Source organism: Octodon degus, unplaced genomic scaffold (genome assembly GCF_000260255.1).
Source record: "Octodon degus isolate 3935 unplaced genomic scaffold, OctDeg1.0 scaffold00005, whole genome shotgun sequence".
NCBI classification, from domain to species: domain Eukaryota; kingdom Metazoa; phylum Chordata; class Mammalia; order Rodentia; family Octodontidae; genus Octodon; species Octodon degus.
The window spans coordinates 28,289,834-28,350,718 of NW_004524581.1; the positions used below are offsets into that span (position 1 = coordinate 28,289,834).

Here is a 60,885-nt window from a genome sequence, read left to right on the forward strand (position 1 = left end):
TTCCACTGAGCCATCTCCCTGGCCCCTAAAGTTTTTAAAAATGAAAAGGAAGGCTGGGGAGACAGCTTGGTGGTCTAGACGCTGGCCTGGCAAGCTCAAGGACCCTGTTCAATCCCCAGGACCGCATGCTGTGCCAGCCCCACGCTATGCCAGCCACTGAAACCAGGTGTGGTAGTGCACGCCTGCAATCCTAGCACTGGGGAGGCTAAAACAGGAGAATCACTATGAGTCTGAGCTGTGTAGTGAAACTAAATAAACAAATAAATAATTTTTTTAGGGGCTGGTGAGATGGCTCAGCAGACTAAAGTGCCTGCTTAGGCAAGTTCAGGGACTGTGGTCTGATGCCTGGCACCACATGTTGAGCCAGCCCCCACCCCAGAGCAGGCTGAGCTGCCCACAGAGTCCAGACCTGAGGCCCACGCCGATTACGCACTGGGGAGGCTGAAAACATGAGAATCACTATGAGTCTGAGCTGCACAGTGAGACTCTGTAACAACCAAATATATATTTTTATAAAATTTAAAAAGCAAAAGGAAAACTTAACTAAAATTGCTATGTCCGGTGCAGCTCTTGAAGTTCCCAGGGCGAGGACAGTGAGAAATGGAGAAAAAAGAATGAGAGTCAGAATGCAGAAAACTTAGGCCACATGGAGCCCTCTCTCCTGATAGGAAGAAAGAGAGGGAGGGAAGGAGGGAGAGAGAGAGAAAGAGGAGAGAGGAGAGAGGAGAGAAGAGAGAAGAGAAGAGAGGGGAGACAAAGAAAGAGAGACCCAGAGAGAGAGAGGGAGAGAGACAGAGAGGATGGGAGAGGGGAGGGAGAGAGGGAAGAGACAGAGACAGAGACACAGAGAGACACAGAGAGATACAGAGAGACAGAGAGAGAAGAGGGAGAGGAGAGGGAGAGAGGGAAGACAGAGACAGAGAGACACACAGAGAGACAGAGACAGAGAGAGACAGAGAAAGAGAGACAGACAGAAAGAGAGAGAGAGACTGAGACAGAGACAGACAGAGAGACAGCGAGATCCCAGCACTAGGGAGGTTCAGGCAGGAATATTGTTGTGAGTTTGAGGCCAGCCTGGCCTACAAAGTGAACTCAAGGCCAGTCTGAACTGCATAGTGAGACCCTGTCTCAAAAAAACAAAACAAAACAAAAAACCTTTAAGATACCCAGCCAAACTATCAACGAAGCTTGTGGGTAGAAGAAAGATATTTTTAGATGTATGAGGTTTCAAAAATAGTTTCCTTTGCACCAGTTCTAAGAAAGAAAGAGAGACGAGCTCTCTCAGACAAGGAGGGATTATGAAAACAGAGGCTCTGATGTAGGGAAAGGCAAAGGGGGTCCCCAGGTAATAATGAACAGACGCTCCGGCAAATGAGAGATGGTCTGAGAGCGTGAGCAGGAGCAGAAAGGCAACTGGGACCGATAAGGAGCACTTCTGAGAGTTTCACAACTATAAAGTTGGGAGTTTAGGAGTAAATCAGTGTTAGGAACTTATACAACCAAGCAAGCAAACCAAAAAATGAAAAACAAAATACATAGCAAGAAAAAAAAATCCACATTTAATGTGTAATGCTTATGCATTCGTGTTAACATAAACACCAGACTGAGGTCTAGCCATAAATTGAGATCTCACTATACTGAGGGGAACGAACCGAGTATGGGTGTTGGGTGCAGCGGGGTAACTCCTCACGGGTTTACTTTAGTTTTATGGTGGGTTTTTTTTTTTTTTTTTTTTATTGTTTGTTTGGCTGGTTGGTTTTATGCTTTTGCTTTGCTTCTGTGGCTCTAGGGTTGGAACCAGGGCCTCATTCATTCTAGGCAAGTGCTCTACTGCAGAGCTACATCCCCAGACCTACCCCTCATCTGTTGTAGGAAAAGAATCTATACTAACTGAAATAGGACAACAAAAATAATCATGGGAAAATAAAAGGAAAGCTAGATGTTATTTTTAAATGTAAAGGGAAGTCAGGAAGAAATAACTTGGAATTCAAAAGAAATTACCACTAGGGCCTGGCGCGGGAGAAGGGTAGGCCACACAACTGCTGTTTCCATTGCAATCTGTGTATCATTATTTGACTTCTGGGAAGTATTTGTGTGTGTGTGTGTATATATATATATATATATATATATATATATATAATCAACTTGCTAAAAATAAAAGTTGAATTAAAAGATAGAAAAGAAAACCCAGGTCAAGGCAAGAACCAAGGGTCACTCCAGGTGTCACTGTTTGTTAGCTGCCTATGTCGGGCCCTCAGGACCTGGCTAGAGGAGGCCTTTTTGGACAGTATCCTGCCTTACCCCGTGACTCACGGCTCCCATTGTTCCCACACCCCTGCCCGTCTCCCACCCCCAGCTGAGGTGGGAGGGGGCAGAAAGAATTCTCTTGTGCTCTTTGTTTGCTGTACAGCCCTGCTCCTTCCCAAGGGGTACAGGTTTCCTTGCCAGAGACCAAGCGTCAGGCATGGGGCACTGAGTGCCAAAAAAGAGAAAACAACAATCTTAAAATACCCTCCTCTCCGCCCACGGTGGAAACTCAACATCATGTGGTTGAGCTGGACCTTTGAGACCAACTTGCCAGAATCTCCGGTAGGTAAACGCCCACCTTTTGCCTTAGCACTTTCTGGGTCAGGGGACTCCATCCCTCAGCGGGATGCGTGGAGGGTACATCAAGGTCTTTGGCATTAACAGGCTTTTGTATGTTCCCTGTGGCTAGGATGGAGAAGGCCCTCAGAATATCAGGAACCTCTTAGGTAAGGGTCAGTGGGAGGGTGCCCACCCCAGGGGACCCAGGCCCCCGTCTCTACCTCTCACCACGTGCTATGGTTTGATGGTGTCACTGACAAGACTCCTGTTGCAACTTCATCATCCCTAGTTCAACAGTAATAGGAGGTGTGGCCTTGGGAGGGGATGGAATTGTGATGGCTCTTGTGACAGGATTAGCGTCCTTACAAAAGGACTCAGGATTGGAGAGAGTGACTTCTTGCCTTCCCACCTTTCACCACATGAGGATGCAGTATCTACCCTTCCACCCACTTTCCTCAGGGCACAGCCACAAGGCGCCATTTTGGAAGCAGAGAACAGCTCTCACCAGGCACCAATCTGCTCTTATACTTTAATGTTGGACTTCTCAGCCTCCAGAACCACAAGAAATAAAATTCCATTCCTTAGGAAGCATCCTAGACTGATGCCAGGAGTCTGTTCTACTTTCCTGCTCCTCTCTCTTCCTCTCTGCACTCACCAGCTCACAGGAGACCTCAAATATCCACAGTTCCTAAGCCTCCATGACCTCCTGATCAGTTCCCCACAGCTCATTGGCTAAGACCATCAGTGTCCTGATTTCAAATATCCAAGCAGGTCATCTCATTGGTCCATTTTAGTTCAGGTCTTCTTTTTCTAGTCCAATCAGCTTTGTCAAAATCAATCACATGATTGAAAGAGAGCTACCTAGACTGAGTCACCACAGTGGAGACTGAGTAGGGAAAGTATCTCAAATAGATCTGTCCCACTTTTCTTTACCCCACCCCACGTCTATTCATGGATTCCTTCAGCAGTGGCTGAGTGTCTTCCAAAAGGAACCTGGAAGACTAGATTTGTGCCTCTGAGAAAGGCAGTGTACCTCTGTGGGCCTCAGCTTCCTCCTCTGTAACAGGAGAGGTGCCTGGTTACCACTAGGCCAGAGGTCCTCAAGCCTGGGAGAACATTAGAGTCATCTAAGGACTTTTAAAATAAATTTTTTTTATTTTATTTTTTATGTATTTGGTTCTGGGTCTCACTATACAGATCAGACTTGTAGTGATCCTACCGTCTTCAGCCTCCCCAGCACTGGGATTACAGGTATATACCACCATGCGCATCCTCATTGGCCTACTCAGCACACCCAGGGGCGGGGCTGGCTGGGCCTGTGGTGCCTGGGATCTAACCCCAGTCCCTGCACTTGCCTAAGTAGGCACTTAGTCTGCCAAGCTATTTTGCGGGCCCTTAAGATAGAATTCTGATCCTCATCCTCATGCCCTACTCTCATTTCATTCGTTGGAACTGGATCTGGATAAAACTTTTTTTTTTTTAATGAATTTATTACAGGTTCTACAGAGTCTACAGGATCTTTTTATAGATCAGACTTGTAGTGATTCTTCTGTTTTCAGCTTTCCAAGTGCTGGGATTACAGGAGCACGCCACCACGCCCAGTCTCAATCACTGTCTCAGCGCAAGTGGGCAGGGGGGCGGGGGGCGGGGGGAGGCTAACCTGCCACTACGCTGCCTAAGCAGGGGCTTTAGTCCGATGAGCTATCTGGCCCTCGCTGGATAAACACTTTTAAAAAGCCTCCGGTGATTTGAATGTTCAACCCAGATTGAGACCCATTGGGTGAAAAATCTGATCATTATTCAGTGGGTCAAACAGGGCCTGGATTACAAGGGTGCAGGGTAAAAGCTCCTAGAAGGGAAAAGGTCCCTTAGGCTGTCACATTCTCTTTTGAGTTTGAAGGTAGGTTTGAGGTACTGAGAGCTCCAGTCAAACCGAAATGAGTGTTCTGCATAGAACAAAGAGCAGACAGAGAAGACGGAAGGGCACTGCCGGGGATAAAGGAATCTCAGCATGGCTTTCTTTCGGAGATGGGCTCCTGGCACCTTCTGCCACCACGGGCACCTGGGGCTGGAGAACAGCCCTGGGGGAGAGAGGCGATCTCGGGGATCTGAGGTTCCAGTCCCGGGTCTTCCCCCACCAGCTCTGTGACCCTAAGAAGTCAAACAAGCATCAGTTCCTCACCTTCAAAGCAAGGGTAGGTCTGTCTCCTTCGCTGCCTTGCTGGAGACCAGGAACTGGAAAGCGCGAGAGAGCGTTTGGGATCATGCACCGCGAGCCTAATGCAGGCAAGTCCCAGCGACAGGGGAGCACACGGTTTCCAAGGGAGCAGGAGAGAGAAGGGCTCAGTTGTGTGGGTAGGACCAGGAAAATGGCATCTGCTCTGTCATCGCTGTGACTGGAATTTCAGTGGGCCACTGTTAAGGTTTTCCTAGAGTCATGGGAAGGAGAGTGATGGACCGAGGGACCCCCGGACAGTCACACAGGAGACGGCCAGGGGCTTGCACGCTGGCCTCCAGGGTAGGCTGGAGTTCCATTTCTCTAGTGAGGCCCTGCCAGCAGATGTTCAGATGGGTCAGGTAACTGTCCAAGGTCACATGGCCCGGAAAGGGCAAAAGCACGGGATTTGAGGTAGCCCAAGAACCTCTTCCGTCTTCTTATTGAGAAAATGAGGCTGACACCCAGGAGACATCCGGAGAACACCAGCAACCACAACTGTGAAGCCTTCTCCTCTTGGGATATCTGGTCGGTGCTGAGGAGCTGAGAGCTGGGAAGGATGCAGAGGTCTCCTACTACGGAGAGGGCTCGTGGTCGGGGCTCAGCGGGGCATCACGAAGAAACCCGGCACTCTCTTAGAAGGAGTCCCTGGCTGGAGACTAGAAAGATGTCTTCTCCGCCGTCTTCGATCTTGCCCGTTCACCTGCCTTTCTGTCTGACTTCCTGTTGCCATCATGCACGTGCCTGGGCCTTTGTCTATCTCCTCTGTTATCCTCTGACTTCGGGGTGGCCTAGTAGCTGCTGCCCCTGAGCCCCATCTCCACACTGTGCCAGGCTGTGGGCTGCCGCCAGCTAGGGGGTGTATACAGCCGTGAGAGCAAGGTCGGGCCTTTCTTGGGGGACTCAGACGTGTGCAGACCGCGCCACCCCTCCAGCCGCCCCAGCAGCTTTCTCTCGCCTTTCTCAGCCTGCATGGCACTCTAAACCTGCTCACAGCATCGCCCCAGGTCTCCCAGGAATGCCCCCCCCCCCGACCCAGCACCCTCTGGTCCAACACAGCCCTGGCTTCTTCTTTTCCACGGAGAAGCTGGACTAACGCATCTTAGTTCCGTGTGTATCAAGAGAGATCCCTGATTCCTGTCACTAAGCAAATGCACAACTACCCAGCCACATCCTGCGTAATGACTTCTCAGACAAAGAAGGCCACCACACATGGCCCCTCAGAGCTGAAAAATGCCTGTCGCCAAAAGATGTCATACCTGACGTAGTAGCCACAGTCATGCAAGCACAATGCATTACTCAATGCCGGTGTAAACAAGCCTACTGCACATCTAGATCTTACAGATTTGCACCCAGCATTGTGCTCCATACAGAGGACTCAAAATCAATCACATGACTGCTCCTGGATTTCAAGTATGTGACATTTTAATCCTTATTGTAGAGGGCATTGCTTCCACTGCTCAGCAATCTGTTTGCCGTCCTGCTAGAGCAGCCCCCACACCTGTGTTTACTGTGTCACATGACTGACCAAGAGCATCCAGGTTTCCGTAAGAATGTTCCATGACGTCCACACAAGGAAACTGCCTAGGGACCCGGTTTTCAGGACACGTCCCCGGCATTGGGTGCTGTGTCACCGAGGCTATGATTGCTAAAGGGAGGGTATCACATGAGGGTCACAGGCCCGGGCAGCCAGGTGGCCTGCAGGTGACTGGCTCTGGTTGGACTGTGGCTGGGAGGATCTGTAGGCCTCTGCAGCAGCCACCTCTGAATGAAGCCAAGGCTGTCACACTGTCCCCTGCACCAAAGGTGGGAAATTTCCTGAGGGCCTTGGATGCTCTACTGGGATGGGCTGGGTTGGGCCCAGGGTCCTGTGGTGGTTTTTGCTCAACGACTTGGTTCTTGCAGGTCCAAAGTCTAAACTCAATTAGGTTTCTCTCATCTACTGCCAAGAAGGTTCCCCATGTGATTGTAGAGATGGAGACTTGGAAATTGGGATGCAGCGGGCAGCGGCCACTCTGCGTTCTGGGTAACAGCCCCAGGACTCCAGATGAAGGCTTCTTCCCCTAGGGAGCTCAGGGGGACAACCACCTAGTGAAGCCCACGTGGAACCCACGCAAAGCCAGCCCGAGGCACAGAGTCCGTGCCCCTAACCAACAGTGGTTGAGAGGCCCAGGTGAGTGCAAGTGACATCCTTGCGAATTATACACCCCTGAAAACCAGAACCTGCACCCTCCTTTCCAGAGGGAACAGCTTACTGCCAGCCACCCAGCCCGCAGGGCCAGCCCAAAAAATGTCTTGACTCTGGCCCCCAGGGGAGGAAAGAGCCTGAACTCCAAGCTCGTTCCCACTTCCGTGCTGTGAAACTCCTGCTATGGCTGATTTCGAGCTTCTAATATGATGGCACAGGACAGGAGCTAGAAAGAGGAGCAGGGCACATGCCACGGTATGATACCGGCCACCACGTGCGTGCGGTAGACAGCCACCCTCAAAGGCATGCAGACGCGTAACTTGGAAGACAGTTATGAAGTGATGCATTTAGGGGATGCATAACCTTTGTCCTGAAGATGATCTGTGTGTGTATTTATATAATTTAATTTGTTTTGCTTATTGAGGCAGGATCCTTCTGTGTAGTCCAGGCTGGCTTTGAACTCATTACATAAACGAGGCTGGCCTTGAACCTGCAGTGATCCTCCTGCCTCGGCCTCCTGAGTGCTGAGGTTACAGGCAGGTGCCACCACACCCAGCTATATAATTTTAAATTTTAAGAGCAGTTGTGATGTAATGACCAGCTTGCAAATTTCTAGAAAGTTAAGCATCAGCTTCCATGAGTGGTGTAAGTGATCTCTAGGCCTCTGGGTCAGAAACCTGGCCATGAGTGAACCAAACTGTTGATCAGGGGGATCTGAACAGACAGAGAAGCAAAGAGAGGAGAGCCAGTGGGGTCACTGTCCCTTGTTTTTCTTCCTCCTCCAACTCCAGCATCAGGTTCTAAGCAACCTTCAAGAGACTCAGTAAACACAGGTGATCGGTGTGGAACGATGTGTGAGTTCAACACAGGTGTTGCAGCCAAGGAGCTGCCGCCTGGGAAGCAGGCGAAGGAATCGGAGAATAGGAGCAAGTTTTTGAGAACCCGAGGTAAACACAGATTTTCAGGACAAATACAAACACGGGCAGGAATGGCTTGGCCGGGAATGCTGGTGACACAGAGCCTGTCTGACGTCTGTTTTCTCTGGCCAGATGTCCCCAGAAACTGGGGGTGTCACGGCTTCCCCCAAGCCTGCTGAAGCAGAATCTTCTGCAGGCAAATCCAAGGAATCCCCAGGTTCTTTTTTTTTTTTTTTTTGCGGAACTGGGGATTGAACTCAGGCCCTTGCACTTGCCACGCAAGCACTTATTCTACTGAGCTAACTCCCCGGCCCCCCAGGTTCTTTTTGTGCGTGTGCTTTTGAGACAGGGTCTCGCTATGCAGCTCAGGCTGGCCTTGAGCTCACTTTGTAACCCAGGCTGGTCTCGAACTTGCAACAATCCTGCCTCCGCCTCCCGTGTGCTGAGATCACAGGTGTGCGCCACCACACCGAGCTTCCCCAGCAGTTCTCAAAGAGTCACTTCTGGCCTGAGATGTGCACCACTTTGCTGGTTTGGCCAATGAGGGCGGACAGCCTGGGAATGGCTGGGCACTGCAGCCAGGGAACCATCCCTGGGCACTGTCTCTGGGCACCATCCTTGGACGTTCTTGCCCTGAGCAGGAGCGCATTAACAGACTCCAGGTTCCCAAGGTTAGAGCCTGCGCTCTGCCCTTAACTGTATGACCACTCTCACTCTCTTGAGCAAGTTGTGTAACCACTCTCAACCTCAATTTCCAAACAAGGAGAACCAAGGGCTGGAGAGACAGCTCAGTAGAATAAGTGCCTACCTGGCAAGCACAAGGTCCTGAGTTCAATCCCTGGCACCACAAATAAATAAATAAATAAAAATAAATCTATTCAGAATTTTGGGGCTGGGGAGATGGCTCAGTGGAATAAGCGCTTCCCTGGCAAGCACAAGGGTCTGAGTTCAATCCCCAGTTTTGAAAAAAAAAAAAAAAAAAGAATAAGGGCCTGAGTTCAATCCCCCATTCCGCCAAAAAAAAGAAAAAAGGAGAACCATACTGACCTTACAGTGTTGTAGGGATTAATGAAATGCTATACATAAAGAACCCTGGTTTGGCCAGATATGGTGCTGCCTAGCCATAATCCCAGCCCAGGAGGCTGAGGCAGAAGGATCACTATGAGTTCACGGTCAGCCTGAACTCACACACGGATGACGCAGTAATTAAGATCAGTTCGGTTGGTTAGAGAACAGCAGACCCCTGACCTCCCACTACCATTTACACCTAGCAGAGAGGACTCAAGCCTCACCACAGAAGGGACTTCGACACTGTGGACACGCGAAACAGGTCTGGCAGCAGCAGTGGAGCCCCTGGTTAGTGCTAAAGACGCGGTGACACTTGGTCTCCACTCTGTTGCTTATTGTGCCAGGTGTCTCCACCCCTCGGCCCACTTCGGACTTCACCAAAGCGGTGGTAGAGTGCCACTACACAGGGCCACATATAGTGCCACACAGCGCCACATGCAGTGCCCAGGTGCCACTCTGAGTTTCAACCTCAAATCTTTCTCCCGAGCCCTTCATGTCATATAATTCAGGGCAAATGTCCAGTTATCTATTGCTTTGTAACAAACCACTCCCAAACTTTATAGGCTACTTGTCCCCTAATGGGACATTTGCTGGAGGGAGGCTTGATCCCTAATGGAATGGTCAGTATCTGGCCAGTATCATTACAGGTTAGGGAACCACGCCTAGCGGTAGGTGATTGAGACATTCGGGGAACTACTTTGGAAGGGATTAATGCCAGTCCAAAGGGACTGGGTTAGTCACACAAGCGGCTTTCTCTTGCTTACATGACACCTTGCTGTCTTGCCCCTCCTCCCACCCTCATCTACTTGGGGATGCTCTCCACCTTGCGCTTTCACGGAAGCCAATGCCAGCCAGGTTCTGTGGCCTCCAGAAATGTGAAGTAATGAGCCTTTCCCAGCCTCGGGCATTTTATGATAGCAACACAAAACAGACGAAAGCACAGGCTTACAGTGGCAGCAGTCATTTATTTGCTCACTGTTCTGCAGTTTGTAGATGGCTGGTCTCTCTGCTCCACGAGGTTGGAACGTGCCACACGGCAGCTCAGCGGGGCCAACTGTCAGCTGAGCATCTCCGTGTGGCTAGTCTGAGCTTCTTCAGACGGTGGGTCTCAAGGTACTTCATTTTCTCACCCTATGGCTGGCTCTCCCCAGAGCGCTGAAGTGGAAACTTCCGGGCCTTCCTAACACACATGGGTTGGCAGGTCACTTTCATCCTAATCCACTAATCAAAATGGCCCCAGGGCTGGCCCACATTGGGGGAGGGGACTCCACCTCCCATTGAGGCAGCAGCCAGCTACTCTGCAATGAAGACTGGAGTGGGTGGTCTTATTGTGGGTATCGCTGGGCAGGCAGGGGCAGGAAGGAAGGGATCGATTCCCCCCCCCCAGCCATTTTTAACCACCCAAGGTGAAAGGAACTCACAGACACAGGAGACCCTATCCTTCAAGCCCTTTATTTTTCTTTCTCCGCCTCTGACTCCTCCCTTTCTGCACCTTCTTCTGATCGTGGACCCAGGAAAGCAAAGCAAGATCCTGGATTTGCTCACTGAGAAAGGCCCTTTGGTTGGGCTGTCAGTGACTGCACCTGGCTCCTGGGGCGAAGGGATAATAGGCGGGAAAGGGCTCTGTGAATGGGGGACAGGTGCACGCGCAAGCGGGCATCCCTGGAAGCAGAGGTTTGGGAGCTGCAGAGAGGAAAGGCCCAGCTCCCGACCAGCCAGAGCTGGGAGAGGTGAAGACAGGGAGGAGTGGGGTGTGGATGGTCCTCCAGGCCGAGGGGTGCAGTGTGCCCATGCTGCCCTCAGACTCAGGTGACTTGGCACGGGATGAGTGACTCACCAGCCACCTTGGCCTGCCTGCCACGAGGTCCCTCAAGATCATCCACCCGGTTTTGCTGGGACCCGCCCTCACGGAACAAGCCTTGGGCCCTGCCTTGGCCTCTGTCCCAGAAAGAGGACTGAGTGGCAGAGGGCGGGGACTTGCATTAAGCAAACTGGGGAAAGCGGAGCCCTCCACCATGTGGGCTGGGCTGGGGGTGCAGAGGTGAGCAAGCCACCTTGCCACCTCTAGGGACTCCCCCAAGAGGAGGGTGGACTCCAAGGCCACTGCAGCACCCCAAGCTGCTGCGGGGGGTGGAGAGGGGGCAAAGGTGAGCACGGGGCAAACCGTGCAGGCTGCTGCCCTGGCCAGGTGGGAGGGGTCAGGGCTAGAGGTGAAAGCCCAGCTAAGGGACCCCATGCATTCCCTCAACAGGTACCTGTGGAGCCCACTGGGGAACCCAAGGCATGGGGAGCACGGGCAGAAGAACCGCACATCAGGGAGACGGCCACAGTCACACACTGTTCGGAATAGCGCAGCTTATTTCAGGAATAGCACACGCTTATGGGCAGAGCTGAGAGGAAGCCTCCAGGGCACCCAGAGAGGAAGCCGTGGGGAGCTGGTCCTCCCACGCAGTGCAGCGGGACCTCAGGAACTTGGGGCCTCCCCTCCCTCGCACCATCAAGAAAGCTCCAGACTGTTTGTTTGCCCAGTGCTCCACCTGGGTGCAGTTGAACTTCTGTCTGCTTCATCACCCAGGAGTTGCCTTCTGCAAAGTCAAGCCTCCTGCCTCTACTGCCAAGAGGGCCCGGCTCTCTCCTGCTAGAGGGGGAAATCTGTGAAGAGTGCACAGGGTGGAGATATGCAGCACGACTTCAGCTGGGGGCAACGGCACCCCCAGTAAGGACTCCATCAAAAGGTCCAATGTGACATGAAGGCATAAAGGCCATGCTGTGTGTGGAGTTCTTTTATCTTCCGGAGGATGGAGCTATGTAAAACCAGAGAATGTGGGCTAGAAGCAAAGAGGTTAAGAGAGGGAGGGAAAGTGCTGTGGTGGGGGCAGCGTCAGGTACAGTCAGTCTCGGGATGGACGGGGGATTTGTTCCAGGGGTTTCCAAGCTCACGAAGCTCACAATGTTGTTCCCTGAGCCCTCTGGCCCACCTACCCTACCTGGAGACAGAGTCCCCCCCCAAAAAGGCAGACCTGTCCCAAACCCTGGCTGCCTTTCTTGTCCCTTCTACATTGGCCTGTCCTGAGTCCCCCCACCCTTTGTGGGTCTTCCCTAAGTTCCTTCCTTCCCCGGAGGCCCCACACCAGCCTATTCCCCAGCAGCACAAAGCAGACACCAAGCTGGCCTGTCCACGTTTTATTGCAAAAATGGTAAAATAAATTACATTTGCCATCATCGCCAGAATGTACATACAGTGTGTGCTTCCAGGACAGCCGGCAGCCGGCGGAGCTTGCGGAACCGGAACCGCTCACAGAACACTCCGGCGGCTTCTCCCACCCTGTGGCAACCGCTTAGAGAATGAGGGGAAGGGGTGTGGACACAGGTCCCCTACCAGGTCCCAGGTTGGGGGGCACACTGGGATAGAGGGGCAGCAGGACACCAGGCTGGAGGGCGGGAGCCTGGGCCCGGCCTGGCCTCCGGGTGCCTCTGTCCACCTCTAACCTCAGGGTCCCCTCCAGAACCACGTGTGAGGTCGCAGCTCTTGACATCATAGACTTGGCTCAGGGCAGCACGAGAGGGCCAGCTGATTTGGGGGGCTGAACCAGGCACCCCAATTCTCTAGACCCTGATCTTTACTGGCTCCAAAGCCAACAACAGATTCAGGTATCAAAACAGCAGTTCATTAGGGGAAAAAAAAAAAAATAGTAGAACAAAAACATTCAGGGCAAAGTGAGCTGATCTAGGTAAGCGTCACTGAAAACCCGAGAACGGAGTAAGCAGCGAGCCCCACCCACCACTTCCACCCACCGGAACCGGTTTCACATTATCATTTCTCCCCAGCCTAAGGCTTTCCTTCCGCACACTCACGCACACACGCGCGCGCACACACAGCCGGTGCGCACACACAGCTGGAGACAAGAGCTCCATTCACATTTTTGGCCATGGCCCATCTGGGAGCCAAGAGCAGTGTGGTCCCTCCATGTTGGTCTAGGGTGGGGAGAAGTGGGGGTACCGGAGGGCAGCTAGGTCCTTAATTGGGCCCGGGAACAAGGACAGACCAGCAGGTAGACAGGGAGCTGGTCTTCCTGCTGCTGGGGCACTGAGGCGCATCACAGCTGTCACCCCAAAAACTCTTGAGGCAGACCCGGATGTGTGGGCCCCTCATACCCTCTTGGAAATGTCCAGCTAGTGCCAGCCCCACAGAGCTGCTCCTAACACAGGTGGGCTCAGCTAAGGCCCGGGCCTCCAAGAACCGTGTGACAGCCACTGAGCACAGGCTGAGGAGCCACGCAGGTGCAGGCCCTCGCGGGGTCAGGCCCCCTGCACACGTGCCTCCACAACCGGAGACACTAGCCCACTCAGGACAGTAGCCTCCACACTGCCAGGGGCTACCTGGCTGGAGGGGACAGAAGGACAACAAGGCCTTGGCCACCCACTCCCAGTCCAGGGCTGCCCCTACCTCCAGTGGGGTGGGGAGCCGGCCTTGTCTCACGTGCCCCTGGGGCTGTTGGCCTTATTATACTCATTCATGAGCTGCTCGTAAGGCACAGACAGCTCCGACTCGGTGCTGGTGAAGGTGGACTCATCCGACGAGGGGAACTCGCCCATGTTCAGGGGTGCCTGAGCTGTGGCACCCTGTGGGGGCTGCTCTTCTCCTGCTAGGTTGTCCTCCAGTGAGGACTTGGAGGTCTCTTCATCCAGGAGGCTGGCCTCCTCGCTCACGAAGGTGATGTTGGCATTCTGGAAGATGAGTGGCTGGTAGTCCAGGGCCTCCCAGGGCTCGCCCTCCTCGCTGATGCGGTCCAGCTGGTTGCTGAAGGCCTCAGAGGTCGGGGACTCAGCCTCGGGGTCCCCAGCCTCCTCACTAGGGGGCCTAGACACATGGCCTTTGTTCCTGAGGGTCTGGGACACCTCCTCCAAGCTGGGCACCCGGTTCTTGGAGTAGACCACCAGTGGCACCAGGGATGCAGGGATTGCTGGCAGCCCACTCCCCTGAGAGCCCAGCTGGGGACCTGGGCCTGGGACCCTCTCCCCAGCCCCGCTGGTCTTCATTGCCTTCTTCCCGATCTGCTTGATGAGGTCATTGTAGGTTTCCTCCTTTTTGGACAGAAAGCTGAGGATGTTGACATCCTTGGACGTCGCACTCCCAGTCATCTGCAGGGCCTTCCGGGAGTGTGGGGAGCTCTCGAAGGACTCCTTCCGCCGCCGCCGCCGCTTCTTAATGGCTTTGTGCACCTCCACAAACATGCTGACCTTCCAGTTGACAAAGAGAGACAGCCAGGCCAGCCCCAGGTAGATCCAGAGCTCCACGAAGTAGCGGTACAGGGCATGGTAGTTAGCGCTGGGGTTCACACCTGGGAACAGGAGGCCCAGAGTCAGCAGGGGCCAGCTGGGCCCCAGACCCATGCAGTGACCAGAACATAGCCCAGCCCTGGACCATCCCCACCCCACTGTCTTCCCAAAGAACCATGGCCTCTCACTCATGCTGAGTCCATCTCTGGGCCTCAGTTTCCTCAGTTATAAAATTGAGGAAAGTGACCACGCATGGTGGCAGAGACCTGTCATCAATCTCCACACTCAGGAGCCAGCATGGGCTGCACAATCAGCTCAAAAAAGAAAATCAAAAGGCTTCCAGGGTATGGGAAAGCAACAAACACATGATCAAGAAACAGCCCAGGCTGGGTATGATGGCCCGCACCTGAAATCCCAGCACTCTGGCAGGCTGATGCAGGAAAATTCCAAGTCTGAGCCCAGCCTGGGCTACCTAGCAAGGCCCTGTCTCAAAATAAAAATGTTCAGAAATGGCCGAGAGTGTAGCACAGTGCAAAGGCTGTAGGTTCTAATCCCCACAAGAGTGAGAGGGGTGAGGGAGACAAGGGAGGAGCAAGAGAGATGAGTACGCACTCATTTCAGTCACTCTTCAGGCAGCTGGGGTGTGTGCAAGAGAGCTCGCTTAGGGGAGGACGGCAGTTGCGTGACAGGCCACTGGTGACCAGCTGTCATTCTAGGGTATACTGTGACTGAGACCAGGACTTGGGTCGCAATGACCCAAGGAAGTCTGACGTGAGCAGGACACATTCAGGGCTATCTTCTGCCTCCTCTGAGGTGGCTGGGCTGCCCTGGCCTCCTGTTCTTGCCTTCCTGGGACTGGCTCTGCCCATTCTACAACATCTGCCTCAGGAGCCTTCTCTTCTCCCACCCCACCTCCCAATCTGGTGGTTCTCCTCTAGCCCAGGGCCATCTGAGATTCCTTCTGTGACTGTCCTTACAGCCATGTTGATCTATATCCAGCCTCCCTGTCAGAGGACATCCAGCTTAGAGATGACACTGGGGGGTGGGGAGGGGTCACTGCGGCTCAGAGGGCAACCTCGGGCACAGTATAAACTGGCATCATTCCCCATCATCCCAGACGGGGGTACTTCTCTACACCAGTTTTACAGATGAAAAAATGGAGGCAGAAGCCCGGCAACCTGCTGGAGCTGAGGGAAGAGGATGCTGAGGATCCCAACACAAAGGCTTCTCGGCCAGCTGTGGGCTGAGGCGCTGAGGCGCTGCGCCACAGGACAGAAAGGCAGGACTGTGTCTCGATTCGCCAGGCTCAGTGGTGTGCTCCTCCCGCCCCTCAGCAGCCCCTCCCAGCACACCACACACACAATGGGGGTGACCTCCCCTGCCCTCCGTGTCAGAAGCCAGGGCACAACCCAGGACACAAAGCAGAGGTTCGGATTAAGTGAAGGAAGAGGAAGAGAAGGGGCAGGGCAGGGAGGCAGGGCAGCCGAGGAGAAGGACGCCCTTGTCTTCTGGGGCTGCCTGTGGCAAGGGCAAAGCTTTGGCCTCAAAATGAGGCCCCCAGGGCAGCCTCTGCACTCAGCTCCCTCCCACTGGCCCGGCCTGGGGTTCAGGAGACGGTGAGGAGGCAGAGCCAGGGAAAGGCAGCAGGGACTCACCGGCTACAAAGTCTCCGAAGCCGATGGTGGAGATGGTGATAAAGGAGTAGTAGAGTCCCTCGATGTAGTCCCACTCCTCGGTCACCATGAACACGAAGGGCGGGATCACCAGATGAACCAGGACGCCCCACAGGATAAAGATGGCTGTGCATGTGATCTGCGCCTTCCGCTGTGGGGAGGCAGGAGACCGAGTCACACAGTGGCAGAGCTTGGAAACCTGGCCAAGGGTATCCAGAAGGCCAGGAGGCAGCTAGCAGTGGAAGGCAGGGAGGATGCTCCCAGCCCAACCCAACAGGCCAGGAGGTACGGAAAGTACGACCTGCCCTAATACCCTTGTCCGGTTCTTGAGGTCTTCCTGTCCCCCCACCTCTGACCAGCACCTACAGTTGGGGACATACCAGGCTCACGCCTCTCCTGGTAAGAAACTGGCCTAGCCTCTTGGCTCGTCCCCCGAAGAACTTGCCCAGGGCACTGATCCACGTCAGGCAGAGCGGCACCCCAAAGAGACCATAGAAGACGCAGAACAGGCGGCCCGCCGGGGTCTTGGGAGCCACATTGCCATAACCTGAGGAAGGTGAAAGAGGGGCTGAGGACCCAGCCACGCAGGAGTGATAGACCCTCCCGCCCCACCACACACACATAAACGAGTCCCTCCCTGCACCAGCCTGACAGAAACCTATTAAGATAACAGACACTGATCTAATATTAATACTTAAATAATGATAGCTCCCCCATCACACCACCATTTATGCAGCAGTTATGACGGTGCAGCCTTCAGCTCCACCCCAGCAGGTCCTCCTCCCGCTCCCCGCAGTACCGCGGTGCCAAGCAGTGTCCAAAGGTGGCCAGAGTGCCTGGCCAACAGCCAACACCAGCGGTCAAACACCACCATCTTGACTGCACTGTCCTGGATGCCAGGTGTCACAGAAGACAACAAACTGTGTATGTCGTGAGCCACTCACTTCTGGAACCGGTGACTATGCCACTAGAGAGAATCGAGGTGTGTGCTGTGAGCAAACCATCCCATCTGCACAACTTGGGCCGCAGGGCTGTGGGCTGTTTCTGCCCCACATGCCCAGGGCAGGGGCCATGGAAGTGGACTTGAAGCAAAGGCAGTCACCACGGATGTACTAACCTTACCAATCAGAAAGACGGACTAAGCGCTGGATTTTACCCCCAACAAGGCTGAGTCACCAGAGCTGGATTCCTGCATGATGCCAGGGAGAGAGAGAGGGCAAGCAAGTGGGCACCCTTACCAATGGTGGTGATGACCGTGGCTGCAAAAATCATCGCATTGGGCCAGTTCCAGTTGTTGAAGGTCTGGTTCCCCGTGATGGCCACGCCCTGTCCCGCTGCATCAGATACCACCTGAAGAGAGAGAGGTGACAAAGGTCAGAGGCAGTCCATGTATCAGCCTCCTTAAAAGCATCTTCATTTGATCATCTCAACAACAAGGTGGCAGGTGATGCCTGCTATTGTACAGATGAGAGAGGTTGCCTAACCTCTCTCAGGGCCACCCAGCTGGGTAAGGGTTTGAACCCAAACGACCTGGCTCCGAAGTTAAACTTACCAGCGTGAGCCAGAACCAGAGGACAGAGCTTGTCACGGCCTGCCGGGCCCCACCCTCAGGGTGTGAGTCAGAAGGTCTGGGAAGGGCTACTGCTCACAAGGGCCTAGGGGGTGAACTAAAGCCATCACACGGGCCACGTGCTGAGCACCACTGCCCTACGCTTGTGCTTCTCAGCATCAGATGAGATAGAGCCATACGGGAGGTCTCTCCATGTCCACCAGCAGAGTCCAGGTCCCCTTTCCAGCACCAGCCTGGGACGGACCTGGCCCCAGGACCTGTCCTCTGAGAGCAGGTGGTGAACCCACTGGCCTTACTTTGCCAGTAAGGAAAGAACTCTGTTCATCTGCTCTCCCTGTTGGATCCCTGAGCCTCCTTTCCCTCCTGGCTCCTTTGTTGTCTCCGCCCCGGGCTGAACAATTTACCCGGGCAGGGACAGGTCAGAGGACTGGACGTATATTCCAGAGTGACTCAAAATCATGCTACTGGCTCCCAGAGACTCCAGCACCTGGGGACAGGTGATGAGAAGCCTCCTGGGAAGTCGGCTGGAAAGTCCAAAAAAGGCCACATCTTTCTCTCCACCCTTCAACACAACCTTCCCACGGGGCTCTACCAGCTGTACATCAGGGGTTCAAGTCCTATCACCTAAGGAAAGCCCCACGATGACCCATCCTGACAAAACCTGGAACGTGGTCAAATTCTCTGTAAAACCGGGCCAAAGAAAGCAGAAGAGACTGAGTGAAGGATGGAGACAGAGCTGGGGGCAGCGCCTTGCTGACCTCCCGGGGCAGGGCTGAGGTTTGGTGGGGAAGCGGGAATGGGTGGATTGTGCAGAGGAATGCGCAACTCACAGAGCGGCGGAGGCCGTGTAAATGGATCCGCACACTCTGAAGAATTTTCCATGATGCCAGCTTGTCTGACACACCAGCAAACCACATACGACTCTGCCCTGAACCTCCCCAGCAGTTCCAGAGCACCTCCGAAGGCAGCAAAGCACCCTGTTACGGGGGACACGGAGAAGGGGGTCCTGCCCACAGAGAGCTCCCCACGTAGCTGGACAAACCCCGGACATGTGAAATAACCAGAGGACATTTAGATACTAACAGGCCCCAAAGAAAAACTAAAAGAAGGAACAACTGGATGTGCTTTCTGTTTTTATCCTCTCCCAGTGCCGGAGGCTGAACCCTCGGCCTTGTGCACAGGAGGCAAACACTCTGCCACTGCGCTGCCTCCAGCCCCCAAAGGCTTTGAAAAAACATAGGCCTGGGTTTGGAGCAGGGGAAGGAGGAAGCACGGGGCCCTGTGTATTGACGTTAAACAGAGAAAGCGCAGCTGTATTCAGGATTCGGCTTCCCCTGCCTCCACCTCTGTCATCCCAGATACCAATCTCAAACAACAGTTTAAAATAAAGCAGACGCCAAGAACACCTTTCCAAGGGAAACTGAACCACTGGCCACGGAGGACACAGGGCCGCCACCTCTGGTGGCCCCAGTGGGTTTGCGGCAGAAAGCAAGTGGTCCCCATATTCACGGCAAGAACTGGGGTAAGATTCTAGAAGCTGGAAAGCAAACCTGAGCTCTCGGAAACCTCTGAATGGGGAAGAGGATGACGGGAACACTCAGCGTAGCGATGGGAACAAGAAACTCGTAAAGATTCACCGGGGACAGGTCATGCTGGCCTCCAAGTGCATGTCCCCTTCTGCCCAGCCATGAAGTCCTGTGGAATGCAGTCCATCTAGATTTCCGTAAGGCAGTCGCAGATGGGCTTAAAGATACTCTTGTGGAGGAGACAGAGAAATGTAGGGTGGGGCCAGGGCTGCCTGGGCCCTTTCAAAGGAGGACAAGCGGCAGACCCAATCAGTACTGGTCATTATCGGTCCACACTGAGGTCTCCATCACTCTAGCTCCGAGGCGCGGATGCTCACATTTTTATCAGAATGTTGATATAGTTTCCCAATCTTACGTGTAGAAGATGTAAAATTTAGGAAGAGTGTGGGATGGGAAAAGATCACTAGCAGAGCAATGGCCACACTAAGACTCACAATCACATGGCTAGAATATACAGACCAGATGGGCTCGGGGGGTCCACACCTGTAACCCCCAGCAAGGGAGGCTGAGTCAGGAGAATCACCGGGAGTTCAAGGCCAGTCTGGACTACACATGTATCAAGACCCTAACTCAAAAAAAAAAAAAAAAAAGCAGAAGAAGAAAAGAAAATACAGACGAAAATTATGAAGATGTAAGTCTTCTAAATTTTCAACTCTGACACTTTGGATCAGAAAAGAGCAGTAGAGAACCAAAGGGGAAAGTCGGTGGTTTTAGCCAACCACGAATCAACAAACATAAGGTTGCTGCCAAGGGAAAAAGTAAACACAATCTCGGGTTGTGTATCTTCCCTGGCAGGAGGACTGGGCCCATTGTTCTGCAGGGTCAGGGCACCCGTGAGACACTCTTGTTCCACTCTGGGTGTCGGACTTCACACGACACGTGAAGCAACGAACCAGCGGGCCAAGGGCCAAGAGGAGACAGGTGGCCTTGTGGATAACGATCTGCTGAAGGGCTGCCCTCCACAGATGTCTGATAGAGCAAGAACTGGGACCAGGGGTGAGCGCTTCCCACAGGGTGCTCTAGGGCAGGACTGCACTGGGGGCTCTCCACTGGGGGAGCACTGCATGCTCCAGACTTGGGATACAGGGGCAGACAGAATCCCTAATCCCCGTCTCCCATTCAAGGTGGACAATGGGCAAGGGGCCAGAGTGCCAAATGCCTTCAATCCCCAGGATGGACCCATGCAGGATGCCAGAGCAGGTCCCCGAAACACACTGGCTCCCCAGATAGGACCCACCATTTGGGACCCACCTAGGAAAGTGTCAAGCAGACACCCTAACCCAAGAGCTATCAACACAATGGCGAGGCCCAGCAGTGGGAGCAGGGGAGGTGGGAAGGCTGGAGAAGGCCAGTGGGCATCCTTAGCACCCTACCTCAGCCTTGCCAACGTTATCACGAACCAAGCCTCAGGAGCTTCCCCCATGGCCTCCCCCATCTCCTCAGCCAGGCATAGGAGCCACACCAAAGGGCCCTGAAGCTCACAGTGCTGACAGCAACAGCAGTAGAGATAGCCATGGCCACGGGGCAGAGAGGCAACGGCGGTCCACCCTCTTCCCAAGTAGCCAGGATGGGAATTGATCGTGGCTCCAACCCAGTCAGTGCCAGAACCAGGGAATGACAACAGTGCTGCTGTGTGTCCCTTAGGTTCCCCATGGCTCTCTCAGGAGGCAACAAAACAGAAACCAGGCGCAGGAGAGGAGGTCTCTATGTGAACTTGGGGTACTGACCCCTGCACTCACGGCTGTGCCTCCACAGGAGGAGAGCCTTCCCCAGCTCCCAGGATGGAGGCCATCCCCTGGCCAAGCACACACCCTGTGAGACGCCCCGTCCCTGGGTTAGGGAAACAGCCTTCACAGGAGGGGGTGGCCCCGGCTCACTTGCGACTCTTTGACTTGGCTCCCGAATTCACTGGAGACAATATTTTCGCTTTCCACCCACGCCGCCGCTGGGAGAGTACTGGGAGAGGGGAGTCTGCACACGCCCTGGGCCTGGTACTTGTTTGGGGATGGAGTAGAGCTCCCTGCCTCTGTCACCTTCACCATAAAGCGCAGTGATTTACTGAGGGCTCCCTGGTGCCAAGTGGTGTGCTCAGCATTTTATGCGCCTCTAGCTCATTTAATGAGGACAGAACCCTGCTGGGAAGACACTATCATTTTTTCCACTTTGCAAATGAGGATCCGAGGCTTCAAGAGGGTAAGGAAGTAGCTCGAGGTCGAGTGCAAAAGCAATGAAGCTGGGAGGAGAACCCAAGGCCATCACCACTGCGATGCTGCCCCTCTTCCCACAAGGGCCACAGGAAGGAGGCCTACACACACTCCCACCCCTCCCACCAGCTGAAAAAACAGTGCCCTAAAACCAGTCCAGCCACTCTGAGCCAGCAATGCAAGCTGGTGACATCTCTGTCCCCATGAGGAGGAGGCGGCACATGCTGCGCAGGTCCCACCTTTCCAGGGTGTCCCAGTAGCCCTCATCCCCGCGAAAGCCTGCATCTGCAGCTGGGCTCACCCGGGGCTTTGGGACATGTGCTGCCTACCTTCCCCATCGTGCACTAGTCGAGGCAGGGTAAAATGAGGCCAGTGTGAGCCCAATTTAGCTTCCAGCTCTTTGGCCACGGAGCTACTCCAGGCCAGGGCTGTAGCTCCTGCCACTGGCTATTTCAGAACACAAACAACTTCCACAAGCTGCCTGAGTCCAACTGCCTACTAGGGACCTATGGGAGGTTGGAGGGGGACTGTGGTTCATGAGCTGAACCCTCTACCCGTTGCTGGCTGCTTGGCCCCTCTGCCTGGAAGGCTTAGGGCTAACTAATCCTCCTGTGCCCACAGAACCCAGTGGCATGGAAGGAACCTATACCGCGCATCCCCCATCCCATTCAGCCCACCCTCCCCAAGAGCAAGCCAACAGTCGGTGGTGGAGCAGAATGAAACCTGGCAGTGTGGCTCTTGACTACTGCACTCAAGTCTGGACGGGAAAGGGGGTGCCCTGCTACCAGTGACACTGGGTCTACAGCCCACCACCCAGCACCTGCAGGGGAAACACCTTCAGGGGCACAGCAACTACCCTTAGAGGCAGGTGAGCTTCACAAGACAGCAGGGCAGCCGTCAGGTCAGGATGGGAGATGGTCCTCCCGGAGGGAGGGAGGCTGTCCCCTCCAGAAACCTCCACCTCATGGCAGGGCATATGGCGAGGGCAAGAAATAATAAAGAAGTCAGCTGGCCCCCAAAGGCTCACAAGCAGCCAGCAGGGTGCTTTCCTCTCTCAGCCCCAGCAGGCTCCATGGGGAACGCTCAATCCTGCTCTCTGAAAGCCCACAGCAGGACCAGCAGGGCTGCACCAAGTGCAGACCTATGCTCACCCCAAGAGGGGGCTAGAACTGGGATCTCACAAGTGCTACGGCAACTCTCTGGGGATAAATAACTCGCCTCTCGGCCTCAGTTTCTCTATGTTCTCAGCCCCCAAATTCCATTCCATTCCGCACAATCCCGGTTGTGTCCCTCACCCCTGCTAAACCACAGGGACAGGTGCACCCTGGACAGGGGCCAGAGGGGCTAAGGGTTCGTAACCTCCTCCTGCAAGGCTGGACTGCTTGAGGCCAGGAGACGCTGTCCCTGACTGTCCCCACACGTGCACTGGCCACCTCTTCCCTTCTCATCTCATCAGTCAGCTTTCTCGAGCCTTCTGGGGAAGGAGCAGAAGCACTGTGGCTGCACAGGCACTGCCCGGCACCTGACAGTTGGGAGCCAAGGGCAGGGGGAACCCGACTCGCCCAAAGTATCGGGCCTGTCCTGTGGACAGCAGCCATGTGCCTGATTCCCCACCCCCACCCCTCTACAGCTCTGGCCTCCCTTTCTCCCCATCCAACCAAGCAACTCAGCAGAAAGTGCCACCACAACAGGCCCCCGCCCTGCACTCCCAGGTGAGGCCAACTCCAGGAGTAGAGGGAAGCAGCTTCCTTCGACTTGGGCCCCAGCTATCCTCAGCTTTCGAGGGCAACCAAATGCACAGCTGTTGCTGGCCAAGGAGCTGGGCTAGCCTCCATCTAACAGGGAACCCTTTGGGCGGGGAGGTGAGGAAGGGTGGGGCCCACAGGTGCAGGAGTTCTATTATTAACTAGGCCCACACCTGCAGGCAGGGCACACTCACTGCCAGTGTCCCTAGCTAAAAAAGCTAGGAATACAGGAAGCCTCAGATCCTACGTGGTAAGTCTCATGTCCCAAATTTTTGGGACAGAAAGTGTGCACTTGCTAACTATTTTATGCTCAGCACAAATGAGAGGACAGACACCTCCCTTTTACTTTCCATCCCGGACTCAGCCTGCTTCTGGAGGGGCTGCAAGGAGTGGTATTCAGCTGGCTCTCAGATGAGGAAGCTGAGGCTTTGACAGCACAGAGCCATAAAGTTAGTGACTCCAGCCAGGCCCAGACTGCGCAACGGAGTTTAAATCAATTCTGTGCCTGGGTCCCCCCTGCAGTGACACTGATGGCCCGGACACAGGTTTCTCAAAGCTCCCCACCATGAAAAGTTCCAGAAGATTCTAAAGTGCAGAGGCTGCCTTCATGGAGGATGCCAGGGCAGGGAGGAGGAATTCTTGGTATTTTCCTCACTGCCCTCGGGCCTAGCCCAGGTGACTGGGGCGTGGCTCGCAGGGCAGCTGTAGTTCACAGGCTCTGGCGAGGTGCTGGTGCCACCTGACCCCTGCACCAACTGCGGGTGCAGCTTGCCTGCGCTCTGCCCCGCCCCGACAGTGCACCAAGGCAGACAGGGCCATGGCCAGGTCTCCCTGAAGATCAGGGCCCCTTCCAGTTTCACTCCCGTGCATTTTCAGCCCTGCTCCAGTCCTACATGGAGCATTTATCACGGCGTTAGCAGCGGAGGGACAGACTGTCACTGGAGCTTTGGTGTGCGTGAAAGAGCAAGGGCCTGAAGACCCACGTTCAGCTCAGTTGCACCAGGGCCATATTCTCCAAGACCTCTCATCTCTCTGCCTGTGTCTCCCAGCGCTGCCCAGCCCAGGGAGCACCTCTATGTCCCATCCCTCTCCCTCCATAGCACGTGCCAAAACGTACCATTTCCACCTTCAGGATTTAGCTTCCTGGCCACCAGCCCTGGCTTCTCCAGGCCCCCAGCAAGTCAGGCTCCTCGGGGAGAAGTCCCACTCCTGGGCTCACTCAGGGGCGCCTGCTGTGTGTGCGGATCCTGCCCGGGCTGGGAAGGAGGCCCCTGCTGGCCACGCTAGGCTTTGGTCCTGCAAGTGATGAGCCGGGTGCACAGCCCACTGTCCCTCGGCCTGCGGAGGAAGCAGCCATCCAGCCATCCGGCGCAAAGCCCTCGGCCTCCCAGGTGGGACTATGCACACAACAGGACTCCCAGCAGTCCTGCAGTGGTCTTGTGTCATGACTCATAACTAACTACACAGCAACCCCAAGCCCGGGAGCCCAAGCACCATGAAAAGGGGTTCGCTGGCCCCAAACTCAGATACACTAGGGGTCATCATAGAGCAAACCCCCTAAACTGCAGGAGATATGCCTGAAGTCCCCAAGTAGGTGCCTGAAAAAAAATGGAAAGTGGCATACCCTGCATGTCACTTGAACACAAGCACAGTGATACCAGGACAGTCCATCTGATACCGGAGATGGTGATGGGCAGGTGGCGGATACCTCAGGGTTAGGATGGATCACAGGATGATCCATGCTGCAGGAAGGTGGGGAGAAAAGCATGAAATCTTATTGTGCTACTCAGAAAAGCACGCCATTTAAAGCCCACAGATTATTTCTGGAATTTTTCATTTAGTGGTTTTGGACCCCCACTGACTGCAGGTTAACTGAAACCATAATCACAGAAAAGAGGAGGGTAGAATTCTACTGCTCCTCAACCTAAACTACAGGTTCTTTTTTTTCTTTTTTCTATTTTTCTTTTCTTTGTTTCTTTCTTTTTCTTTTCCTTTTTTTTTTTTGGTGGGGAGAGGGGCGCTTAGGAGACAAGGTCTTACTATGTTGTTCAGGCTGGGCTTGAACTTCACTATGTAGCCCAGCGAGGTTGGCCTCGAGTTCACAGCGTTCCACCTGCCTCAGCCTCCTGAGTGCTGGGATGACAGACAGACACCACCAAGCCTGATACTGCATGTTGATATCAATATAGGGAGCCTGGGAAATACTCCCGTTGGATCATACCCCAGAAACTCCAGTAGGAGGGGGACCTGATGCTTCAAAATATGCCCCCCTAATAATTATATTCAGCCGATTTCCAAAGCCACTGCCCACGACCTGAACGGATCAAGGTCAGCCTCAGTCAGCCCACGGCGATGCACAGCTGTACGTCCACCTGTGTGCATGCAGGATCCCCTGCCACCCTCCGGGGCCATCTCTCAGCAGCCCCTGCTGAGCCTGGAGGTACGAGAGGTCTCACGCTCACTGGCCAAAGCAGGGCCAGATGGGAGCAGGTTTTCAGCAGAAACCTCTGGGTTTCCGACTTTCACAGGCCTGGGAGGTCTGTGCTCGCTCAGAGGGACAAAGAAAACAAGGCAGGTGACCCTGCGTGCATTGTTCTCAGGCCCTGCAGCCAGGCGCCCTCCAGTGAGAGCTGAGCCCAGGGCAGGGCTGTGAGGCCTGCTGACCTGGGAGGACACCGGACGGGTGAAGTGGTGGGAAATCCCCATGTGGTGGACACAGCGGGCCTCGGGGCCTTCCCGGTCCCACACCACCACTGCCTACCCGGGAAGTGGCCTGGGGAACAGGAAAGAACCCACGTTCTCAGGGTCTGCCCTGCCTTGTGTGCTGAAGGATACAGGATAGATGATGGTTAGGGACTCGTGCAGAGGGCCACCCGTCACCCACCAGTAGCCTCTCTGCTCCCTGCCCTCCGTGGCCTGGGCATGGCCTAAGTCCCCAGGTCTGTGCTCTATTCCCTGCCTGGCCCACTCCTCCCTGGAATCAGATCCCCTGGGGTGGCTGGCATCTCCCAATACTGGGGGGTCACCAGCATGAGGGAGGGTAAGGCAGCCCCCATGGGGTACAGTCACAAGGGACAGGCCTTCTTTCCACAATGGGTTGGGGCTCCAAGAGAGTCCTGGGCTGCACTGGGCTTTGGGTTGTCCTGAGCAGCAGCAGCCTCCCTTGCCTGCCCACTCCTTCTTCAGTTGTCACCATGGGTGGCAGAATGAGTCGGCATCACCCTTCTCCCCCGGATTCCAGAACACCAAGTACCTGTGACAGGTGTGACTCCTCTGCCACCACCTCACCAAACACACAGGACCTCGAAGGGAAACCAGGGCAGTTGACACCCCACTCGGGAGATGAGTCTTCTGGGAGATGAGTCTTCCAAGAGGGCTAGTGACAAGGCTGCCGCCACACAAAGCACAGAGGAACTCACCAGGTCTCCCGACGCCCAGGACAGTTTCTTTTCACAGCCAGACCACCCACTCTGACTTCAGGGGAGAAATGCTGACCCAAGCACAGGGGGAAGGTGACGGGGAACACACGACACTGGCTAGAGTGGACAGGGCTAGCACTGTGTCATTTTAGGGCACGTGCATGTTTCTATTCCCTAGACCAGGCCTTGCAGACTTACCCTGACCTTAGAGGGGAGGAAGGACCCAGGAAAGCCATCAGCCACTCAAGGCTTCTAAAGACAGCCCTCTGAGCAGGTCGCAAAGGAGGGCATGGGAACTGCTGACTCGCTGCCTCCACCCAGGGCTGCAGCCCCTGTGAGATCTGGGGCAGCCCTGCCACACACCTGCTTACCTCTGTCCTCCCAAGCCTAGATCCAAGGGGACCCACAGCTGTGACAGCCACTGGTCACTTCGAAACCACACGCATCCAGCCAGAGCACCACAAGGCAGAGGGAAAAGACCTGGTGTGGGAGCAGATAAAGCCGGTGCCTCACCCCATCTGGTTTCTGCCTCACAGGTCTCCCCCTACCCAGTGCAGCCCACACCCGCCCCTCGCTTCCCCACACCCTCCACTTCCTGACACGCCACGGGGCATGGCATGTTTATCTGGCCTGCAAAAAACAGACCAGCACTCCAAGAAAGCGAGGTCATCCACTCACCCCTAGGCCCACGGCACAACCTAACACCAGTAGTGCTCGACATTTGCCAAAGAATAGTGGGGTCACCACGATTATTTGCCAGTGTTGGGTTTAGGTGGGTCCCGGCTGTGGGGCTGAGGTGGGTGGGAAGCCCTGACAGACACAGGAAGTGGGGAGAGGGTTCAGTTTCCAGGTCCAGTGCCTGGTGCCCGCTACCACAGAGGTCTTATCCCTGTGAGTCAGCTCCCTTGTGGACTTTGAAACCAGATTCCAGGGGAAGAAGCAGGTGGGAGGGGACAGATGGGGTGGCCAATCTCAGGATCCCGAAGGGGGCCTGAGAGCCCCATGGCCACAGGTCTCTCCCAGCCCTGCTGTCCTGGAAGCAGATGGAGGTATGCACAATCCCACAGCATCTGGGCCTGGTGCTGCCCACGTTCTGTTCTGCTGGGATCAGGTGCCTGCCCTGGGCCACCTTGCAGGGGGTTCCAAGGACAAGGTTTCCCAGCTTCTTTCTTTCTTCTCTTCCTGCGCCTGCGGCTGGCACTGTGGGGTAATAAGTAACTACCCATCCCTAAAGCTGAGGTTCTAATGATAAGGGCTTATGAAACCTATCCGCTTATTATAACTGGCTTAAGATGACCAAGTGGTTAAACTATAAACCTCTTTACTAATTAAAAAACAAAAAAGCCCAGAGGGGTCCATGCAGTGGTACCAACCCTAAACTACTAGGAAGGAACCAAAAGTCTCTGCTCCCAGGCAATAGCCTGTTTAAGACAAAACACCCCCTCCACCCACCTGGCCCCCAGCAGCTGTCTGGGGGGCTGCTTCCACCTACGGGAGTTCCAAGCACGAAGATGAAGATGCCCTCATCCTTCTCAACAAAGCCCCTGCAGGAACTTCCCCAAAGCCAGCGGCCACCTGTCACGCAACCCTTCCTTATTGTCTGACTCTAACCTAAATCCCCAGGGCCGAGGTCCAAGCCCATTTCCTCCGGCTCAGTCTCCAGCTGGAGGCAGACAACAGCTGGCCTTCATCCTCTCTGGAATAAATTGTACAAGAAAGTATGGGCAACCGAGCGCAGACAGATATCTTGGCATGGATGGTATACTGGGTGCAGGTGGTGGGGCAGCATTCCGCCTCAGACCCCAGACTCAACCCCCTGGAAGACTGAGTCACCCACAACTGGATGAGACCAAGTTTCTGAGGCCTCCTGATCCCCAAGCCACCAGGCAAGATGCAGCAGGGGGGTCCTCCCCCCAAATGCAGACCCCACCTTACTCTCAGACTATTACCAGTTACACTAGGGGAGGCCACAGCATGTGGCACAAAAGGATCCCCAAGTAGTGCAAGCAAGGGGGAGGCTGATATGTGGGCGAATGGCACCACTGACCCAAGGTGTGCTGGACGGCCGAGGGGCCCACCAGGCATAGCTGTCCCCGAGTTCTGGCCTGCAGTCATCTCCCGCCCACCTCCCATCCTGGCCAATGGGGCGTGGGACGTGACCAGGTTAAGAAGCACAGAGCTCTTTTTGTGCTGCACAGGGTGGAAAAATACAGGCAGGCCTCACTCAGGCAGAAAGGCTGGACTGAGTGAGGGGTGTGGTGGGGGCTGAGAAAGCTCCCATCCCATAACCTAGGGCCCAAGACCTGGGCCAGGCCAGGCAGCAGGACATGGAAAAGTCTGCCACAGCTCTGGAAAAGGTGGTGCAGGAGCGCCGGGCAGACAGATAGGTCTCCTCCATGGCACTGGGGACGCCCCGTTTCCGCATGTCCTGGCCTGCTTCTTCATCTGTGAAATGGGAACGCTGCCACCCCCACCCCAACACTCAGGGTTTTGGCCAAAGGCCCAAAGAGCGCGAGGCACAAGCAAGTCGGAGGGGCTCATTTCTTAATGTCTGGTTTACAAATGCAGGGGTTCTGGGAGCTGGTGGGCGCTGAAAGAAGGGAAGACGATGCTACTAGGTCCCCAGGTCACCCAAGGGCAGGCTGGGAGCAGGACCTGCACCTGGGGAGGCTGCACCCGCGTCCCAGTAGAACGTGATCCACGAGCAGAGGGGCAGAGCGGGAGCTCCCTCTCAGGCTTGTCCAGGGTCGCTGAGAGGCTAAGGACTAAACGCTGGCCTAGCAGTGACTTCCGGAACACAGCCCTCCCACACACACCCATGTGTAAGATGAGGCTCCTGGTCACTGGCTCCTGGGGACAGCGGGGGGACCAGAGGGCAGTGTGGGAGGCTCGATCGGGAATGGGGCTTGCTTCCCCTTCACTCTCCAGCAGCCTCTGGGCTACTCCCCTCTGTGGAGGGAGGTGCCTCGGCCTACTTGCTGTAAAAGCTGCACGCAGCCAGGCACATCCACCCCTGCACCCCACAGCCATGCTCAGGGCCATGTGCTCAACCTACGTAACGGGGGGAGGATGGGGCCAGAGCTCAGACAGACAGGCAATCCTTGCTCCATGCAGCTCAGCGCAGGGCCGACTGAGGCACTAAGTACTGACGAACACTGGCCCCACGCCCAGCACTGAGCCAAACAGGAAGGACAGACTCCAGCCCTGCCCGAGCGGAGGAGCCCGAGGACGGGAGTTACACGCAGAGTGGAGGGCAAAGCAGCAGCGGGCACAGGACAGACCCAGGGCTCAAGCCCTTTCTGAGACCAAGCAACAGGACAGGAGGGAGGGAAAGCAAGAAGCCCCCACACAGGCGGGGTTAAAGGACACCAGCAAACCAGGAAGAGGTTCCATCAGCCCTACAAACTGCTCACCTCACCTGCCGCTGTGTCCAGCCTGGGGTCTCCGAACTTGCTCAGCCCAGAATCTACCACAGGTCCTGCCCGATTTGTGACAGGGAGAGCGAGACTCTGGGCTGGGGCTGGAACAGGCCAGCAGGAGGAACTGAGACCATGAACAACGAGACAGAGATTCCTGAAAATAGGTTATTTTTCTGGGGGTCTTTTGGAGATAGTGTTTTTACTATGGAGTCCAGGCTGGCCTTGAACTCACTGTGTAGCCACGTCTCGGACAGAGCCAAGGCTGACCCACCTGGCCTGCTGGGACTGCACAGGCAAAGCCTCTCTGTGCCCGCCTCGGGTAAGGTCCTCGGCATGGCGTGCTTTGCTCCCTTGCTCTGGCTGCCAGCTCTCCCCTCTCCCTCTAGAGCAGGAGGGAAAGACAGCGAGGCACACGGAGAGGCCAATGTGGGCACCATGAACCTCCACAGAGCCCAGCGCTCCAGCGCTGCCCACTATAGAGCTGGTACAACTTGTGCTCAAGGGTTCAGGTGCTGAAATGTCATCTGCTCAGTGAGGTTTTAAGAGGGTGAGAACTTAATCCGAGGTGGGGCTTTTGGGAAATGAGGATTACATAAAGTCGTGGGGTGGAGCCCTTATGATTAAATCCTGGTGCCTTTCTAAGGACACCCGGCAGACACACACGTGCACACATGTGCCCTCTGCCTCTCCTCACGGGATGCCCTGTCCCACCTCGGGACACAGACAGCGAGACAGCCATCACCAGATGTGGCCTCTGCCCCAGACCCTGGGTCAGCACTGTGGGCCAGAGCGGACCTTCTTTCTTTAGACGTTTTCCAGCCAGTGGTGCTGTTGTGTTACGAGCAAGAAAGCAAGCTGAGACTGTCCAGGAGAAACGCTCACCTGCACAGACTCGAGCAGCCACCAAGCACTGGGGGCTGAAGATGCAATTTTAACTTTGTTCATTTTCATTTAAAATTAAATAGCCACACACAGGCCTGTAATCCCACCACTCGGGAGGCTGAGGCAGAAGGACCGTTGTGAGTTTGAGACCAGCTTGGACTACAAAGTCAGCTCAAGGCCAGACTGAGCTGCATAGCTAGACCCAACCTCAAAAAGGGACAAATTTAATAAGTAAGTAAATAAACAGTCACAAGCACAGGAGTAGTGACTACTCTAACCACCCATGTCCTACCTTGATGTTCTCCAAGCTCAGGCTGACCGAGCCGCAGGTCACTGTCCACAACATCTTCACGACCCTGAATGACACAGAAACGTGGTCCACAAACTCAAGGAGGGTCCTCCTCCCTCAGCTTCCCAAACTCCGGGATTCCGAGTGTGTGCAAGCACCACGTTTGCAATCTTGCCTGTGTAGATTTCTGCTCAACTCAGAGACAACAAGCGTTCTTGGGACCCTCAGGGACTCCTCAGAGCTGGAAGCAAGCAGAGTACATCCTGGCTCTGGAGGACCCTCTCTCCTTGGGGACAGTGCCCAGCTACCCTGAGGAGCTACACACTCATGCAGGCCTGTGGCAGGCCCAGGACGCAATCTCAAGTCTTGGTCTGCAGACCACAGCCCACACCCGGGTTCTCGAGGACCCTTGGGCCTCGGTGGCTACACTGCATGCTGCCTACCACTGAAACACTGGCCTCAGACTGCAGGTCACGGCCACTGCTGGGTGACCACAGACTTGACATTGCTTTGCAGGACACATTCGTTAAAGCCATGTTTATGTCAGCTTTGTGTAACCCCTATTTAAAAATAACAAGTGCAGAACTGGCTAAGGGTTCTACACATCTACTTTGCCCCTTAAAGAAACCAAAGTGTCACTTTTTCTTTCCTTTTTTTTTTTGGTTATAAAAGCAATGCAACCACATTACAGAAAATATGAGAGGCAGAGAAAGAAAACGCCACCAATAATCCTGTCTCCCCAAGCAGCCCTGTCTGGCTTCTGCTTTTAAATTGAGTTTCTGGGACTCAATGCTAACAGAGAGAGCCATGCACCGCTTCAACTTGCGCCCTCCCTCGGTAGTGTTTGCAGACCTGGAGTCTGGCTCCTAACTCTGAATCACTGAACAAAAACCCCCCGCTCTGGCCCCCCGAGCACAGCGGCCCCCAAACTGTCCCAGATCGAGAGCCAGAGCCCAAAATGGCATGATCCAGACACCATGTAGGCCAACAGTTGGGGAAGAGGTGAGCAGGAGCGTGTCAGAGACAAGAACTGGCTTCGGGGAGCTCAGCATTTGGAGGGATATTAAGACCCACAGTACACAAGGTGCCCAACGCAGCACATGCAGAGAAAGCCCTGGCCACAGGCAGCTTACGCTTACACACACACACACACACACACACTGACCCTTGTGAGTCCCCAGTGGGCCTGGCGGGTGACACAGGGTCCTTGCAGAACAAGACTTTCACACTGCTCTGCCTTGGCCCAGGGGCCGCAGAGCAGCTCCCAGAGAGGAGCTGGGCACTTTCGCCAGCAGTCACCACCTGCCAAGGAGAACGCGGTGTACCCAGCTTGGAGGGTGCCCAGGCATGGATGAGGGGCAGGAGCTCGGCCTGGCAGGGGTGCTTGAGAGACAGGAGTACTGGAGGCCCTCCTCAGACTGGAGGTGGCCTGCTAGAGGGGGCGGCAGCAGCCTCTAGGTTTGGGGGCTACTGGGAGAGGGACCAAAGGTGAAAAGTTCAGGACACTCATTAATAATTACCCTCTGGCGTGGTGCTAGGTTTGGGATCCAGTGGGGCAGACAGGAGTACGAACAGGGCAAAGCCCAGTACATTGGCTGCAGCAGGGTCGGGGAGACAACAGAGTCGAGGAGCTCCAAGGAAGACAACTCCTAAGCAGCGTCAGTGGCCTCTCCCGAGAGCCCTAGCCTCATCGACTTTTCGCCTTGGAGCACGAAGGCACGGTGACTAAGGTCCCACCAGCCTCAAATGCAGATGGTGGGGGCCGGGGAGATGGCTCAGTGGAGTAAGTGCTTGCCTGGCAAGTGCAGGGTCCTGAGTTCAACCCCCGGTACCACAAAAAAAGAAAAGAAAATTTGGGGGGCCAGGAAGATGGCTCAGTAGAATAAGTGCTTCCCTGGCAAGCGCAAGGGCCTGCGTTCAATCCCCGGTTCGGCAAAAAAAAAAAAAAAAAAAGCCGATGGTGTCTAGCATCTCTTAATGCCCACAAGCCTTCAATGGGCACAGGGCACGCAGCGGACATTCAGCATTTCCTCGGTCTTAGAGAGCAAATTCTTAGCCCAGAAGAGGTACAGTAGCCTGGCCTACTCACACAGTAAACCTACTGAGAGCAAGCCCAGGACCCAACAAGGGGGAACCCAACCCATTCCAGGAGACAGGCGAGCTGGGGTGGAGTCTGGGAGGAGTGAAGGGGGGCTGATCACCTCCCTCTTCCTGCCAAGTGGGCTTGCTGACCCGACACTCCCGCATCAGCCTGCCCACTCAGCACCTATCCCCTTGGAGAGAAGCGCCCCATCCACCCACCCGCTGCGCAGGAGGGGGCAGGGACACCGAGAAGCGGAGGGCTTTCTTCCAAAACCAGCGCTGTCAGGATGCACTCCTCGACCCAGGGGCTGAGTTTTATTTGAACAGGACGCAGGGCGGTATGTGACCAGGTGCCCACCACCTCCATCCTGCACCAGCGGACGCGGGAAAAGCAAGGGAGCTGGCTGCAGACACACAGAACACCTCTGCCAAGATACACATCCAGTAAGGGGTCTGCTGGAGGCCTCAGCATGCTATGAGGTAACCTACCTGTCCCTCACCCCGCAGGCAGCATCCAGACAGATCCAGCCAAAAGGAAGCTCAGACTCAACAAGCTGATTTTTCCGCCCAAGGCGCAGAACAAAGAACAGTCTCATCAGAGAGGTCAACCCCAGGGAAGGCCAGCAGGGGGAGGAGAAGAAGGATGCATTAAAGTGAGGGTCTAGGTAGCAGACGCTGGCAGGCCAACATGTAGACCCCAACACCCCTTCTTCAGCTGCTTCTTTCTTGGGGGTTCTCGGGCCTCAGGTGTCCTGACTCACAAATCAAGGGATAAGAAGTGGAAATTGAAGCCACAAATGGAGGTTAGAGACCCCACAGAGGCTGCAAAAATGACAAGTGGGAGAAAGGGACGAGAGGTGTGGGGGACACAAATGACAGCCTGCAGCACCCACATATGAACACCTGGTTTTCCTGATTTAAAACTTCATGTTAACAAACCTAGACAGTCAGGGTGACCCGGAGACAACAGCACTAGGTGTCAACCAGCCAGTCCAGTGGGCACTTCCTCGTGCATACCAGGGCAGCGATGTCTGTGTAGGAACCCCTGGTCTCAGTGGGAGTGGCTCACGGCTGAGCAGGCTGGAGATCAAGTAGCGCACAGAGGTAGCTCTGTGACAGGCGGCTGTGCCGCACTGGAGGCCCGGGCTCAGGCTGCCACCCACAAGTGTTCTTATCACTGAGCATTGTGTGGCTGGCATCCACCCCCACCCCTGCCTCCAAAGTCCTCTGTTATCAGTGGATATAAAGACTTCTTGTTAAAGTTGAAACTTGCTGCGCACTTAGCAGTAGGGGGTCAGAGCCAGCCTGCCCCTCCTGCCACGTGCAATAGCTGGGAGCCCAGAAAGCCCCGCCACACAGCAGAGTTCAAACCGCCCGGGGCTATTCGGAGGCTTTGGCTCTCAGTCTAAGGGAGGAGAACCCGGAATGTTTTCCAGTTCTGAGGTCATGATGTGGCCATCAGGTTCCCTGACAGCTGGGTCATTGACCAGGGGGCCCATTAGCAGGTGTGGCAACCACCTTTAACTGACTGTTTGGGGCCATGGCTTCCAAGAGGCCTTCCCTTCCCTAACCGCCCCACCAAGCCCTAATTGCTCTTTATGGCCCCGGGTGTGCAGTCCTCGCCCTGGACAAGCTGTAGAACATTTCCCAAAGTCAGAGCCTTGGCTCCAGGAGTCCAGGCAAAGAACCATGAGGCTCCTTCCGGCTTCACACTTCACGATTTGCTGCCAGGGGAGGAGCACTGAGCATAAGCCATCCCCACCTCCGGTAACCCCCAAGATGAGCTGAAAAGAGCAGCCCAAAGTTGCTGGGGTGCAGACTCTGGGGAAGCAGCCTGGAGTGGGGCGGTGCTGGGCATTGAACTCAGGGCCTCATGCCTGCTAAGCAGAGGTCTCTAATCTGAAGGCAATGTTTTTTTTTTTTAAATTTTTATTTATTTATTTATGTGTGTGTGTGTGTGTGTGTGTGTGCACGCGCGCGTGCGCGTGTGTGGCCAGCTCAGCCCACCAGGGGGCAGGGCTGGCTGGCATGTGGTGCTGGGGGACTGAACCGCGGTCCCTGTGCTTTTGCTAAGCTTGTTCTAAGTAGGTACTTTAGACCACTGAGCCATCTCACCAGCCCCATCTGAAGGCAATGTTAAAAAAAAAGGTTTAGCAATGGGGTGGGAAAGGGCTCAGGCAAGACAGGCCCAAAGCCTGGGCCCTACATGCTAAATGAACCTGAAGCAGGCTCCAGACAGTTCTACCCCCAGCTTTCTCACTCTTCTCCGTGCCTCCATCTCCCATCTAACAAACTGGCAAGCGTCCATTTGGCTGCGAAAGCCCTGCACAGCCGAGTCTGTTAAGGTGCTGGGGTGGAGCTCTCAAATAAACGGGTCAGCGCAGACCCTGGGTAAGGGCACGGCTGCGGGTGTGTGCAGGCAGCAAGCTGTTTGTTTGTCTTCAAGCGTCTCATGAGGGCTGGGCAGTACCGCTCAGGTGCCACAGGCAACACCCTGAAAACACTTCAGGGTGGGCCAGGGGAGGAAAAACGCAATGTAGGCTCTGTAGGCGCCAAAGGAGCTACCAGGCTCTGCTGGGAAGCTGCCGCCTCTGCAAACAGCCTCTGTAAACAGCAAGGGCTTTCCCCCTACTCCTCAGAAGGCTCAGAAGGAAGTGTTATCTGTCCCGCACTCGTCCCAGCTGTGTGCCTGCCTGCTTGCTTTCTGCAGCATACTGTCTGTGGACAGAACCTGAAAAGTGGGCTGGTGAGATGGCTCAGTGGTCTAAAGCACCTACTTAGAACAAGCTCAGCAAAGCACAGGGACCACGGTTCAATCCCCCAGCACCACATGCCAGCCAACCCCAACCCCTGGTGGGCTGAGCTGGCCACACACACATACATACATACATACATACATACATACATAAATAAATTAAAAAAAAAAAAAAAAAGAACCTGAAAAGCTGCAGGACCCAGGGCTCCCTCTCCTTGCAGAGACTCTCCAACTGGTCTGGGTGCAGTGTGCACGTGCCCCATAAATGCTGCGTGCTTAGCAAACAGCCACTGCACCAAGGCCTGTGTGTCTGCTTCATTCATCTCAAGTTCCTTGAAAGCAGAAACCACAGGTCCCCTCCAGCACCTCGCCTACGAGGACAGGGACCTGCTCCACGCCCTGGCTAACAGGAGCGGCCTCCCCCACCATCACCCCAGGTGTACAGGGAGAACTTACGAAACAAGGAATGGGTTGGGGAACAGAGGACTGGGCTCCTGTCAACACAAACCAGGTCAGGGAAAGGTGTTTGTTTATTCTGCGCAGTGCCCCAGCCAAGGGCAAGACCAATAGGGAGCTGACAGCCGGGCTTGCTTTCTCACCGAGTTTTCTCCCCTATCTTCACTCCCCCACAGGTCGGGGTGATGAGAGCCCCTAGTTCAGAGGCTGCAATGTGCCGTGGGGTCTCAGGACTGGCAGGCAAGGATGTGGAACCCAGGTGGGACAGGCAAGTTCCAGGTAGGGCTTGGAGGCCTGTCCTCGCCAGGCACAGAAAGACAAATGGCACAAGTTCTCAGCTGCATGGAAGCTAAAAAATCGCCCAAAGAGAGAGGGGGAGAGTGGTCACCAAGGCTAGAAGGGCCACTGAGGAAAGGAACAAGCTCTCCTGTTCTACAGCACAGTCCTGGACCAAAGATGACAATTTATGACACTTTTATGAAGAATCGAAAGAGACAGGAGTTTCCAGACATAAGTGATAAGCAGATGAAAATGCAACTAACCAGCTTTGATGACACATTATACACATGCACCGAGTTATCACACAGTATCCCATAAAAATGCAGTTATTGTATGTCAATTTAGAACTAAAGTCTCTCCTTACCCAGCCCAAACTGATGTGGCTTAAAGGGGTAATGGGGGATGTGGGCTAAATTCAGTCATGGAAGCTGCCTCTTTTAATACTTCACAGCCTGCCAAAAGGACCAAAGTGTTGGCCGCGATCTTGACCTCTGATGAGCGGGCTTCCAGCCCGAAGGCCTCCACATCTGACACCCCCTCCAAGAGGGGGGGTGCCTAGCTCGCTGCAGAGCACCGAGCAAAACACAGCAAGCCACAGGGCAAGGAAGGCTAAAGCCCTCCCAATCACTGCGTGTGCCACTAACACAGGCCTGGGGGCAGGCACATGGGGCCACTACTCCCATCACGTTCTTACTACGTGGGCCTAATTCTGCAAACAGATGAATCTGGAAGGTAAATCTGGCCAGCGTCACAGCTTAAACTAGGACACAGGTAACACTGGGGCCCGGGTGAGAACAAGCTTAACCCTGTGGCTCAAATAAAGGCTTCCTTATCCCCAGCCCCAGCTTGAGGCCACACAGACACATGGTTCATTGCCTCCTCCAGACGTGGCTGCTGGAGAGACTCCGGGCAGCCACAGTGCCAGCCTCCAGCTACGTGATCAAGCAAGGCGGATCCTGCCACCAACCACCCAGAGCAGCTCCCCTCCCAGACTCAGGACAAGTGTCCCCTTGGAGGAAGGGCCTGGCTAAGCAGCTGCAGCCAGATTACTGGGGGCAGTCGAGGTGACAACAGCCAGAAGTGTGTAACCCTGTCCGAATGGCTCAGCTGAAAATTCAAGTATTTAGATAGAGGAGAAGAAAAAGAACCCACATCTCAGAGACAAATCAAAGAGTCCTGGTTACTGAAGGTGCTCTAAGAGGGCCCAGCCCTGCCCTCAGTTCCTATGTGGCCACCACCTGGATCCAGGAATCCTCCAAAAGGAAGCGCTTAACCAAGGTTTGGGTCTGGAAGGGAGGAAGAAGTACACAGGCTAAGTTCAGAGCTGAACGCTCACTCTTGGGGGAGGAGGTTGTGCCAGGTCAATTGGCAAAAAATACTAGAGTGGAGGGCTCTAGGGGAGGAGCTTGCTACATCGTATCACTCTCCCTCATCCCATCTCCAGATCAGCTCAGTGCATGGACCTCAGGAGTCCAGGAAGGTGTCAGTCAGGGACAAGCTGGTACCCACAGAAACGGGGCACAAGACAGCAAAGACGACTTAGCAAGTCACCTGTCACATGCACCAGACACTCCGCCGAACATGTCAGCACTGACTCTACGGGCATGAAGGAGAGCCTGCACTAACAACCCATGTCGTGGATGAGGTCACACTGCTCAGCAGCCTGGAGGTGCAGCCCAGTGTACCCTAAGCCTCTGGAGAAGGCCACAGATGATGGGGCTTTCCCACTTCTCCGCCTCTGCTCCTTGCCTGCGCCCTGCCCTTTCATGCAGCCTCATGCAGAGCAGGATGGTTCTGACCATGGGCTCTGGGTTCCAATCCTTGTTCTTCTTCGGGGCCTCAGACAACTCATTCACCTTCTATGGGCCATTCTGCTGCTACTGCTACGAAGTCACAGGAACCCACTGCAGAGGGTGGCTGCCCGAGGACCAGGGAGATGACACATACGAACAAGGCCTGTGGCCCACATGCACCCTCTTCCCTGCTTGAGGTGTCAACTTTTGCTGCAGCTATCCCTCCTCTCACAGACAGGTGCAAAGCCCGATTCATCAAGGGAGGCAGAACCTCAGCCCTCTACCCAGCTACACACAGACACAGGCCATTCATCTGGCCTTGGGGTTCCTAGCCAGGGGGAACAACAGTGACTCCCGGCCCAAAAGCCTGGCTCAAGCAGACAGCAGTAATGGCAGGCACCCCTAGATCGTGCCCAGGACTGCTGGCCACCCACTCACCTTGCACCCCTGTCAACTGCCAAGCCCAGAAGTAAAAATCCATCTCTTCTGGATGCACACCTGGAAAACCCCCAGGTGCCTTCCTGAGGTAAGTCCCTAACAGTTCCTGACCTCCACCTCCAGATTCAGGGCTCCCAGAGGGCAGGGCTACTAGGTTCACTGGCAGCCAAACCCCAGAGGTGTCAGGAAGCAGGAACTGAGGCATCTGAGGCCCTCAGGCCCTGGTCCACCCTCCCACCTCCACCATCTGCAGCCCATCGCTCAGCACTCGGGGCTGCATTTCCCCTCATGTCACCGCCTAGGTCCAATTTCCTCTCCACGAAGACCAAGCTGGGGCTTCTGAGGCATCACTCAGCAGACAGAACTCACTGATGGCAGGTGGGCCACTCTGCACTCCCCACCACCACACCCCCCACCCCTACCCAGGTCTCTAAGGGCTTGGGTAACTCCACACAAAAAGCCTAGAGGCCTCAGGAGTGGCACAAAGCTGGGCAAGGCACCCCCAGTTCTCCAACAAGGGTGGCTGGTGAAGGGGCATCCTGGAGCAGCCAAATGGGAGGGCTGGCTTTGTTCTCACTGAAAGCTGGGGTGAGGGGCTGGGCCGTCAGCCTCTGGAGCATTCTGGTAAACTCCCCACTGGTCACGAGAAAAGTATTACAGACAGCTAAATTTGGTAGAAATATCGGTAATCAGACAGGGCTGGGCCTTCAGAGATGGATACAGAAAGCTACTGTGGCTGGCAGTGTAGTCACTGAAGGCCAGACTTCACGAAGCACTACTCACTGACTGATATTCTAAATAGGCACCCATCACTTTGCAGCATTCACCAACCTCCTTAGCCCACCCCTTCTGGAAAAGTCCTTGTCCTTCCCATGTGCACTTAATAGGTGACTTGCTTCCCAATCTGATCCCCATTTAATCAATATTACCCAACTGACTCTACTTGTTATAACTGCAATGGTTCACATGGCCTTGTCCCACCTCATACACACCTTGTGATTTCCTATTGGACCAACATTCCCTAAGCAACTGCATTTGAAATCTTATTGATTATAGCTCTGTTCCACCTCGAACCTGCCTCACCTCATGGCTCTACTCAATAAACCCCTTGAAAAAAGGGACTGGTGGGTGACCCACCTTCTGGGCCCCCTTTTGTCTCTTCTCTTATTAAAGAACCTACTCTTAACTGCCACTGTTCCTAGAATTCATCCTCACTTTTAGGGAACACTAACTCATTTCCGTCAGGCAGGTTGGGAGTTTCTTTCTCCTATATCAAAAGGAAGGCTGAGACATCCTTATCACTCACACTCAGGGGGAAGGAGCTGCCCACAGCAACTCTGGGGTGGAATCTTCCACTTTTTTTAAGTTGCAGATGACAGTGAAGGAAGAGGGACAGTTCTGAAAAAGGCCACCCACTGACCTCTCCTTGAAAAACCACAAAAGCCTGAGGGGGCTTCGGATTCATTACGGAGACTTACAGGGGCTTCAGTATCTAACCTTTGATTTTTCTGGCCTGTGGCTTCAGTTCAGCAGGACACCCCTGTACCCCAGAGGCTATGGGCTAGAGTCAAAGCCTCTCCTAGTTACTTTAAAAAATTCAGCTGAGCCAGATGTGGTGACACACGCCTGTTTTTGCAGCACTCAGGAGGCTAAGGCAGAAGACCGCCTCAATTTTGAGGCAGACTGGACTATACCGTGTGTTCAAGTCCAGCTTGGATTATATAGTAAGATCCTGTCTCCAAAGGAAAATAAAATCTAGTTGATAAGATACCCAGAAGTGAGCTTATTACATCATCTGGCAGATCTGCTTTTAACTGTCTGGAGAATCCCCACCCTGTTTTCCAAGGTGATTGTACTATTTCGTACACACCAAGACAAAGACCATCATGTGATTCAACAGATAAGAGCTATCTGGAGTGGCTTGAATTCATAGAAACAGAAAGCAGGATGGCAATTACTGGGTAGAGACACAAGAGTCTTGTTTCAAGGGGTATGCTCTTGGTTTTGCAAAATCAAAAAGTTCTGAAGATCTGTGTCACAGCATTCCGGAGGCTGAGGCAGGAGGATAACTTTGGCTAGCCTGGGCTACACAGTGAGACCCTGTCTCAAAAAAAATGCCTAAAAACCTTGTTAAGACAGGAAATTTTAGGGCCGGCTTGATAGCTCAGCGGGCAAGTGCCTGTTTAGGCTGGCACAGTAGCAAGGATTCAATCCCTGGTGTGCCTTACCAGCCCCACCCCTGGGGCGCACTGAGTCAGAGATTAGACTGGGCCTGGTGGCATGCACCTGTAATCCCAGCTCTAGGGAGGCTGTAAACAGGAGAATCACTATGAGTCCGATCTAATAGTGAGACCCTGAACACCCTGTAGACTCTGCCCTAAATAAATAAATATGTATATATAAATGAAGACAGGAAACTTTATGCTTGTGTCTTACAATGGGGACTATGCAGGGCCAGGGTGCAGCCTGATGTGTGTAACGCCCTGGGCTCAATCCCAGCACCAGGAGGCCTGAGGAAGCTCAGAAACCCACCACAGCTGTGCGTGGACCTCCTAGCAGAGTATCTAGACGTGGCAGTCCTAGGGAGGTGAGGAGTCTCTGCTCCTCCTTCGCAAATCCAGAATGCCGCCTCACCTGCAAGTCACAAGGGGCAGAGGCGACTGCTTCAGCAAGAGCTGGGCTCCGCGGGGGTGCCCTTGGAGAGATCCCTGCTTAGAGCAGCACGCCCTGCATCCACTGGTGGGAGGGCAGCTCTCTTATTCTAGGATCCAGGGGGACTTTGTGACATGGCCAGAGATGCGCATCGACCTCCTCCGCTCCCTGAAGGGGGAGCCCACGGAAGGAGGCAGAGACAGGCAGGCGCATTTGCTGTGCTCTCCCCACCTCACTTCTCCTCCCTGTCACCCCAGATCTGGCCGGCACCCCTGCAGACCCAGCACACCAAAATTCCCTTGGGGGTTCTGTCCCAAGAGCTGCCTCCTCTGCTCCCCAAAGTATTACCCTTCCCTGTCCCTAACCCCTCAACACAATCATGCAGTATTCAGAGCTGAGCCCAGTCTGCCAGCAGACAGCCAAGTTCAAGATGAAAGCCTCTGGCCTGAGGTCAGGGCCAGCCAGGCTAAGCCTCGGAAAGCCTCGGAACCAGGAGGATGTGTTTCTCTTAAACACCAGACTATAAATAGGGCAAAACCCCAGGAAAATACTTAAAAGCAACAATCATCACAGCCCTCCTTCCAAGACTCCCCCAGTACCTTTCAACTCTTGCAAATTTCTACCCTCAATACCTCTGTCCTCAGTCACTGTACAGTGTGCACTCATCCTAACAGCTCTAGGAAAATTCTCAGAAATGACTTAATAAAAACTCACTTTCCACCAGGGCAGTTAACTAAGGTGGACTTATCAATTTGAGGGGTTTTGTTCTGTTGGATTTCATTTTTGGTAACCCTCAACTTCCAGTGGATCACAAAACAAGCCATTAGGAAGGAATCTTTCTGTTCCATTTGCTCTCACAATCCCAAACCTGCCTACTTGTTCCCTTCAGTAGTTCTGAGAGGGTGAGAATCCAAGCTGGAACTAATGATGTGAGGCCTCTCAGATCCTTCAGAATCAAAAGATCTATTGTGCTCCTTTTACTTACAAAGGCAGTTAAGTGGACTAGGGGGTTTTACGATTTCCACCCAGGCTTGAAACAAAGTGTGTGGGGGAGGGTGGGGGTGGGTTCCTATTAACCCTCAGCTCTCCATACAGTTCTACACTTCTAGCACCCCACTGCAGGCATTTTGGTCAGATGTAAGCACAGGATGCTGCTTGATTCTACTTTGCAAATTTGGGAAGAGGGTAGGTGTTAGCAACAAATGCCAGAACTTCAAAACTGGAACAGGCTTACCACTGCTGCTGCAGGATGTTATACAGTACCAAGAGCTCGGCAAGTGGACGGGGAAACGTGGACAGCTCGAGTATGCCAAGCACTTTGGTGCTTAAGAGGAGATGATTTCCATGGGGGCCAAGGCTTCTGGTTTTTTATCCTTGTCCATAGGAGTTCAGTGGGCATCCAATAAATGCTGTGGACAGGCTGGGGTAGCCTCAGGAGAGAGGGCTTGACCAGCATGCATGGGCAAGGCCCTAGGTTCCACAGGATGTAAATAAAATGTTGACCCCCCCTCCCCCAGCCCCAGAACACCTGAGATCTGAAAAACCCAACTCTGCAGCATGAGGTTGGGTTATGTCACATGACTTATCTCCCTCATTTGTGGGACAGTCTCAGAGAATACAGAGGAGGGTACACAAAGGGCTTCATCGAAGTGCCTGGTGCCAGATGGGGAGCTCAGACCCCTCGTTTTCCTGAGCACTGTAAGCTGGAGGCAGAAGCTGAGAGGGGTTGCCACCCCATCCCTTCCCCTCAGCTCAACCATCTGTTTTCAGGGGGACTCGCGCATTGAGGGAGGGGGCTTCCAAAAGGTCAAGTGCAGAGGGCTCCAGTGATGCATTATTTCAGTCCCACGGGGAGTGCAGGCCAGAGCCTGCATGCAATGCCTATTCTGGAGAAGACAAGAAAGCAATTTCCAAGCGGTCCAGAGCGCAGCTGAACCAATTTACTGGGCTCACTTACAGAATAACAATGCAGCTGCCTCACAGGGCCAGGAGGGGGGCCAAAGTAGCTGAGGGTGTAGGCTCTGGGGTAGGCCTGGGGGCATCCTCCAGACTGTGCCTCTAGTGCCCTGGTGGCCACTTTAACTTCTCAGAGCGTCAGTTTCCTTATCTGAAGGCAGAATGTCCTGGTACTGCAGGCAGAGCCCACGAGAAGCCACCTTTCCCACAGTGCTCAGTAAACACAACCGCCAGAGGCAGGAAACCTGGTGCTCTCCATCAGTATTTTGCTTATGTTTTTTTCTTTCCTGGAGCCTCACTCAGCCCTGGCTTTGCAGACGAGGAAAAGCAGGCAAAGGTAAGTTAACTGGCTTGCATGGGGCCGTGGCCAAGCCACCTGGCAAAGCAGCCTGTGCCCTGTCCCCTGAGATGACCCACATATATACAAGGCCCAACAGAGTGAGGAGCGCAGTAAACGCTACCACCCCTCGCAGAAGCCTCTATAATACAGAAAAAGCAGCAAGAGGTGGGGAAAGCTGCCCACTAAAACTCTGATACGCGAGATGGTTCAGAAGGCAGAAAGGAGAGCAGCAGTGTGGTCCACTCAACCAGCCGGAAAGCCAGGGAGGAAGCACCTGAGGACTTCCGAAGTATTTCTAAAGAGAAGGGATTACCTCGCTTTCTTATGCATTTGAAAGTGAATACAATTTGTGGGTAAGAGAAACAAATCCTAAGCCAAGCTGCATCCCCCACCCATGGAATTCCTATAGCAGCTCTTTTAGGGATCTTGAGGCAGTTCAGAAGCTGCAACTAGACACCAACCTTGAGGTGGAAGATGCCCAAGCAGCTCAACAAGAAAGGTTTTTTGGAGTTCTCATTTTTCCTTAGGCCAATTTCCTGAGAATAAGGCAATGCCCAAGTCACAGATAGGAAAGCCTGGCAAGGCAGATTTCTACAGATTAAAACTCCTGCTGGCAAAGGCTTCCGCTGGTTTTCACTTCTTGGGTTTTTTTTCTATGAAGGGAGGGGACAGTCCCAAGTCACAGATGACCTGAGTTTTTAATCAGTTGTTTTTTATTTTATTTTTAACTGGGCATAAGGATAGAGGTATCCATGTTGAAGAATTTATCTACCTGTAACCAGCGTCCAAATCAGATTGGCCTAATGCCCAAATCCTTCTAAATGCTATCTACCCACTTTTTGGGGGGAGGGGTCAACTGTTGACAGATCAGTGGAACTTGAACATAAAAGATGTCCTGTCTGAACACCTTAAGGAAGCCGTGCAGCCTCCAAAGCTACCACCACCAGCTGCACCCGGCTGCCTAACCCCTGGGCCACCGCCACCCCCTTCCCTTCTCCTTCAGTTTTGAAGTTTATTTTCCCACATCTAGCCTTGAATTCTTTCCTTCCTTCCCCTGCTGGAGCAGCAGCCCGGAGAGGGAAACAGCCCGAGGGCAGCTCAAGCTTTAAGCATCCTCCCCTCCCCCCACAAACAAGCCCCTGAGCAAACTAAACAACAACTGCTTCCTCCGGAAGGATTGTTTCCTCAAGGGAAATCATAAGGCGACCCCATTCCCCCAGCATTACACATGAGACACCCCCCCCCCCGCAAGAACACGTACTGTTCCGGAATTCCTGATAGGAGGAGCAGAAAAAAACAAATGTCTTCGGAAGCTCACTCCCAACCTCACCTCCCCTCACCCTGGACACTGCCCCAGTTCAGGAAGGAGGCGCCACCGAAATCCAACACAGCACCTGCCAGCCTTCCACCGGTCACCAAAGGACACCGGTCTACAGGCCCTGCTTCCGAGGAGCTTATATGCTCATTTGTGTGAATGTTCATCTGGTCTTGGGACAAAAATAAGATAGTACTGGCAAGACGTCGCGATTTCCAAACGCGTTTAACCACTACGAAGTACAGGGCGGGAAAGAGACACACAGATGGGCTCATTCCACTCCACATACAGGAAAACTGAGAACACTCAGCATACAGTATCACAGAACTGCTGCAGATTAAACGTTTCTCGTTAGATTCCTCTCCTGCCATCTTCCACTCCAGGTAAATAGAGTACTTTAGACGACACTACCCACCCTAGCTCCCTAGTGAGGCCTTTTTAGTGCTGGCCAGAAAGGACACAGAGGAAGCTGATCCCTCAAAAAGCGGAGACAGAACAAGAGCTGGCCCCAAAGTGGCCCAAGGTCCTAGTGGCCCCTGGGATAGCTGCCCTCACCCGCCTCTCTTCCATACAAAATCCTTCCGCCCTGAAAAGGGACAACCAGGGTTTTGCTCGCCGGTGCAACCCGCTGCTTTCACGAAGTTTACCTCCAAGCCCTTAAGGAATGTCTCCGCGAGATAAGCCTTCCTGGAAGCCTGACCTTGTCCGCAGCATTCCAGCCACCAACCCTCGTCTGGTGCGCTCAGGCACAGCGGAGTTCCCCGCTTCTCCGGAGCCCCGCGGGGTCTGGGAGATTTTGCCCAGGTTTGGGTTGCGGGGGAGGGGGCCTTGCACAGCCCTGCGGAGTTCAGAAGCCGGCTAGAGCGGCACAAACCCTGGAGCGGGGAAGTGGAGCCGCAAAGGGTGGCACCCGGCTCGGCTCCCGGACTCCGGGAGCGTCTCCAAGAAAAGATAAACGACTTTATCCGCCCCACAGCCTCCCTCCAAAGAGGGAGGCACCCACACCGCGCCACCGCGGGCCCCAGTTCAGTCGGGAGTCAGCCCTAAGTTCTCTCCCCGGAGAGACGAGTCTCCCAGAAGTTCTTTCCCCGGAAAGACGAGTCGCGAAGCGTGGACGATTTCCGAGTCCCGCGGCGAGCGACAAATATGAGGGGACGTGGCCTTCCCTCAATCCAGGACCTCCCCAGGAACTGAGTCATCAGAGGTTGTACCCCTAAACCCCTAGCCACAGGTGTCTATGGGGATACCGGTAGTCGCTCACCTGCAGGATCTTGTCCAGGCCCTCCTGGCTCAGGCATGGGAACTCGCGCTGTAGATGCAACTTCTGCGTATAGTAGTTTTTCTTGGCCTCCTTCCAGTGTGGCTCTTCCAGCACTTCGAAGATCGCCGCCCCGATGGCCAGGTAGAAGATGATGGCCGAGGTGAGCAGAGGACCTCGGTCCACCATGGCTGTCGGGCAGCCGCCTCCTCCAGAAAGTTCCCTCTAGCCCTCGCTTCTCGGCGGCCGCCGGCCCGCAGCCTCAGCAAACAGCTGTTTGAATTTGGAGCTCCGCATGCGCAGTGCCCGGTCCCCCGGCGCCGCTCCCGGGACAAAGTAGTTTAGCCAAGTTGGGCCACCGATCCAAGGAAGCTGCGTGGTGGGGTGGGGTCGGGAAACACAAAGGGGAGTCGACGGGGCGCGCCGAACTTGCCCGGCATAGGAAGCGGGGCAAACTGAGGCTCTAATTCCAAGGAGACACGTGTATCGCTCGCGCGCGCTCTCTCCAGCCAAGTGCGCCTCGCCCGCCTCCGCACACTTCTTTATTGCAGCGCCGGGCTCGCTCGGCCCGCCCGCGCCGGACCCAGGGGAGGGGCCTGTGGCCCCGCCCAGATACGGGCCCGCCCTTACGTCGGCCCCGCCCCTGCCGTTGTCTCGGTGTCTCAGCGGTAACCCAAAGGTGAGCGCTGCAAGTGACATGTGCGCCGCTGCGCGACCCACCCAGATCTTCACACCCCGCGGCGCCCAAGGGTGGCGTTCTGTGGGACTCGCTTTGGTTGTTCCGTAGATGCATTAACTAAGATGATTGTGCACCTTGTGTCTGAGGGCAGGGATCTATAACTATTAGTTTCCTTGTTATTGAATTTTCATTTCTTGATGTTCTTTCGAAAGAAAGCCTGACTCAAGTCTTCCTGACTGTCGTTTGCTTTCCTAAAATCCTGGGGGAAGGAGTCTAGAAAAGGGGCTGCAGGGACCGATGAGATAGCTCAGCTTGCTTAAGCAAGCGCTGGGCCTGAGGTTCGATCCCCAGCACCACATGCCCCGCCGGCCTCGCCCCCGGCTTCGCTCAGGGGGCCACAAAGACCCATGGTGGCGCACACTTGTAATCCCAGCCCTGGGGAGGCTGAAAACAGAAGGATCACTAAGAGTCCGAGCTGCATAGTGAGACCCTGTACCAATTACATTCTTTTAAAAAAGTGGAAGGCTGCAGGACCTCGGGGAAATCTGAAGACAAGAACAACTCATCCGGCCTCACACCAAGAAGTCCACCCCCCCACCTGCCCTGCTAAACTGTAGCTTCTGGAAGCAGCAGCTGGGAGGCAGCCGGCTCTCCCTGCGCCCAAAACACTTGCCCTCTTTCATAAGCTCAAGCCTATTTAAAATTGCAACACCCCTAGAGAAGTGCTGGCTGGGGTGTCTGCTTTGTTCTGGGTGGACTCACAGTACGTGTTACATAGCAAACAGTAAACGTACATTTGTCGAAAGCACACGCCCAAGGGGGCTGGGGAGATAGCTGAGTAGAATAATGCTTGCCTGGCAAGTGCAAGGACCTGAGTTCAATCCCCGAGTTCCACAAAAAAAGAAAAAAAAAAGCAAGCAAGCACCGCCCAGGTTAGTTCCCTGTCGCCTTGCCACAGAGTGTCTGGGCCCCACCTGCAATACCTGCCATCAATCACATCCAGTCCCGGCCAGGAAACAGAAGCTGGGTAAGGGGTGAATTTTTTCAGCATGTGCACCAGCACTCCCAGGAGAGGAGGGCGCACTCCTCCCAGTGCTCTGGCCCCCTGCCTGGCGCTGACTTCTTGGCCTAGGAGAGGGCAAAGGTGCAGGGCTGAAGTCCCCTATTCTCTGCTCCTAGACCACAGCCCTTTATTTCCCCAGGAGAGGGGTGGACATGGCTGGCTATCCAAGAGTTATTGGGAACTATCTGAGGCTCCCCACACCCTGCCGCAGCCTGAAGGCTAGAAGAGGGGTGCCATCTGAGAGAGGGCTCTGGGTCTGCAGAGGCCCCCTGTGCATGCCCTGAGGAAGAGCCCAACATTCCTTGTTTTCACCCTTGCCCACTCCTGCCCACCCGGCGCCTGTATCGTGGCCTGAGCCCAGCTCCACACACAGCTGAAAATGAGTACCAGGCTCCCCTACCCCACCACGGTGCTGGAAGGGGACACTTCAGCCAGGTGGGGTAAATGGGTTAGCATGGGAGGTGACAGCCTCTGTTTGGGAAAGGGGAAAATCTGTATACAGGTGTGAGGAGGTGGGATACAAATTCTCGTTCTTTTTTTAATTATTATTCTTTCTGTAAAGGGTCTTACTACACAGCTTGGACTTGTAATGATCCTCCTGTCTCAGCTCCCCCAGCACTGGGATTACAGGTATGTGCCATGGGGCTGGATTTGGGGCCAGCATGGTTCTGGGGCTGTCACAGCATGCAGTACTGGAGATCGAACTCAGGACCTTGCACTTGCCAGGCAGGTGCTTATGCCTCTGAGCTATCTTCCCAGCCCCTGGGATGTGTATTTTCTTACATGGCTGATAGATAAATGCGTTCCTGTTGCACTGGGGATGTAGCTCAGAGCTGCAGTGCTTGCCTAGGGAGCTCAGATTCCCTGCCTAGCACTGCAAAAAGAAAAAATAAAATAAATAAACATTCCTGAGCTTATTTGCTATGGCTGGTGATTACTGCTGAGTGCCATAATCCGAGAAGCAACCAGCTTTGAGAATGGAGTTGTGCTTCGCCATGGTGGCAGGCAATGACCAGACCTAGAGGCCTGGCCTGACTCCCCAGTTCTGGCCCAAAGAGGCAAGGGGGCTGGAGTGGTGGTTGGCTGAGTCCTGTTCAGAGAAGTCAGCAGAGTAGGGTCAGTTCTGCTTCAGACTCTGACCACAAGAGGGTCCACCACCAGCTTTGTTTCTTCCCCGTCTTAAGGAGGTGAAAGATTAACCTCTTGGTAAAATCAACACGGCAAATCCTTCTGTACTGTCTGCCGTTTACTGGTGCTCCTATAAGTACAGTGGGCTTCTACAGGGAGAAATCCACTGGGATCTTGGGTGGAAGACACCTGAAATGGAAAGTGCAAGTCAAACCCCTGACGCTGCCCAACGCTGCGATGCCCAGAGGCTGGCTAGGAGCTATGGCTCTGAGCATGCTGCTAGCCCGGGAGAGGATCAATGTTTAAAGTAAAGTTTCACTTTTCGCCAGGGGAGCAGAGTCTCACTGTGTAACCCAGGTTGACCTTGAGCTCACTATGTAGCCCAAGCTGGCCTTGGGCTAAGTATGTAGCCCGAGCTGGCCTCAAATTCATGGCGATCCTCCTGCCTCAGCCTCCCAAGTGCTGGGAGCACAGGTGTGCACCACCACATTCAGCTTCCAGTATAGCTTCTACTGAATGCATAACGTCTTGGCATCGTTATAAAGCAAAAAACCAGTAAGTCTAACCATTTGAGGTCAGATACCACCTATTGTTCAGGAATATTTCTATTTATGTTAGTTCTCCTTTGAAAATAACATCTAATCAAAGGAGGTATATAAATCAACTGGGTAGCACATACACCCAGCACTTGGGAGGCTGAGGCAGGAGGACTGCCACAAGTTTGAGACCAGCCTAGTAGTCTACATAGTGGGGCTACATAGTTCAAGGCCAGACTGAACTACATAATGGGACCCTTCCTCAAAAAAAAAAAAAAAAAAAAGAACTATATAAATAAAAAGAGGTATATAAAAAGTCATGAAGAACATATACTGATTTCATATTACAATCACTCAAAAACTTTACTTTCTAATTTTAAAAAAATAACTCTAGAGTTGTCAATAAGTCCTTTTTATTTATTTATTTTTTTGGCAGAACCGGGGGTTGAACTCAGGCCCTTGCGCTTGCCAGGGAAGCGCTTATTCTACTGAGCTATCTCCCCAGTCCCAATAAGTAAGTTCTAAAGCCATGCATGGTGATGCACACCTGTAATCCCAGCACTCAGGAGGCTGAGGTAGGAGGATCATTGTGAAATTGAGACCAGCCTGGGCTACAAAATGAATTCAAGGCCAGCCTGAACTGCATAGTGAGACCCTGTCTCAAAAAGAAAAAAAAAAAAGTTATATTTTAATATTTATTTTTGTCATACTGCAACAGTGTCAAATGCCTTCCAACGTAGCTTCGATTAATGAAAAATTATCAATTATTTTATAAACTTGCTATATTTCTAATGCATCATGTGGAAACCTAGGAAAAATCTCTTCAAACTTTCATGTGCAGTTAGGTGTGGCGGTGCACACCTATAATCCCAGCATTCAGGAGGCTGAGGCAGGAGGATCACTGCAAGTTCAAGACCAAAATGGGCTACATAATGAGTTCAAGGCCGACATGAGCTGCTTAGCAAGACCCTGTCTCAAAAACAAAATAACAAACAAACAAACTTTCACATCTACAGATCCTCCGTTTATTCAGTTAGAAAGGTTCCTAAGTAATGAGTTCATTTAGATGACCAGGCAATCTTATTGCTTGATGCTAGAACAAAATAAGTCACAGAGCAATAAAATGCTTATACTGAAAAAAGTAGTGAGGCGGGGTTCAGTTCCCATGCTGTGCGGACCCTGCCCGGGGGCACGCCGAGGCAGCCACTGAGATTGGGTGTGGTGGGGCCCACCTGTAATCCCAGTGCTTGGGAGGCTGAAATCAGGAGGATCACTATGAGTTTGTTCTGTATAGTAAGACCCTGTATATCCTGCAGTAAATACATTTTAAAAAATAGTGTATATTGGGGCTGGTGAGATGGCTCAGTGGTCTAAAGCGCCTACTTAGAACAAGCTTAGCAAAGCACAGGGACCGCGGTTCAATCCCCCACCACCACATGCCAGCCAGACCCCTGGTGGGCTGAGCTGGCCATACACACACACACACACACACACACACACACACACACAAATAAATAAATAAAATTTTTAAAAAAATAGTGTATACACTTTGTCCTAGTCTATAATATGAATGAACTTTGATGCTATTATCCTAAGTGAAATCAGTTTGTCACAAATAATACTGCATTGGGGCTGGAGAGATGGCTAGAATAAGTGGTTCCCTGGGGAAGTGCAAGGGCCTGAGTTCAATCACCAGTACTGCAAAAAAAAAAAAGACTTTTTTCCGTATTGAGGGCTTTTTTCCGTATTGAGGGCTTTTTTCCGTATTGAGGGCTTTTTTCCGTATTGAGGGTCTACAGGGTCCAAACAGTCTCATTACGTAGATCAGATTGGCAGTGATTCTTCTGTTTTTCAGCCTCCCAAGCACTGGGATTACAGGCCCATGCCACCACACCCTGTCTTAATCACTGTCTCAGCCTGCCCCGGGATGGGACGGGGCCAGCAGGGCACTCCAGGATCAAACGCTGGCCAGTAAGAGCTGATAATTGATGTCCTTGTGAATCCTGAAAGTCAGAGTGGAACCCTGTGCTCTACGTAAGACATTTGAAGCTAGTCAACAAAGAGAGGGATAGGGTTAAATGACAGTAATTAAATTAGGTAAACATTGCCCTCCCAGAGTCTTATGTATATGTGTACACACACACACTCTCTCTCACACACACACACTCATGCACGCACACGTGTACATGCACACACAGACACACCAGGCATAGTGACACATGCCTGTGATTCTAGCACTCAGGAGGCTGAGGCAGAAAGATTATGGAGAGTTCAAGGCCAGGCTGGGCTATACGGTGGGACCCTGTCTTATACTACATGTCCTTTGTTCTGGGCGCCCGTTAAATTATTGAGAAATGTATGTGTTTGAGGATTTCGTCACCTGTTAACTTGGGTGCTTGCTTCAGCAGAAATGGAAATTAAAATCAAAGCAGCAGTAGGAAATGTAGAGCAAAACCTAACTTGACAGGTAAGAGATGATTAAAAAAAAAAAATTGGAGCCCGCCTGCGCAGCAGCTGGAGGGACCAGGAGCATTCCCTCACTCCTGGAAGGACTGGCAACGACCCACGCTAGAGCGCAAGTGTGAGCCTAGCTTTTAAGGATTAGCTGAGATGAGCCAAGGTCGAGCTGATGGTTATCGCCATCTTTGTTCTTGCTGAGGCTTGAGGGACTGACTGTTCCACTGCCGGGAAATCTTTCCCAGTGTTGGCTTCAGTCATGAGGCTCTGCTGTCTCCTGGCCCCAGATGACTACAGGTTCAGGACAACAGCAGGTGACTCTTTAAGGTCACTCCAGGGAGGGAATCCTCCTTTCTGGACCCAGTAAGAGCTGATAATCGATGTCCTTGTGAATCCTGAAAGTCAGAGTAGTTACCCTTCCCTGGGTGTCCTCTGTCCCAAAGGGGGATGAAAGAGGCCAGGGAAATGTAGGGCTAATGAATTTAGGCCTCTGCCAAGCGTGGTGGCACACACCTCTAATCGCAGCACATGGGAGGCTGAGGCAGGATGATGGTGGCAAGTTCGAGACCAGCCTGGGCTACAAAGTGAGCTCAAGGCCAGCCTGAGCTGCATAGTGAGACCCTGGCTCAAAAAGACTAAATGAAAAAATTTAGAGCTCTGCCAATTCTTAGACTGGTACCCTCTGAAGGACTCACATGCCTACATGCAGAGCTGAACACAATTTGACCCCAAGTTTATAACGTGAAGCTCACATTTTGTTCTCCTTCTTAGTTTCCCATCAGGCATCTGTAGACGCGAGTCAGATTTTACAGCAAAAACCACTTTTAAGTTCCTACCGCAGAAGAAAACACAAACTATGCTTTTAATGAGTAACAGGTTCAGGCTGGGGAGTTTGTCCTTTGTCCTTATGGTGGTTTTGGGCTCCCTCGATTGCAGGTAGAATTTTATTGCCATTTCAAAGTCTTTTTCTTAAGCAGGGAATATGGGAATATCGGATTTCAGTGCCTGCAACAACACCTACAGTTTCTACCATCAGGAAGAACAACTCAGTAACCAAAGAGCCCCTGCCCTTCAGAAGTCACCCGCAGCTCTTGGGAGTCACACAGGAGGGTGTGCCACGCATGCGGGGCGCTCCCAGACCTTTCCCTCCGGCTGTCATTGATTCCTGGACTCCCGCCCATTGAGAGCCTTTTCTCTGCACCGATCACTGACTTCTCCCTAGATGGTTTGCTCAAGGTGCCCCGGGGGCGCTGGCCCTCCTCGCTCAGGGCAGCCTGTCAGGTCCTGGCCACCACGCAACTCCCGCGTCCTTCAGTGCCGAGTCCTCAAAATGCTGGCCCAGCTGGGGTGATGAGCGGGGAGTGACAGGCGGTCCAGTCTTCCTCTCTTGTCTCTGTCCTGGGGCAAGTAGCATGCTGTATAGGATAATCTCTCTCCTTTTTTTTACAGAGCTCGGGATCAAACACAGGATATGAGCGGGGCATGGCGGCGCACACCTGTAATCCTAGCGCTTGGGAGGCTGAGACAGGAGGATCGTTGAATTCGAGACCAACCTGGGCTACAAAGTGAGCTCAAGGCCAGCCTGAACTGCACAGTGAGACCCTGTTTCAAAAACATAAAAACAAGAACCAGGCTGTGCCACTGAGCTACATTCCCCAGCCCCCGGACTATCACTTCTGTTCTTCGTTGTTATTTGTCTGTTTATTGAGACTGGGTGTCACTGTGCAGTCTAGGCTGACCTCATACTTGTGGCGGTCCTCCTGCTTCAGCCTCCTGAGAGCTGGGGTTCTAGGCGTGCATCATTACGCTCAGTGCAAGCGCTCTGTGGCTGCAGAGATGACGGACTGTGCCAGTGTCTCTGCGCGGCTGTTCACAAAGTCTCGGGCTTGTACGTTTATTTCATTTATTCATTCTTCCTTTTAATGTTCCTTTCTTTAAAAAATGTATTTGCTTGCTTTTTTGTTTAATCAACTATTATGTGCCAGGTTCTATGATAGATATCAGGATACGGCATAACACAACACTGTCCTTGTCCCAAAGGTCCCTTGAACGACCAGGGGTGAACAGTCATCTTGGATTGAGGTCAGGAAGCACAGCGCGGTGGCTTATGTGTCCAAGGGAGCAGTCAGTCCTATCTGGGTAAGGTCAAGGGTGACCTCAGTGTTCAGCGTTTGCTGTGGAAATGGGGTAAAGAATTCAGCAAGGGACGGAGGGGGCAGCCTATGAGAGAAGGCAGGGAGCAAGAGGTGACTTGGGCAGCTGCGGAACCCCTGGGGGTGCACTGGGGGTGGGGGACAGAGTCACAGAGGGGTGAGGGGCAGCCTGGCCTTCAGTCACCCCGAGGCCCACCAGCCACTTGGCACCGTCTGGAATCCAGCATCGCCTTCCCTGATGAGTGTGAGTGATAAACACTTTCATCAGCGACAGCTATCTCCGGCAATCTCAAACACGGTGGGAAATGGTGAAGCTCACTGCTATAAGTAGTAACAGAAAGGGTTCATTAAAAAGAGCAAATATTTTGAGCCGGGAGTGGTGGTGCATGCCTGTAATCCCAGCACTCCCGAGGCTGAGGCAGAAGGATCATTGTAAGTTTGAGGCCAGTTTGGGGGCTACAAAGTGAGCTCAAAGCCAACCTGAACTTCATAGCACGACCCTGTCTCAAAAAAGAAAAAGCAAGTACGGGCCAGGAATATCACTCAGTGGCACAGCACCCGCCTGGCGAGCGTGGGGCCATGAGTTCAATTCCCAGTACCAATAAAGAATAACAGACCTGAGCCAGGTACAGTGGCACAGGCCTGTAATCCCAACACTTTGGAAGGCTGAGGCAAGAAGATCAAAATGTTTGAGTCCCATGTAGGCAATTTAGCAAGACCCTGTTTAAAAACCAAAAGGGTTAAGGATGTAGTTCATTGTGAAAGTCCTGGGTTGAATCCGCAGTACTTTAAAACAAAAAAACAAAAAACCCCACATATGTTACTATATATAAATTTTATTTTATTTATTTTTCTTTTACACAGGGTCTTGCTCACTTTATAGTCCAGGCAGCTCTTGAAGCTTAACATGTAGCTCAGATAGCCTCGGACTTGCGAGCTACCTGCCTCAGCCTCCCAAAGGCTGGCATATCCATTTGTGGGTCGCCATGACAGGCTTACAAATTTTATTTGTTTATTTTTTTTTTGGCGGAACCGGAGATTGAACTCAAGCCCAAACACTCATTCCACTGAGCTAAAACCTGGGCCACAAATTTTATTTTTAAGAAATTGTTTTAGGGCCAGGGAGATGGCTCAGTAGAATAAGCACTTGCTTGGCAAGCACAAGGGCCTGAGTTCAATCCCTGGTTCTGCCAAAAAAAGAGAAAAAGAAAAAAAGAAAAAAGAAATTGTTTCATAATTGTGTTTTAACATACTTGGTTGCCTTCAAAACACAGCATCTTAAAGAGGACAGTGATCGGTGATGTAGAGTGTGCCTAAGGAGAGTCACATGGAGAGAGAACATTCTCTCAGGCTTTCACAGAGAGCACATTGGCCAAGCAATGGCCGTGACTCATCCACATGGCTGACACTGACAAAGGTTCTACAATCTGAGGTACAGGATCCCAGGATAAATCCTGAGGGGATTTCACTGACCTTCTCAGACCAAAAAGCTATAACTCTTATTGCACAGGTCCTGCTTTACCTTGGTCTTAACCATCCAGCAGAAAAGTATAAAAATTAAGTATAAGAAGTAAAGCCATGCTGTTATGTTGAGCTGTGGGGGACTCAGGTCAACAACTTCTGACATTGCCAGTCAAGTGGAAGACCCATTACTATTATGGACTACTGGAATATTTTGCTGAGTTCACACACCTATAATATTTAAATGATGGAACCAAACAAAAAAGGGGGATAAAGATGAATGACCATTTTGTATCTGTGTATTCAAAATGGTTAGGATAGATATATAGCTACAATCTCTTGATTCAATGAATAGAGGGATTTGTTCTGGTGGTGTTTATAAATAGGATATCATGTCTGCATCTTGTACAACAAATGACCACTAGGAAGACAGTATGCAATGTGTTAATTGTTGAAACTGTCCTACCAATTTGATTTGATTTTCTGTTTTTCTTTCTCTGGGGATGGTACTGGGGATTGAACTTGGACCTTGTGCTTGCCAGGCAAGTGCTTATTCTACTGAGCTATCTCCCCAACCCTTGATTTGAAACTATCTCATTGCTATTTGTTTCTCAATAAAATTATGAAAATAAATAAATACATAAAGTAAAACACAGTATCTTTCATTTTGTGGCTTTTAAAATACTGCAGGATCGGGGAGATGGCTCAGTAGAATAAACACTTGCCTGGCAAGCACAAAGGCCTGAGTTCAATCCCCCAGTTCTGCTAAAAAAATAAATAAATAAAAAATAAAAATAAAATACTTCACCAGGAACTGGCTGTGGTAGCACATGCCTGTAAATGCAATCTATTTAGGCTAGGCAGGGCGCCATGTGGTTTGTTTTTGTTTTGTTGTTTGTTCTGTTTTGTGAGACAGGGTCTTACTGTGTAGTTCACGGTAGCCTGGACTCACTATGGAGACCAAGCTGGCCTCGAATTCACAGAGGTACTTTTGCCGCAACCTCTCAAGTGCTGGGATTATAGGTGTGTGCTACCACGCCCAGCTCTAAATAAAATTATAAAAAAAAGCAGGGCTAGGGATGTAGCTCAGCACTCCCTGGGCTCAATCCCCAGGACTGACAAAACCAGAACAACAAAAACACCATAAAAGCACCTGAACAACCAAAAAGCACATGAGGAAGAAGCATGTAGCTGTCAGCAGAGGGCCAGGAAGGTTCCTGCAAATAAAGCAGTTTTTCTGTTGTTGTTTGCTTTGGTCTCTTGAGACAGGGCCTCTGGCTGCTTCGACCATGTGGCAAGCCTCCTGCTTCAGAGTCCTGAGGGCTGGGATTACAGGCTGTGTTGCCATGCCTGGCTGCTAAGCCAAACTGTCCCTGGAAGTTTTCAGCTGCAGGGTCCCAATCCCCGGGCGCCCGCCCCCTGGGTCCTGGCTGCTCTCAGCCCCTTCGTATGGCTGGCGGAGCAGCTGCTCCCCAGGGAGGTTGCAGGGACAACTGACCACTTGTCCCCCCAAGAGGCAAAGGCCCGTGGATTGGCTGGGAGGGGAGGAGGAGGCAGAGGGTGCCAAAGGGAAGGAGGAACTGGGATTCCTGGGATTGCTGCCTCCTGAGTCAACGTCCAAGGGGGAGCAGGGCGATAAACAGAACTTGAGCGCACACAGGACTTTGGCCTCAGTGCTGGAGGACATGTGTCATGGGAGATCACGGTGGCAGCTCCCAGGCATGGGGGCCCCTGGGCGACTGGGGGCTTCTGACATGGAGGCTGCTAGCCCTCTGCTGTCCTGAGCACCTCCCACCTCCAGCCAGCCTACCTACCGCCTCAGAGGCTGGAGTCAGGGTCCTGAGCTGGCCTGGTCTGGGGAACGTCCCTGAGGCTGACGGGAGCACATCCGGGTGAATGGCCCAGGCCTCGCCTTGCTCTCCGGGTGAGGGAGGGGCCCACAGTGGGCAGTACCACCGAAGAGTCACCCTTTCCCTGTGGTTCCCCTACGCCAGCCCCAAGCTCAGCAATTGACAGCCTTTATGCATTGAACCTCACAAGGCTGAAGCTCCAAGGCAGTTTTTGAAATTATTCCCTTCGTGGGCCAGAGTGTAGCAAAGTGGTAGGCTGCTTGTGCGGCATGCTGGAGACGCTGGCTTCTGTCCCTGCCAATGCACAGAAAAGGAAAGGAAGAAAGTACAGGTTATATGCCAAACATGGCATATACCTGTAATCCCAGCAGGCGGGAGACTGAGACAGGAGAATTGCCAAAAATTGAATTGGAGGGCCGGGGTGGTAGCTCAGTAGAATAAGTGCTTCCCTGGCAAGTGCAAGGGTCAGAGTTCAATCCCCGGTTCCACCAAAAACAAACAAAAATTGAATTGGAGCTTCGTTACTGCTGTAGAATCCAGACCCAACAAGGAATACGGGGAAAGGGGGCTCTAAACTGCAACGCAGGTGCAGCAGCCACGGGTGCAAATCTGACACCCTGACTTAACACAAATCACAAGGGAGGAAAAGAAGGGGAAGGGGAAAGATCCTGCAAAAGCCTATCATCTCCGCTATAGGAGATTTCCAAAAGGGTGCTCAATTATATGCGTAGCCCTTCTTTGGCTTTTTTTCTTCCATTTCTGAGACAGGCTTTCGCTGTATGGTACTTGTATGCGTGTGAGGCACTAGGATTGAATCCCAGACCTTTGAACTGAGCTACATCCCCAGCCGCTTAATTTTATGTTTTGAGCTTTAGCCGTCTCACTAAGGTGCTACCTTGCCCAGGCTGGGTTTGCATTTATAATCCTCTTGCCTCCACCTTCCAGGATTATAGGTGTATGTTACCAGCCCTGGTTGGCACCATGTTTTTTTTTTTTATTATTATTATTTTTTAACATTTATTTATTGTGTGTGTGTGTATGTGTGTGTGCCCGGCTCAGCCCACCAGGGGGCGCGGCTGGCCGGCATGTGGTGCTGGGGGATTGAACCGCGGTCCCTGATGTTTCGCCAAGCTTGTTCCAAGTAGGTGCTTTAGACCACTGAGCCATCTCTCCAGCCCCGGCACCATGTTTTTTTTTTTGTTTTTTTTTTTTTTCAGAACCGGGGATTGAACTCAAGCCCTTGTGCTTGACAAGGAAGCCCTTATTCCACTGAGCCATCTCCTCGGCCCAACACCATGTTTTTTTTTAAAAAAAAGTATTTCTTTTCTGGCGGGCTCAGCCCATCCTGAGGGTGAGACTGGCACAGCATGAGATCCCAGGGATTGAACTGCAGTCCTTGCAACCTTGCCTAAGCTTGCCTAAGCAGATGCTTTAGACCACTGAGCTATCTCACCAGCCCTATTTATTTTCAAAGTCAGTAAAATGCTTGCTAATTGTCTGCTTTCCCGCCGCTGGTAGGTTGATGCCCGTGATTCCCGCCGGAGTCTCCAAGTCTAGCCCTGCCCACCTCCCCGGGCCTCCTCTCTCAGCTCTACCAAGGCCATATGATTTCCACGAGCTCCAAGCCCTTCTTCTATCGTAAGTCTCTGTCCTCCAATCATGACACCTTACAATTATTGTTAATATAAATTGTGCCAACTCCCCATAATGAAATCAACAACTTTTCTCCTTTAAAATTTTGGCCTTGGTGGTGTGTGCTGGTAATCCCAGCACTTGGCAGGCTGAGGCAGGAGGATCACAGCTCAAGGCCAGCCAGGGGAATTAAGCAATTTTAGGAAGTCCTGTCTCAAAAATAAATACATTAATAATAATAATAGTAATAATAATTATTACTATTTAAAATTTGACCCATCCTTCCTCCCAACTTAAAAACCCAAGAGCACATTCTTCCTTTCATTTTGAAATTCATAAATGCCGCATAGACACCTACTTGCTGTACTACAGGTGACTCTTCACCTCACCTCTGACATTGTTTTATGTGCTTGTTGACATCACATGGCCCCAAACTCCGCCTTTAGACCCTGCTACACAAGGCATTTTCTGAGCGTGCACCCCGCGAAGAGCCAGGCTGGCCTTAAGGTCACTTTGTAGCCAAGGCTAATCTCAAAATTGCAACCATCCTCCTGCCTCAGCTTCCCAAGTGCTGGGACTACAGGGGTGAACCACCCCCGGCCATCTCTTTTGGCTTTTTTTTTTTTTTTGTATTTAGTACACAGCGTACAGGGTCTCACTACGTAGATGGGACTTGCAGTGATCTGCCTGTTTTCAGGCTCCCAAACACTGGGATTGTAGGCGTGCAGTGCCAGGCCCAGTCTCAATCTCCATCTCAGCACACCCCGCAGGGCGGGGCCGGCATGGCACGGCTTGAACCCTGACGGCTGCCATCTGCGCTACCTCTGCCTGAGCAGGCGCTTTAATCCGTTGAGCTATTTCACTGGCCCTTCTCTTGCCTCTTGAATAAACCTTTTTCTGTTTTCCAAAACTCATGGATTTAGGGATTGACCTCTGGGCAGTGGGTATAAAGGAGCCTGGTTAGGTAACAGAATCATAGATTAAACCATTTTCCCTAACTTAAGAGTTCATTTTCTTTTCTTTTTCTTTAAAAAATTTTATTTATTATTTATGTGTGTGAGTGTGAGTGTGTGTGTGTGTGGCCAGCTCAGCCCACCAGAGGGCGGGCTGGCTGGCATGTGGTGCTGGGGGATTGAACCGCGGTCCCTGTGCTTTGCTAAGCTTGTTCTAAGCAGGTGCTTTAGACCACTGCGCCATCTCACCAGCCCCTCTTTTCTTTTTCTTAAGAGTTCGTTTTCATCGCTCTGATTTTGAGAGAACTGAACGGCTTCCATGAGCGCCTCTGGGCCCGGGAGCCCCGCACGGCGCGCTGCAGCTCGCGCTGGAGTCGGCTCCTCACACAGGCTGCACAGCAGCGCTGGCTGGGGATGAGGAACGCTTGGCTAGCAAGTGACGTCCGGCGTTCACCCGCCACTGCCACGAACAAGGCCAACCTGATGCGCATTTTCTTTTTTTTCTTTTAATTTTTTTTTAAAATTATTTATTTATTTTTATTTATTACATTTATTTATTGTGTGTGTGTGTGGCCAGCTCAGCCCACCAGGGGGCGGGGCTGGCTGGC

At 53.1% G+C, this 60,885-nt stretch overlaps 1 protein-coding gene across 1 annotated transcript; it reads right to left on the minus strand.

Annotated features, from left to right (window-relative positions):
• Window positions 1-12,149: 12,149 nt before the first annotated feature.
• Kcnk5 (potassium two pore domain channel subfamily K member 5) lies at window positions 12,150-46,903 on the minus strand. Its single transcript, XM_004624186.2, has 5 exons — window positions 46,369-46,903; window positions 17,166-17,277; window positions 16,308-16,474; window positions 15,910-16,078; window positions 12,150-14,316 (listed from the first exon to the last, which is right to left on the minus strand). Exons 1-5 carry the CDS (start codon window positions 46,552-46,554, stop codon window positions 13,451-13,453), a joined length of 1,500 nt encoding a protein of 499 aa, XP_004624243.1. The 5' UTR covers window positions 46,555-46,903; the 3' UTR covers window positions 12,150-13,450.
• Window positions 46,904-60,885: the final 13,982 nt, after the last annotated feature.

Coding starts and splice junctions, on each gene's coding strand:
- Kcnk5 (XM_004624186.2), bottom strand. CDS start 46,554: ATGGTGGACCGAGGTCCTCTGCTCACCTCGGCCATCATCTTCTACCTG. Junction 17,278..46,368: donor GCCTGGACAAGATCCTGCAG/GTGAGCGACTAC, acceptor CTCTCTCTTCAG/GTGGTATCTGATGCAGCGGG. Junction 14,317..15,909: donor CTTCGGAGACTTTGTAGCCG/GTGAGTCCCTGC, acceptor TCCTGTTCCCAG/GTGTGAACCCCAGCGCTAAC.